Source organism: Oreochromis niloticus, linkage group LG20 (assembly GCF_001858045.2).
Source record: "Oreochromis niloticus isolate F11D_XX linkage group LG20, O_niloticus_UMD_NMBU, whole genome shotgun sequence".
NCBI classification, from domain to species: Eukaryota; Metazoa; Chordata; class Actinopteri; order Cichliformes; family Cichlidae; genus Oreochromis; species Oreochromis niloticus.
The window spans coordinates 34491594-34563682 of NC_031984.2; the positions used below are offsets into that span (position 1 = coordinate 34491594).

General features: G+C 42.4%; 1 protein-coding gene and 1 long non-coding RNA gene across 11 annotated transcripts; one reads left to right on the forward strand and one right to left on the reverse strand.

Annotated features, from left to right (window-relative positions):
* Positions 1–2043: 2043 nt before the first annotated feature.
* On the reverse strand, positions 2044–54094 carry LOC100709480 (immunoglobulin superfamily member 21). 9 transcript variants are annotated; one of them, XM_025901717.1, is made up of 11 exons: positions 53830–53965; positions 34303–34395; positions 20487–20611; positions 13416–13537; positions 13179–13297; positions 12697–12812; positions 10624–11137; positions 10415–10515; positions 3801–3993; positions 3684–3722; positions 2045–3056 (listed from the first exon to the last, which is right to left on the reverse strand). In XM_025901717.1, exons 4-11 carry the CDS (start codon positions 13487–13489, stop codon positions 2977–2979), a joined length of 1236 nt encoding a protein of 411 aa, XP_025757502.1. In that variant the 5' UTR covers positions 13490–13537; positions 20487–20611; positions 34303–34395; positions 53830–53965; the 3' UTR covers positions 2045–2976. The 9 variants fall into 9 exon arrangements, with proteins under 9 accessions (XP_005465237.1, XP_025757505.1, XP_025757504.1 ...); XM_005465180.4 differs by lacking the exon at positions 34303–34395 and having other exon boundaries at positions 2044–3056; positions 53830–54092; XM_025901720.1 differs by lacking the exon at positions 20487–20611 and having other exon boundaries at positions 2044–3056; positions 34322–34395.
* Positions 20547–24190, forward strand: LOC102075927 (uncharacterized). 2 transcript variants are annotated; one of them, XR_268212.4, is made up of 3 exons: positions 20547–23163; positions 23445–23511; positions 23679–24190. It is a non-coding gene; the product is annotated as an uncharacterized LOC102075927 (long non-coding RNA). The 2 variants fall into 2 exon arrangements; XR_003215534.1 differs by having other exon boundaries at positions 23445–24190.
* Positions 54095–72089: the final 17995 nt, after the last annotated feature.

A 72089-nucleotide genomic window follows, 5' to 3' on the forward strand; every position in this document is an offset into this window, starting at 1 on the left:
TCCTATGGACAGATTCCCCCACCTGAGCTGTAGATCTCTGCAGCTCGTCCAGAGTCACCATGGGCCTCTTGGCTGCATTTCTGATCAGCGCTCTCCTTGTTCGGCCTGTGAGTTTAGGTGGACGGCCTTGTCTTGGTAGGTTTACAGTTGTGCCATACTCCTTCCATTTCTGAATGATGGCTTGAACAGTGCTCCGTGGGATGTTCAAGGCTTGGGAAATCTTTTTGTAGCCTAAGCCTGCTTTAAATTTCTCAATAACTTTATCCCTGACCTGTCTGGTGTGTTCTTTGGACTTCATGGTGTTGTTGCTCCCAATATTCTCTTAGACAACCTCTGAGGCCGTCACAGAGCAGCTGTATTTGTACTGACATTAGATTACACACAGGTGCACTCTATTTAGTCATTAGCACTCATCAGGCAACGTCTATGGGCAACTGACTGCACTCAGACCAAAGGGGGCTGAATAATTACGCACACCCCACTTTGCAGTTATTTATTTGTAAAAAATGTTTGGAATCATGTATGATTTTCGTTCCACTTCTCACGTGTACACCACTTTGTATTGGTCTTTCAGGTGGAATTCCAATAAAATTGATTCATGTTTGTGGCTGTAATGTGACAAAATGTGGGAAACTTCAAGGGGGCCGAATAGTTTTGCAAGCCACTGTATTTGTTTAATATGTGCATTGAAGGACATGTCCTGGTCAAAAATGACTCCAAGGTTCCTCACAGTGTTACTGGAGGCCAAGGTAATGCCATCCAGAGTAAGAATCTGGTTAGATACCATATTTCCAAAATACCAAAGATACCAAAATAAGATTTTTTTAGGCCTTCAGTTAATCCAAAATGCTGCAGCAAGAGTACTGGCAGGGACTAGAAAGAGAGAGCAGATTTCTCCTGTATTGACTTCCCTTCATTGGCTCCCTTTTAAATGCAGAATTGAATTCAAAATCCTGCTCCTCACATACAAGGTGTTGAATAATCAGATCTCATCTTATCATAATGACCTCTACAGTGCACACTCAAAAAATCTACTGGAGTTCTCAATAGAAATAAATGGGAGTATAATCGAAAACGAAGTATAATCTTTCAAATTTAAGATGAAGGAGTTAATGAAGAATTCAGAACTGTTGAAAGGAGTAATTGTTAGGTAAGTAATATGTACAGAAATGGCTGAACTTTTTGAGAGGAATATTTTGCTGCACGTCTGCTCAGTTAAAAAACAATGTAGTAGCAATCCAGAATTCGTCTTCTTCTGTTTCTGAAATAGTTTTACAAACTACCTTTCTGATGAAGATGATGACGAGTTGGGGAGATGATTTGTCATCTTGTGAATTAATAGATTTGTTTGTGATGAGCACAGTATGTTATTTTATCTTTAGGCATTTATTTCAGTTTTTGTTGCACTAACTGAAAGAAATTTATGATGTTTTGAATGTGAATCTTAACCAAGCAAGTATTGAAACATAACAGAACCAGGACAATGGTATAATATATGTACACTGTAGAATTTTACAGTTTCAGCAGCTTACAGTGTAATTAATCAAATGTTATTCAGATATTCAAAAGTACATATTGCCTTTAGGAATTTAGATTTATTTTAATATTAGTTGAATTTTAACAGTGCTTTCCTGGCCTCCGCTAACAACACACTGTTGAACAGAAGAACTATACTTTAGCTGTTAAGCAGCACTCACAGTAACTGAGGCAATCTGTTGCCTTCATTTTTTTACGTTTTGTGTGACATGTTTTTCAGTTTGCAAAGTTGGTTTGACATTTTAATTACAAAAATGAACAATAAATACTGAGTTTTGCTAAACTGCAAAAGTGACTCTGTTGTACCCGTTCCTTTTAAGTCATGTCAACTTATTCCCATGATAGACATAATTCAATCAATCAGTCAATCTTTATTGACAGACTTTACGTCCATAGTTAAAAAAACAAAACAAAAACAAAACACAACATATACACCTTAATAAAAAATACAAAATAACTGAAAACTAAATACTATTTACTAAATATTTTTTGATTTAATAAATATTTCAGTTTTATTTTAGTTTTATTTTAGTGAAAGGGTACATGTCAAATGTAATCAAAATATTGAAGTTCTGATAACTTTAAACTTTTAAGTTCATCAACTCGAAAAACTTAGGAAAATCAATTCAACCAGTTGTCTTAAGTTCTGATAACTTTTCGGGTTTACAGTGAAGGGTCAAGAGTGTTTTCACTGATTAAATATATTTTATTTAAAAATCCACACCTGAGCTAAGAAAAGAATATCTCTACCTGCAATAAACTCACAATACTTATGCTTAGACATACATAAGACTGTAGTGGAGAATTGTTAGTTTTACATTGTTACAAGTTTTTAGTGGGAAGTGGGAAGCAAGTTATCCAACTTCAATTTCTATAGATAATATTTTGAATCCAGATTAAACACAATCAAAAAAAATAAATGAGTAATTTCTGACATAACAGGTTTTGTTATGGCTTTTAGAAACTCAACAGACTGGGAAGGAATGACCAGACCCAAAAACATCAGATATTTTATGCAAGAATATGAAAGCTGTCCAGATTTGCTGATTTCTAAGAACTCGTTCTCCAGATCATTTTTGAATAATAGCCTTAACTATTCAATATTTGATGTGTCTATAAGTTTGCCTGGGTTTTTTTGACATAAATCTGGCAGCAGGAGTGATGTTATAGATCAAAATCCTGGCAGCTGATAATGCTGACTGGCCAACTTACAGTCTATCTACTATCATCCCTATGGTAGTGGTAAATCTCAAGTATTCCCAAGATTACATGTAAATTGCCTCTGAAACTTCATTCTGTGTCTAATGCAGAATCAGAATGAGTCCTTTCTCCTAATTGCTCAAGCAGAAGGACTGGGTGGAGGTTTAACTACTTTCAGGGGTCACTGAAGGTGCCTCAGGAAAGTGGGTAGTGTGTTTAGCAGCAGAGCAGAGCTTCAGGTCACGTCAGCTCACAGGTGAATCTCAGCAGCAGCATGGTGGATAATGCGAGGGAGCGTTGACCGACTGCTGTGTTGATGGCTGCACACAAACAATACAAAATTCAAATGCTGATGTTACAACCTCCTCTCCAAGCATGTTGTATTTGTACTGTCAACCAGCCAGTTTGTCCTGTTATTTATCAATCCAGTACACATCTGTGTGTGTGTGTGTGTGAACTCCAAAGTTTGAAAATGATCACAAATACATCAAAGTGTCACACTGATAAACACAATACACACTGTGCTTTCTTCTAACTACACACCTGGTTCATAAATACTAGAAAATCTTGTTCAACAAACATTTGATAGAAACTACAAACAGTTTCAAAAATAAACTTTGGACTGTAAATACTTTTGACACATTGATTCAGCACTTAATTCAATGCCTTTAACTGCTTTCTATCACGAATTTGCAATTTGGGATTCAGTATCTTCAGTCAGGGCACTGTAGACTGGAAGAGCCAGGGACTGAACCACCCACCTTCTGATTAGCAGATGACCTGCCCTACTTCCTGGAGGTATTCAGATTATGTGTAGTTATTAAAAAGTGCTGGGAACCAAAAAGCCCACACCTCGAGGTCACTCTCTTTTTATACTTCTCATTTTTCTTTTAGACTCGTGCAAAGTTGCCACCGTCACAGTTGTAGTTGTACCGAAACTGACATACCAATGTAATGTTCTTTTCCTTTCTTCAGTCTTGGGTTGTCTGTAAAAACACAAGATTCGCTTTGAGAAGGCCGAAAACATTGACTGATCAGAACGAATCCCTGCACAAACAACTCACCAAACACAATCAGGCGGGTGTGGGTATCTGTGGAGCCCAGAGGATTCTGGGCTGTGCAGCGAAACATGGAGCCATTGAGCTCAGCAGGGACTCTCTCCAGGATGAGTTCCCTTCCGTTATGGACTGCTCTGCCATCGAGCAGATCCCCACCAACCTTGGTCCAAGTGAATATTGGCTCAGGGAAGACTTCACTCTGTGGACACACAAATGTGTGAGCATGAGAAGTATTTAGAATTTTATGCCAGTGAAACTGTCACAGCTATCCAACAAAAAGTACTGCAAGTCCAGCCCCAAAATGCCTTGTGTTGTTTAGAAATATAATCTGTTAGCTTCACCTCCACCTCCAATTTTATTTTCATCCAGCTTAAAAGTGTATTCTCGATTATTTTGTCAAGAACACACATCTTCCTTCAGATTACATTCATGTTCAGATCAATTAAATTTTATTTTATTTACATATTCTTAAATCACAACCATTGCCTCAATTAATAATAACTAATTCACAAGTACACATGCAGGATCTCTTGTGCCCATGCTTTCCTACTGCTGTTCATTTTCAGGAAACCAATCGCATACTGGTATGAAGACAAATTTCTGGTCTTCTTCTAAATGAACAGAACAACTTGTCACCAGCTTCTGGAACTTGTATCACATACTGTACTTCCTCCAATGCCAATTTGATGATTTCTTCATAAGCAATTCAATCACCATTCACCCCTGTGTTACAATGCCCAACTAGGAAATAATAAACTACACATTTATGGGGCTCCATGGTTGCCTCACAGCAACAATGTCCTGGGTTCAAATCCACCATCTGACCTGGTCTTTCTGTGTGGTGTTTGCACGTCTGTCTGTGTGGGCCATCTCTGGGTACTCCAGCTTCCTCCCACAATGCAAAAGTAAGTATTGTCGTAACTGGACTGATTCTTATATAATGCTTTGCTAGTCTCCCAGATAGCTCAGGGCACCCTATACAACAAGCCTCACTCACCCATTCACACCAGCACTTACTCAATGCTTAAGTGCTTTCAAAGTAACATTCAGATTCCGATGGATTGGGGTCGCCCAAGGATATCTTGATGCATGTTCAATTATCCACGTCAGGAAATCCCAAAGAGTTGATTCTGTTCATCTGGATGTTTTCAGTGGGAGAAACGTTTCGTCACTCATCCAGGTGACTTCTTTAGTCTCAGCTGACTGCAGGTTTCCCTGCACTGATCAATGTTCATGAGTCCCATTCACAGAGAGTCGGGGAATGGCTGCAATCACAGCATTGTAAGATGGTGACAAATGGACCCTTAGGCCCCCTCCTCGATTCAGAGATGGTTTTTCCTTTTTCACGTAAATGGCCTCCTTGACTCCCCTGCTCAATCCAGTGTTGCTCCCTTTCCAGGATGTGTACATCCTCATCCTTGAAACCTCATCACTGGCCACTCTAGGTGTAAATAGACTGTGGAGTACTGGCCTAACTAGTTAGCTCTTCTGTGTTGTGCCATCCTCGTAGCCAGAGGTTGTTTGGTTTCCCCAATGTCCAGGAGGATTGTTATGTCAATCCCCCTGGCACTTAACTGGAACTCTTTGTGCTGGGAGACTAGATCCTTGGGGTGGACCAATTTTAGAGTGTTGGATGCTGTGGACTTTACTGAGACAGGCCAAAATGTTTGTCTGCGGTTGCTCATGCTACATGCCTTAGCTCCTGCTAAGAATGTTCAGTAATTTGGAATAAAACAGCACATCTGGATGGCTCAAAGTTTTGAGTACAATACCAAAACCTGGCTGCTTTCCTTTACAGAGCCAAAGTTCATAGAGCATGTTCAGAGTGAAGCCCTACATATTTTCTCTCCTTAACCTCCTAAGACTCGAACTCTTTCATGGCATGCATTTTTAATTTCTCTTTGATATTTGGGCTGATTGGGACCTGATGAATGTAAAAACAAAGAATTACCTGATTTTTGTTTCTGAGAAAAATGAGATCCACATCAGAGGACATTCGTTTTAAATTTCAATGGAACAGTTGCAGTATAATGTCCTTGTAAGTGGATATCAGGCCCTTGTAGAACAAAATTTAGTATTTTGGTCTAGACAACACAAAATGTGATGTCCACATATGTGGACTGCAGGTCCTAGGAGGTTAACAATGGTATTTTGATGAAACAGAACATAAATCAGAGAGAGGGAGTAGAATAACAACATAAGACTCCTGTATGGATATGCACACAATGACACATGCGCGTGCACACACACACACACACACACACACACACACACACACACAGTTTCCAGAGCATTTTTTTGTACTTTTTCTTTACTAGTGTATCTATTACATCTCACAAATAATAAAGCAGATCTGAAGATTTATTATTAAAATCTGAATGTCACAATATTAAAAGTTTTTCACCTGCTAATTTGCACCCACCTGGTAGAATCCTTACTGAAATTAACTGGTTGCATCTTAGTTTATAAATTAGGTCATTTTTTCAAGTGCTTTTTATTGTGATTTCAACCTAATGCCTGGAATACCATCACATGAAATGTACTACAGAGCTGTATGCTGCATCCTGTAGAGCTATTTTAAAGCTGTACATAAAAACACTGTAAACTGTGATGGTGTAGGAAGTCTAGTTTATAAAAACACATGAAAAACGACAAGAAAGACAACTCTGAGCAGCAAAACAAATTCAATTTCGTATTATTTATATGGCACCAAATCACGACAATAGTCACATTACAGAGTAAGGTAGAAGGTAGAGGTAAAGATCCTACAAATTAACACAAGATGAGGAGAATCCCCTCAGGCAGACCCAGACCCTCGGGATGACAGAGGCCACTGTCATTGGCCACCATTCAGAATGGTGAAAGTTATGTTTCAGTCATTACTCTTGTTGGATTAGTTACTGTTTTAAAACAGTTATTGGACAGCATGGTTTTTATTTTGGAGACTAATTGCCTGTAGTCTGTATTCAGCTATGTCTTGTCCTATGACAAAAGCACCTCCTGCAACCCTAAATTGGATAACCAGAATAAGTGGGTGGCTGGATATATTGTGTTTATTTTATTCTATTGGAATTTTTAAGAAGTATAACTTGTTTTTAATTTTCATAATTTTTGTTATAAATATAAAAATGTAATAAAATATAACAAGCCTTTGTAAACTGCCAGATCAAGTCTATTTTAGTCATATAGCAGATTTTAAATCTTTAGAATCCGAAATTTTTCATCTAGTTTTAGTCTTACAATACAGATAAATCACAGTAATGAAAAATCTGATGCTTTATTAACTATAGACCATAGACTGTATGACCCCCACTCTGCCGCCCCAACACACACTTTCCTTCAAAGAACCATTTGATGAGGTTGTTCCTGTTTGCAACAGCTCAACTATATCATGCAACTGAATGAAATAATCTGAGAGTTGAGTTTCAAAGTAAGATAAGATAAGAAACTCTTTATTGTCATTGCACAGTCATACATAGTACAATAGTACAATGAAATTGGAAAACTGTCCTACGTCGGCACTACATATAACACAACACGACACGATACAACACATCACAACGCAACACAAACAACACAACACAGTATAATAACTTAGTAATAAAAAAGAAGAAGAAGTGTATTTGTATTGCACACTGTTATTATTGCACATTAATTATTATTGCACCTTGTTATAAATATAAATATTATTACTGTTTTTACCGTTGTTACCTCCCCTCCCAAAAAGTCCAGGTAGGTAGCCAGTCAGGTCAGCTATTTGCATTGATTAAGGCTGTTGCCCTGTTGTAAAAGCTGTTCTTGAGTTTATTTGTTTGGAACCTCAGCAGCCTGAACCTCCTGCCAGACGGCAGCAGCTTAAACACCCAGTGTCCTGGGTGTGTACAGTCCCGTAGGATGCTGCACGCCCTCTTGAGACAGTGAGTGCTGTACAGGTCCTTCAGGGAGGGAAGAGGATGTCCAGTGATTTTTTGGGCCATATTGATGACCCTCTGGAGTGCCTTTCTGTGTGCTGTGGTGCAGCTGGAGAACCACACACTGATGCAATATGTCAGCACACTTTCAATGGAGCAGCGGTAGAAGACGGTCAGTAGCTCCTTCTTCAGGTCCATTTTTCTGAGGATTCTCAGAAAGTGGAGACGCTGTTGGGCCTTCTTTAAAACCGCAGAGGTGTTAGAGCTCCATTGGAGGTCTGTGTCTATGTGCACACCCAGAAACTTGAAACTGGAGACCCTTTCCACACACTCTCCGTTGATGCTGATAGGCTGGAGCTCAGACTTCCTCCTTCTGAAATCAACTACCAGTTCTTTTGTCTTGGTGGTATTGAGGTCCAGGTTGTTATCTACACACCAATCTGACAGCCTCTGAACTTCAGCTCTGTATACCGTCTCATCTCCCCCAGAGATGAGCCCCACCACGGTGGTATCATCTGCAAACTTGATGACTGCATTGTCTGGGTGGGTACTAACACAGTCTTGTGTGTACAGAGTGTACAGTAGGGGACTCAGTACACAGCCTTGTGGAGAGCCGGTGTTAAGGCTGAGGGCTGAGGAAAGATGAGGCCCCACTCTAACTCTCTGTACACGGTCTGAGAGGAAGTCTCTGATCCAGCGGCAGGTGGTAGAAGGAAGTCCGATTTCCAGCAGTTTAACTATTAGTCTGTCTGGGAATATCGTATTGAAAGCAGAGCTAAAGTCAATAAAGAGCAGCCTGGCGTAACGGCCCTGCACTTCCAGGTGAGAGATGGTGGTGTGGAGCATTGTAGCAATGGCATCTTCAGTTGATCTGTTAGCTCTGTATGCGAACTGGAGCGGGTCGAGTGTGGGTGGCAAGCAGGACATGATGTGACGTCGGACCAGTTTCTCGAAGCACTTCATTATAACAGGTGTTAGAGCAACTGGTCGGTAGTCGTTGAGGCTGCTAATGTTAGTACGCTTTGGCAGTGGGACAATTGTGGCCGACTTTAGGCACGGCGAGATGCAGGACTGGGACAGTGAGGTGTTGAAGATCTTAGTGAAGACCCCAGCCAGCTGGTCTGCACACTCTTTTAGGACCTTTGCGGTTACCCCATCTGGTCCGGCGGCCTTCCTGGGGTTCACTGCCCTCAGTGTGCGCCTCACCTCATATTCCTGCACTATGAGGCTTGGGCTGCTGCTGTCCGATGTTTTTGCTGCTGCTGCCTCTGGTCCCTTCACCTCAAAGCGTGCGAAGAAGTGGTTCAGCTCCTCCGCAAGCGCCGCGTTACCCTCAGTCAACGTGGTATTGCAAGGTTTGTAGTTGGTTAAGTGCTGAACTCCCTGCCATACCTGTCGTGAGTTGTTGTTGCTGAAGTGGTCTTCGATCCTTCTCTTGTACACTGCCTTGGCTTCTCTGATGCCTCTTTTCAACTCAGATCTGGCTGAACTGTAATGCATACCATCACCGGATCTAAAAGCGGCGTCACGTTGCTTCAGCAGGACCTGGACCTCTTTAGTCATCCAGGGTTTCTGGTTGGAATACACCTGGAAACGTTTGACCACAGTGACACTGTTGACACAGAAGTTAATATATGAGAGCACTGATGTTGTGTGCTCTTCAAGGTCCTGATGTTCGAACATGCTCCAGTCTGTGTTTTCAAAACAGTCCTGCAGCTGATGTGATGCACCTTCTGGCCAGGTTTTCACAGTTTTAGTGACTGGGGGGGCTCTTCTCCTAACGGGAGTGTATACAGGGATCAGCAGCATGGACATGTGGTCTGACAAACCTAGATGTGATAGAGGGGTTACTCTGTAGCCTTTTTGGATGTTGCTGTAGGCTTTATCCAATGTGTTTTTCCCCCTCGTTGCACATTTAATATGCTGTTCAAATCTGGGGAATACTGACCTTAAATCAGCATGGTTGAAGTCCCCAGCTATAATGTGCACTGCGTTTGGATGGGAATTCTGCTGATTGCTTATTGTCTTGTGCAGCTCCTCCATGGCCGAGTTAGCATTAGCATCGGGTGGTACATACACGGCCGTTACCATGACAACAGTAAATTCGCGAGGTATGTAGACGGGTCTGCACTTCACAGTCAAATATTCCAAATCCAGGGAACAATGGCTGTCTACAGTCTTTGTGTTTTTGCACCAGCTGTCATTGGTGTAGATGCATAAACCCCCTCCTTTGTTCTTTCCGGAGTGGCCGTTCCTGTCGTGACGGTGGACCGTGCAGCCTGCTAGCTCAATAGCCGAGTCCGGAATTGATGGCTGCAGCCAAGTCTCTGTGAGTAATATTATGCTGCTGTCCCATACACACTTGTTGACTGCAATCTGTAATCTCAGTTCGTCGATTTTGTTAGTTATGGACCTGACGTTGGAGAGGAAAATACTCGGAAGTGGTAGCTTAAATGGCTGTTTCTTTAGCTGTGCTAGTGGGCCCGCCCTGCAGCCACGCTTTTGCCTCCTGATGTGATCAACAAGGAAGCAAAGCAAATTACTGTCTTAGAGAAAACAACTCTAAAACGTATAAACTTGTCTTACTCCTTGAGTTAAAAAAAAACCTCTTTTGGCCCTTTATCTTTTGATAACAGAATCTCCCCTAAACCTTCGTTGAGATTTTTAAACTTCACAGAAATTTTTAGAGTCTCTGTGTTGAATACTCACTGCAGAAGGTCCCAGCTGGAAGCCCTGCACAGTGATCCGCACCGTATCTCCCACTTTGGCTTTACTGGGACTCATGGACAGCTTAGGTCCTCTGGGAGCAGCTAAGAGGAAAAATGTAAAAATAACACAGCGAACACTGAACACATGTGACTGGATTTTAAAAAAAACTCTGTTGGCATGTTAGCTCAGCCAGTTAGTGAATGACTCACCCAATGTGACCTCAGCTTGCATGGGCATGGATAGAGCTGGGTGGTTGACCTCACAGCTGAACAGAGCCTCATTGTCCAGCTGGGGGTTGAGGCTCCAGGTTAGCATGGCTCTAACCTCCATGGTGCCATCGCCTGCTGCCTGCTGCCGGTGATAGAAGTAATAGAGAGGGTCAGTAGTCTGAACCCAGCGGGGAAATTCCCTGCTCACTATTGTCTCAGGGATCATCTCAGTGGTTTCTTCAGGATTCAGTTCAGACTCTTCTTCTTGGCCCTGAGAGCCAACAGGTCCATCATGGCCTAGCCAAGCCTGCTTCTCCTCTTGCTCCAGCAGGGACTTCTGGAGTTTGGTGTCATCGACATCTCGACTGGTCAACATCTGGGAACTCCAAAGCCCTTCCTGGTTCATAGTCCAGCTCTTTTTGTGACCTGGGCTCTTACTTTGGACTCCTACTGAAGAAAAAGACTGGGCTGTTGGCACAACATCAATAAGCTCACCATCTCTCTTGAAGTATACCTAAACAGCAGAGAGAGAAAAACTCACTAGGCATTTTGAAGACATTTAATCATAAGTCAACTTCATCTGGAGAATTCCATTGTGGGTGTTAAAGTTAGTAGGATAGCGGAGAAATGTGAGTCTCATCCACAGCTGTAAAATATTTAAAAATGCTGGCAGCCACCAGTGCTACCCCTCAGCCTCCTCCTCCATAGATCTATGGTTTAAATCTGAAATCTCCCAGGTGATTTTCAGAAAAGTTGACCTCTGACCTTGAACTTGAAGTTGAGGTCACCGAGATTCAAATGCATCCGAGATTTTTAGTATTTGCACCTGCGCTATTAATTAATTTGGTCCATGCAAGTCCATGCCGCCTGTTTTCCCACCTGCCCAGTAGATAATAATAACTCATCAGCCTTTTACGGCTAAGCAACAACCAGGAGAAATCAAATAGTCGTCAGGTTGTAATTTGTTGTAATTCAGGAGTCGGTAGTGCTAAGACAACTTTACATACAGGATTTGTGCCCCGTGTGGCAAAATGTTTAGATTCATCTTTGTTTTTAATCATTTAGGTTTAGGCATCCAAACAGGGCTGTGACACATGGCTTACAGTGCAAAAGGGGGAAAATGAAATAGGAACAGGGTGAATAACAAAATCTAATCATCCTTTCAGTGTACATAGAGCTTTTGTATTTTGCTATAAGATGGGTCTGCATTGTTCTTGCTCTATTGCCTTTTTATTTTGTAGTGGCATTTTCAGCCAGAATTGCATCCGTCTATTTTCTTCTGCTTATCTAGTTCAGGGTCACTGCCTGGGATAGGGCTGAAACTGTCTCTGCTGAGGGCAAGAGGGAGGGAGGGAGGGAGGGTAGCCAGAATTTTGTTTCTAAAATGACATTGCCTCAACAATGAAAAACAATGTAGCTGCAATGTACATGTTGCTGTATTCCCAGACAAGTCAGTGGGAAGCTGCTGTGTTTATCTTTTTCATTGCATAGTCGAGTGCCCATAGTGATTTTTGCATTGTCTTATCATTGTCTCGGTTAAATAAAACGAACTTTTGAGGAGCAGCTGCAGTGAAGAATACTGAGCAGCCGATGAGGAACTGGAAAGCTGGCTGCATAAGTGGAAAACACAAAATTGTACTGTAAATAAAGACGCTGTCACTTTGCTGCTGAGTGTTGGAATTTTCCTGCTTACAGCCACATAATATTCTCTAATATTAATTCCCAATGCAATTAATTCCCAAAGCATGTTCAAAAGAGTGCATCCAGGGTACAGAACACAGTTTTAAATAGCTTTTTTGTTTCCAAATTTCCAACTGCTGTAGGGTGCATCAAGTAGGGGTTATTGCTCTTTTTATGTGAGCACCAACCAAATCCAGCAGTGCACACAACATTAATTCTGCAGTGAAAGTAAGAGCACAGTTTTCAACTCTATCAGGGAAATATTTGAGTTGTTTCCATATTCATAAATAGGCAGATGATCAACAATTACGTTCTCCCTCCTCACATACTTAGCAGTGAAGCAAATACCAAATCTTTCAAGAGAGATAAAGACAAAAAAATTCTCCATCTCACCATGGGAGCTGGTTTTGCTCCTGTAACAATGCAAACCAGAGTGAAGTTTTGAGCCTCGTAACGGCTGAATGGTGCTGGGCTGTTGGCCACCACCACAGAGATAGACTTTGGAGGTACTGGAGAGAAAATACAATGGCCAAGGCAGTCAAAGAGAAAGGTGCTTTCATTTCACTGTGTTTTAATGAAGCTGAGCTGACACTGCAGTGCAAACACCTTGAAGAGCAAAAATTTCAAAACATTACAATAATGTTTTTTTTGTTTTGTTTTTTACTATTTTTACATCTTATTACCCCAATCTAATGAATTCTTCCTGTAAAATATACACCAATGGCAAATGATAACCAAACTATAGCTATAATGAAATACTTGACAATACTTCCATAAATAGCTACAGAATTTAGTAAAAGATATGCATGGTGCCAAGAGAAAACCACTGATACAGCCAGAGATGTTCATGGGACAAAATTAATATGAATACGTACCTATGACAGTGAGGGTGATACTGCTAGAGGCTAGAATAACTTTGTCTCTGGAATTTCTGTCATAAATCCCTACATGGCACTCATACAGGCCATCATCCTCCATGTGAACTTCTGGAAGTCTGTTCATGTACAGAGTTACAAGAATAACAAAGGATGATTTTTCTTAACAACTCTGATTTTCTGTGGAAAATTGTCATAAAGCATAAAAAAAACACTATTTCAGTGTACTAGTCTCACCGCACTGTTGACTGGTATACTAGGACCTCCCGTTTGTGGTTGTCCTCCATGTGGGAGTAGCTAGTGTTGTACATAGCATCATAGCTGAAAATCTTTTGCTTGGCACTGGCTTCTTCAATAATCTGCAAGGGAGAAGTACATTAGAATTAGACTCAATTGAACTAGAGGAGGCGCACAATGTAGACATGAATTTATGGACGCCTCAGCTTCCAAGTTGATACACCTATGGTTTCAGTTTCAAAATCTTATGTGACTTCCTTCTCGAGTTATCGCTTTACAAGATTTCAGAAAGCTTGACCTCTGACCTTCAGGTTGAGGTCACTGAAATTCAAAATCATCTGAGAGTTTTAGTAGACACACCTATGGTATCAATTTGAAAGTCCTATATCAGCCTTGACATGTGCAGTTTGCCAAACCCAACATAAAAAAGTAAAAAATTTATTTCCAGTTTTCGATTAGTTGACTAACACAGAGGTTGAAGAATATCTCCTTTCTTTGCCATGAGAAACTCTTGGGTGTCTTTGGCAAAGTAATGTAGCCATTCTGCTGAGTGTAACTGGTGTTTGCACCTTGCTGTAAACCCTGTATTTCTATTTATGAAGGTGTCTTTTGATTGTAGACTTTGAAAAAAATACACCTGCCTGCTTGCATCCTTGAATTGTCTATGTGATGACAGTGTTTTTCTTTGTTTTCAGTTTTTGAACTTCTTTTTATTCCCCTCAGTCACAATCAGAAAAATTCAGTCACTTATTAGGGCCCGAGCACTGAGAGTGCGAAGGCCCTATTGTATCTGCTCGGTTTATTATTATTATTAGGGCCCGAGCACCGAGAGTGCGAAGGCCCTATTGTATCTGCTCTGTTTCTTCTTATTATTATTATTCAGGCAAGACAAGGGCCTTTTTGAGGGCTTTAACATGCTCAAAAACTCTTGGAATTTTGCACACATGCCAGGTCTGGTGAAAAATTTTGTATTTTAATGGTTTTACATATGAGCACTGGGAAATGGCTCAGTAGCGCCACCTTTGCCTTATTAAATGCAGCCCTACGAACACATCGTTTGAGCTACATGTATGAAATTTGGCACACATGTGTATCATGCCAAGACGAACAAAAAAGTCTGTGGGACCATTGGCGCAAACCAAACAGGAAGTCCGCCATTTGGAAGTGAAGGTGACATTTTGGCTCTAATTTTGCCATTTCCATGCCTCGAACTTTTGCGAACTCCTCATTGGAATTTCATCGTACAAGCTTCATATTTGGTCAGTGTCAACTACACACCTGGGCCATGTTAAATTGCGGAGCTTTTGAGTTTTCGGGATACGGTGAGGCCGTGGCGCCATGGCGAATTTCGATGACTCGCCATGAAAATCTTATTGCCTCTCGTTCTGTCATACATTGTCCGACCTTGACCAAAGTGGACACATATGATAAGGCTCCACCCCTGAACATATTTCAACTGCCATATTTGACATCAGGGACAGCGCCACCTAGTGGGAACAGGAAATGTCATGTTTTACACTTTGGGGTACAGTATTGTAATGGGTGACATCTGCAGCCTCAAATTTCTCCAGGAAAGCCTTAAGGAGTTGGTCTTGGGTTACAGAGAAAACTGTGAGTTTTCGCTGAAGGGTGTGACCCCAGCAGCATGGCGAACATTGAGGTCTCGCCATGAAGAAACAAATTAGTGTAACTCAATGAAATCCAGTCTGATCAGAACCAGATTTTACAGGGATGATGTCACACCCGCCCTGAAGAGATTGATGTGCCCATTGTCAGGAATACGTAGAGCGCCACCTAGTGGCACCAGGAAATGTCATGTCTTTCATTTTGTTGTACTGATTTTCACAGGTTCATCGTGGCCACCTCAAAAGCGGTGAATATCACCATCAGTCCCTCTTGATGCTTCAGTGAGAAAATTGTGACTATAAACTGAACGGCGCACCCTGGTGGCAACGCAGTTCACCATGAAAGATGAAGTGGCTTTTGAGGGGCTTGAAAAGTTTAAAAAGTCTTGAAATTTGGCGCTCACCTCTAATGTGATGAGGGATTTCTTTTTATATGTTCATTTTCCTTGAACAGCGCAAAATGGCTCCACAGCGCCCCCTACAAAATTTCAAAACAACAGCCCCTGCTCTGTGTTTTATGTATGAGTTTGAAACCTGGCAAGCTTATTGGAGATATCAAGATGTACAAAAAAGTCTCTTGGAGCAATATCCCAAATCCAACAGGAAGTCAGCCATTTTGAAATTAATGTGTAAATTTGGCGACATTTTCCCCTCTTTTCAGGCCTCATACTTTGACGAACTCCTCCAAGGGATTTCATTAGATTTACGCGATCTCCTGTGTGTGGAATCTAAAGACCTTTGTGATGTTAAATTGCGAAGCTTTTTACGTTCAGGGAAACGGGGTGGTCATGGCGGCACGTGGAGTTTCAATCACTCGCCAAAAAGCAGTAACCTGCTGTCGCTCAAAAACACAATGTCCAATCTCTCCCAAAGGTCGCAGGCGTGATGAGACTCGACCTCGGAAATGTTTGTTATGCCATTTGTCATTAATGGTTAGAGCGCCACCTAGTGGGACGACTATAATAATGGTTGAATGAGATGAAATTTTAGCTGGTGGTTAAATGCATGAATTCCATCAATGTGACATCAGATCGGAAGCGCTGGTTTTAGGTGTTGGGCTTGGCTCGACGCGCCGGGGGTGCGAGGGCCCTCATATCGCTGCTTGCAGCTTTAATTATTATTATTATTAGGGCCCGAGCACTGAGAGTGCGAAGGCCCTATTGTATCTGCTCCGTTTCTTCTTCTTCTTCTTCTTCTTATTATTATTATTACGGCAAATGAATCGGCCTTTTGAGGGCCTAAACATGCTCAAAAACTCATGAAATTTTGCACACGCGTCAGGTCTGGTGAAAATTTCCGTATTTTAATGTCCGTAGACATGTCCAGGGAAAATTGGCTCAGTAGCGCCACCTAGAAAAATGAAAAACGCGAGCCCCCGAGATGGGTATGACCTACATGTATGAAAGTTGGCAAATATATCTAACGTTAGGAGACGCACAAAAAAGTCTATTATGGCCATGTCCTAAACCCAACAGGAAGTCCGCCATTTGGAAGTGAAGGTGACATTTTGGCTCTAATTTTGCCATTTCCATGCCTCGAACTTTTGCGAACTCCTCCTTGGGATTTGGTCGTATAAGCTTCATCTTTGGTCAGTTTCAACTACACAACTGGGCCATGTTAAATTGCGGAGCTTTTGAGTTTTCGCGATACTGTGAGGCCGTGGCGCGACGGCGAGTTTCGATGACTCGCCATGAAAATATTATTGCCTCTCATTCTGTCATACATGTTCCGACGTGGACCAAAGAGAACACATACGATAAGGCTCCACCCCTGAACATATTTCCACTGCCATATTTGACATCAGGGACAGCGCCACCTAGTGGGAACAGGAAATGTCATGTTTTACACTTTGGGGTCCAGTATTGTGATGGGTGACATCTACAGCCTGAAATTTCTCCAGGAAAGCCTTAAGGAGTTGGTCTTGGGTTACAGTGAAAACTGTGAGTTTTCGTGAGAGGGTGTGACCCCAGCAGCATGGCGAACATTGAGGTCTCGCCATGAAGAAACAAATTAGTGTAACTCAATGAAATCCAGTCTGATCAGAACCAGACTTTACAGGGATGATGTCAGACCCGCCCTGAACAGATTGATGTGCCCATTGTCAGGAATACGCAGAGCGCCACCTACTGGGAACAGGAAATGTCATGTCTTATATTTTCTTGCACTGATTTTCACAGGTTCATTGTGGCCACTTCAAAAGCGGTGAATATCACCATCAGTCCATCATGATGCTTCAGTGAGAAAATTGTGACTTTAAACTGAACGGCGCACCCTGGTGGCAACGCAGTTCACCATGAACAATGAAGTGGCTTTTGAGGGGCTTGGAAAGTTTAAAAAGTCTTGAAATTTGGCGCAGCCCTCCAATGTGATGAGCGCGTTCTTGTTATTTTGCCATTTTCCATGAATAGTGCAAACTGGCTCCACAGCGCCCCCTACAAAATTTCAAAACAACAGCCCCTGCTCTGTGTTTTATCTATGAGTCTGAAACCTGGTAAGCTTATGGGAGATATCAAGATGTACAAAAAAGTCTCTTGGAGCAATATCCCAAATCCAACAGGAAGTCAGCCATATTGAAATTAATGTGTAATTTTGGCGACATTTTCCCCTCTTTTCAGGCACCGTTCTTTGACGAACTCCTCCAAGGGATTTCATTAGATTTACGCGATCTCCAGTGCGTGGAATCCAAAGACCTTTGTGATGTTAAATTGCGAAGCTTTTTACGTTCAGGGAAACGGTTGGTCGTGTCGGCACGTGGAGTTTCAATCACTCGCCAAAAAGCAGTAATCTGCTGTCACTCAAACACACAATGTCCAATCTCTCCCAAAGGTCGCAAGTGTGATGAGACTCGAGCTCGGAAATGTTTGTTATGCCATTTGTCAGTAATGGTTAGAGCGCCACCTAGTGGGATGACTATAATATTGGTTGAATGAGATGAAATTTTAGCTGATGGTTAAATGCATGAATTCCATCAATGTGACATCAGATCGGAAGCGCTGGTTTTAGGTGTTGGGCTTGGCTCGACGTGCTGGGGTGCGAGGGCCCTCATATCGCTGCTTGCAGCTTTAATGTTTTCATTTCCTTTTAAGTTCATTTCATCCAGCTTAGGGGACCCGTTATGATTTGGCACTATGTGAATAAAAGTGAATTGAATTGAATTTCACAGGTATAATATAGGGTTGTCATGGTCCTGGGTCGCTGACCCAGGGTTTGGATTTTGTGTGATTTCAGTCCATGTAGTCTGGCATCCTCATATACCACTACATGAAAAACTACAAGCCCCTATGAGAAAGCACTCAGCGAGAGGGGGAAGGAAAAAGAAAAACTTCCTTTTAACAGGAAACCTCTGCTGGAACCAGGCTCAAGCCACAACTGCTTTGTGGTGAGTGGAGGGAGACAGGATAAAGAAATACACTGTGGAAGAGAGCCAGAGATTTATAATAACTAATGACTGAATGCAGAGTGGCGTACAAACACATAGTGAGTGAAGAAGGTGACTGAAGAAAAAACCCTTCATAGTAAGACGCCTGTAGCCTAAGCCTACTGCAGTGTAACTAAGGGAGGATTCAAGATTACGTAATCCAGCCCCAACTACATACTTTGTCAAAAAGGAAAGTTTGAAGCCTAATCTTCAAAGCAGAGAAGGTGCCTGTCTCCTGAATCCAAACTGGAAGCTGGTTCCATAGAAGAGGGGCCTGAAAACTGAAGGCTCTACCTCCCATTCTACTTTTAAATATTGTAGGAACCAAAAGTAAACCATATAACCTGTTAAGGTAACTCCTCCATCACTAGATCTCTCCACATCTCCTCCATGCCTTTGCCAAGGACGCTGCAGGCTGCAGCGTGTCATACCTCCACTGACGTGCACACCAGGACACTGAGATGGGCAAGCAAGATTGCTGCTGACCCCTCACACCCCGGGCATCATCTATTTGTGACACTCCCCTCTGACAGGAGGCTGCTTTCCATCAGAACCAACTCATCTCACAGCATAAGTATAGTTCTTTCCCGATTATAGTTTATAGCTTCTTTTTGTGGGACTCCTCACGCAGATCACTGCTCAGTGAATATGTTACAGTAACACAGTTATTATACTCTTTGCACATCATGTCCTAGCTATATTTTGCACTCCCCTCACTCATAATCTTACATATTTGTTAATTTATAATTTGTATTCTATATCTGTAGGTACTGGGTATTATATATTTCTTTTATGTGTATTTATTGTTAATATTAGTACAGTAATGTATATATTACATATACTGTAAATACCTTTTATTCTGTGTCTGTATCACTGTTTCTTTGCACCATAACACCACAGCAAGATCCACGCACAAACTTGCAATAAAAGTCATTTTGACTCCAATTCAGTCTGAGAGCCAAGTGCTCAGTTGGGGTGATGCGGTGCTATTAGGTCTTCAAGATAAGATGGGGCCTTATTATTCAAGACTTTGTAATGTAAATGGACTGATTCTTATATAGCGCTTTTCTACTCTCCCGGAGTACTCAAAGCGCTGTATACAACATGCCTCATTCACACCCACTCATACAAGCACTTCTAAACTCAAGTGCAACCTAAACTACATTCATACACATTCATACTCTGATGAACGCATTGGAGAGCAACTCGGGGTTAGTATCTTGCCCAAGGATATTTGGCATGCAGACTGGGGAAGCCAAGGATCGAACCACCAACCTTCCGATCAGTAGCTGATCTGCTCTGCCACCTGAGCCACAGCCACCCCATGTGGCTGTGATGACAAGGATTTCGATTCTGCATTTAACAGGGAGCCAATAAAGAGAAGCCAGTAAGAGAAATTTGCTCTCTCTTTCTAGTCCCTGTCAGTACTCTTGTTGCAGCATTACACACACAAGATATTTACATGGAAAGTTTGTTAGTACTGTCACTGTGAGTGTCAAAGGAAAATCGTGTATATGTGATCAGCTACATGAAATGTATTCTTTTATTGATCACTAAGCAAACCACATGTCTACGTGACTTTTCACCTAATAACTTTTGACATGAACTCTTCTGTGATAACTTACAGCTTCCTCTTTCTGTTCTGGAGCATACAGACTTAGAAAAGGGGAACCTCAGCTCTGAGTTCTGAGAATAACTCTGTTATCTTTGTACACACACACACACACACACGCACACACACACACACACACACACACACACACACACAGAGAGACATACAGACACACACACACACACACACACACACACACAGACATACAGACACACAGAAAAGTATAAATAAAGCACGCAGACAGTGATGAGACGCAGATCCTGTGTTCCATGGCTGCCCTCGCGAGTTAAAGAAAATCTGCAGTGTTTGTGTTTTCTAACTCAGATGTCTCAGCTGAAGAACGCCAGGGTGATTTAAAGAAATCCCCTGTCAGTGAGCAAGCGAGATCATCATTCAGCTCAAAGCACTAACTTTACCTGTTCGCTTTCCCGAAACCACACAATCTCTCGCAGGCTGCCATCTGTTTGGAAGTTGCACTTGAGTGTGACGGTATCTCCAATGACGACAGGAGGAAGAGATTCAGTAGTAACGGTTAAATAACCTGCCAAGGAGAAAACAGTGGAAGATAAGACTCCTGCAGTGAATAGAAAGGTTCTGCACTGAGAAGCTTCTCACAGTCAATAGTCCTGTAGTTTCTTATACTATTCACTGCTGCTCTGTTGTATATACATCAAGGCTGAGGCATGTTGTTGCTGAGGACTTTATTTATTTGAAATCTGTACTTCCCAAATTCCACCAACATTGTTAAGTGCTCTACCACGGGGCAACAGGACACTGGACCATGTGCACAGTAACATCAAGGGCCTACCAAGCCACACCCCTCCCACACCTCAGACAATATGACCAATTCTCTCTGCTCTTCATCCGTTCTTAAACCACCCTGAGGAAACAAACCCCTCCAAGCACCCAGGTCACTAAAACATGGCCAGATGATGCTCTCATCCAGCTACAGGACTGTTTTGATCTGACAGACTGATCCATCTTTGAACAGCAGGACCTGGAGACCTTCACTTAGTCTGTCCTTTTGTACATTAAGTGCTGTGTAGAGAATGTAACAGTTTCTCCTAACTGGAAACCTCGGATCACGAGAGAAGTACAGGCTCTGATCAGAACTCGTAACTCGGCCTTCAGGCTGAGGGACAGTTTTCTGTACCGCACTGCCAGAGCAAACCTGAGGAGGGGTGTCAAACAAGCTAAGGAGGCTCACAGGAGGAGGATGAGGCCTTCAGCTTCACACTTAGCAGAGCAGCTCAACAACTTCTAAGCTCAGCATCACCTGACCTCCCCCTCCTTCTCACCCAGCACACTCCCTGGAGGAGCATGAGGTTAGGAGGCGACTGAGAGTGGTGAACTCCAAGAGAGCTTTCTATGATGGCATCCCAGGGGCTGTGGTCAAGGCCTGTGCAGACCAACTGGAAGAAGATCTTCATCAGGTTGTTTAACCTCTGCCTGATTCATGCCAATATTACCACCTGTCTAAAGGCCTCCATTATGATTCCCATTCCCTAAAAGCCTGTAATAGACAGCTTCAATGACTACAGATCTATACCCCCTACATCAGCAGTCATGAAGTGTTTCAAGCAGATAGTGTCTCAGCATATCAGAGACTGCCTACTTCTCTGGACCCCTACCACTTTGCTTACAGAGCAAATCGGTCCACAGAGGATACCACCTGATCCTGAATCATCACCACCAACCAGCCCAAATCAGTCAGACTCAGCCCCAGCCTCTTCCCCCCACTGTCACTTTCTTACTCCTGACTTCTTCGTGTAGTACCACAGTTTCTAGCACCCTATCATATGCTTTCTTTGGAGCTTCCTTCTGACCTTCTTAATTAACAATCCCAAAACAAACATTGCATCTTTATTGCTCTTTCTTGGCCTGAAGTCATACTGCTGCTTGCTAAATGTTACCTCTCTTCTTAAGCTAGCTTCAATACTCTCTCCCACATCGTCATCCTATGGCTCATCAGCTTTGTCCTTCTGTAGTGATGTCCTTTGGCTCTGCACATCACTCTTGTTCTTGAAATCACTACCAGTGCGCTTGTTCTCCATTCCTCAGACATCCTCTCACCCTCCAAGACTGTGTTAAACTACCTGGTTGGACAGTCCACCACACTCTCTCCTATCTACACAACTCCACAGGTATGTCATGTGGACCAACTGCTTTCCATTCTTCATCCTCTTCATAGCTGCCCCCGCTTTCTCTTTATTAATTCAATTTCAATTCAATTCAATTCAATTTTATTTATATAGCGCCAAATCACAACAAAAGTTGCCTCAAGGCGCTTTATATTGTACAGTAGATCGCACAATAATGCTAATTACTGCACTTCACTGATTCACTGACTTTCCTGTATCCCTTCTCCTCCCTCTCTCATTTTCTGCATTCATCAGCTCCTCAAAACACTCCTTTATCTTCTCAATGGCCTGTTGTCATGTAGCAGTGAAGGCTTGATATAGGACCCAAAATGCAGACTAATTGGGAAAATTAAACTTAAACACAGCTTTATTGCTAAATGACTGAGTACTGCCAAGACTCAAGAAACCTAAACTGAGATACCAGCCGGAACACACAGCCAGAGGATGAGGGAGATCGCCACACTGGACAGAGGGAGACACAGACAGTAAATACATCAGAGGGGGTCAGAGGAGAGATGAAACACCTGGGGAACACGGGTGAAGAAAATCAATTAACAAGACAGGGGAAGAACAACCAAGTATAGAACACACAGGACTCTTCTGTAACCCTGGAGAGTTACTAAGGGTTTTAGTGTGTTATGAATGATGTTAGTATTTGGAGTTCACTGTTAAGTTTTATTAAGTTAAATTATTTTGTTGAGAATTAATAAAATATAAGATGTCTATAATGCCGTGATGGTCCTTGAAGTATACAGGGGGAAGTACCGCCTCCTGCCGTTCACTGCGTAGCAGCTACGAATATCAGGAAAAAGGGAGAGGAAGAAAAAAAGTCCGTCTTTTCCAAGTGGAAAGCGTGGTTGCTTTTATTCAGTCGGATTGTACGGTGGAAATAAACTATCTGGAAAGTGTTGTTAACCAGAAAGGAATTTTGTTACTGCTCGGATTCTTCTGGGTGAGTTAATTTGTTGTGAACAAGAATATTGTGAGTTTAAGCCACTAACGATGACATGCTAGCGGCTATCGCAGCTATTGCTATTAGCCATGTGGCTGTACATGTATGATTGTAAGGATTAAACTGTATGTTAGAGTTTGTTAGCTTCCTATGACGCTGCATGTAAAGATTGTAGGTTATATGTATGCTGTAGATGTTGATATGTTCCTATATCAATCCTTAGTTGTGTTCATTGTGAGGTGAATACAGTTTAAAGAAAATGGGGTTATGTTTCTTTGTAGTTGTGCTGCAACGCTGCACCATCGCCATTTTGAAGCTCCAGGAGAGCCCATTTTGTTGGTTACTTTGGTAAGAAGTTATCATTGTCCATGTTTTGGAATATTCTCTCATTCTTTCTGTATACTGGAAAGGTAAAATGCAAATTTCTTAGTATGTATGAACGAAACATAAGAAAGGATATATGTATAAATGACTAAATATAGAATTTTGAATGTTATTCTGACTGTGTTATACAGGTCAGGTTTTTTTGGGGGGGGGGAGTACAGTTCGGTGATGATCCAGTCCAAAGATGGCGAGCCACCCCTCCAGGATCCTTGAGATGATTGTTTTAAGAAGAGAACTAAATTCTTTGGACGAGCCGTGAACTGTACAACTTCTACTTAAGTGGTAGGACAGATTTGCACCTCATTCCTCCTTTGCACATCCTGCAAGGAGAATCTTCATTGCTGGACTCACACTTAAGGGTGTTGGCTGACACGAGAGAGAGACTGAGTCAAATCCCCTGGGGGTGTGTGTGTTATATTTATTATTTTCCATGACTTGGGCCCAATTTTTCCTTTCATGTACTGTTATTGTTTTCATTGTATGTATGTGAGATTCTTTAATTGTGAATACAAATCGATCAAACCAAGTTCTCTGAGCGTTTCATTAGTCATCCACTTTGCTCCAGTAGTCGAACCTCAGCTATTGGCCCAACACACAGGCAACCATTTAAATCTGTATCCCAAGTGTTGAAAGGGGTGTTACACTTGTCCTGTTTCAAACTAAAACAGGAAGTACGTGAAACATACACACCGAGATGCAGACTGATGAAACCCAGGGAACAGAGGGAGGGGCGAGAGAGTGAGGGACGAGAAAGGGCAAGAGAATGAGGAGAGCAAGGGACAGAAAGGCGAGAGAAACCAGACAGACACACAGAGACACGACTGGGGAAACGGGACAAACAAAGGACCTGCTGTGGAGTACACACAGAGGCAAGACCAAGACAAACGACACGAAAGGGAACCGACTAAATGAACAAGTTGCCATGGTCCCTGTGCCTGCCCGGCCAGCCTAGTGTGGCCACAAATGTTTTTGTTTTTGTTTGCTCTGTCTTTTCTCTCCCCTCTCTTGCTCGCCTTGCTCTGCCTGGGTGGAGCTCAGATTGAGCTCCCGCCCTTGGCACACACACTTGCAGCTGATCACCGGCGATTCTGCATTTGGTTACTGACTCTTCTTAAGCGTTGAGCTACTTGTCGCTGGAATATTGAGTAACTCTAGTTAGTATTGCCCGGCTCTGCAGAATTCTGATGCTTCTCATGCCTGCTCCGAAGCAGGCATGAGTAACCCTCGTTTCTGTAAATAGGTTTCCCAGATCTGCCTGTATTGTGACTCCTGGACCCCGTGAGCGTGAGTGGAGCTGCTAGTGTGGAGTTTGTGTGGACGAGGAGCGGGGCCAGTGCGAAGGCTTGTGTTCCCCGAACCCGTGGACCCTCGAGACCCTGGTGTTTTCCCCCATGTGTATATCATGCACCTGGTGTGGATAATAAAGAAATGTTTAAATCGTATTTCTCAGTCTGCGGCTGAGTCCGTTCCACCGCTGTGACACAAGTACTTTAGAACTAGAGATACAAATAACGAAACTAAAAAGCACAAGAAAACTAAACCATACCCAATAAAGACTAAGAAACATGGAACAACAAAAAACAAGGTCCAAAAGTCCAAAAACCAAAACACTGGGTTAATGACCCAGAAACTCTAACATCTGTTCTCAGTGAACTGAAAACACCTGTATTGAAGGCCATGACATGATGACAGGATGTCTATAGTTATTGCTCACATGTTGACTGTTAAACCTTAAAATAAGTTATGATTTCTTTGATAAGGGTGAAGATATTCTACAAATTTAAATAACACCGTTGACAAATAGTGTACAATATGATCGTTAAAATGTGTTGTTGGTGAGCTCATGCTGACTAGTTGCTTCTCAGTGTTGTGGATCAGTGTCCCCCAAGCCTGCGAGGTCATAAAGGGAGGTGTCCTGGGTACTCTGGGATTTGCCAATGTTGAGAGGAATTTGAAAACTGACCACACTGAAACAAGTATTCAATAGAATAAAATATTTAAAAGCTAAGATTGTCTTTATACACATTTATCCACATTAGCAGAGCATTATAATTTCCAGCGCGCAACATACCGACTATTTGTCACACCCCCAGGCATCTCATAGTAACGCAAAACACTCTGGGTTCTCAACAGAATGCCGCTCTCTGCAGTAGGACACTGTGGCAGGGCGGGGCTTGCAGTACTGTGGCAGGTGCAATGGACACACCTGCGCGGCATCTGCAATCACGCCTCGCCAGCTTAAAAGTCTGGATTTTGAGTGAACGTTGTAGTTGTTGTTATGTTGGGCTGGCAGCAGGAGAGCTGCAGCTGTGTGTCCAGCAACCGTCATTAGTGAAATAAAAATGATCAAAATGCCACTCGGTCCATCGTGCATGTTTACAGACACGCTGTGGGCCCTAACCATAACCAAAGTGATTCAGTATCAGAACGTAAAACACATGTATAGATTCATTCCAACAGGCTCTCATGCCTCCGAATGCGTATCATACCGAAAATTTGTCACATTCATCAGTATGTTGCGTGTTGGAATGAGAATGTGTTGACATCAGATTTAAAACTGATAAAACAGATAGAAAACTAGAAGATGGCCATGTCAGGTATTTCACACTTCCTTCACAGTCCAACAGTAATGCTAGATATATAATGTATAGGCCATCCCTATACACAAACCAATACCATTTCAAAGTCTAAAGCTCATCAAAGATCCATAGGAGGAGGTACATTACTGTTCAAGACAATATCTGAGAACAAAAATACATTTCGTAAATGCATATGGCCCCAACGACTTTATGAACAATTGTGCCATTACCTCGAGACTCAAAAATCCCAGCATGCTTCACCATCAGAGCTTCTGACTGAGGTTCCTCTCATTCCCCTACCAAGGTCTCTCATTGTCCAAAACTTCTTCTGATCTCTTCTCCCACCATTTCTTCCAAACATGCCAGCACATTTGCTCCACTCAGTGGATTTCCTGATCACGCAGTTGAGGTCACGGATCGCTTATCATCGCTAGCCTGCCTGCCACTTATATTTTTGCATTATATTTTAGTATCCCCTCACCCTCATCAGATGCACACCACAAAAGGAAGACAAGACAGGGAAGGAAAAACCCAGGCAGATTACCAGACAAGACAAGTTTTTGTGATAAATATTTCAGGTATGCCTCTTCCAGAATAATGCTTTACATTATTGTGACAAGATTTAGGTTTTTCCTCCAACAAACTAAGCAAAATTTTTCAAAGAAAAGTGATTTTATGTAAATTTTATAGACATTTACATCTTAAAGCACGGTATCACCAAAATTCTCAAAATACCACTTTTAAAAATAGATTGGATCATGACATGTGTCATGTTTCCTGTCCACCCTGTCATATGTTTCAAGTCTGTGTTGTGTCCACGTTGTCAAGCTCGTGTGTCTGTTTTATTTTGAAGACTCTAGTGTTTCCATGTTCACTGTGTTTATTTTTTCCCCTGTGGCATCATGTTCACTTGTGCCAGCTGTCTCTCCAGGTGTTTCCACTTCCCTCATTACCCTTCTGTGTATTTAAGTCCTCTGTCTCCTTCTGTTCTTTCTATTTTTGCCATCACATTCCCTTCACTCAACGGAGTCCCTGTCCACCCAGTCGAGGTTATATGCCACTCATCATTGCAAGAATTCCCACCAGTTATATTTTTGCAACAATCTTCAAACTTTGTAACCCACAGTCATCAGTGCTTCTTGGGGAAGCCTTCTTTGGGGAATGCCCAGCCTGGAAGCGGCCACCCGTCCCCTCTGAAGCCCCCAAACAGCAGCTTGAATTTATGCAATCTGCCATTATCTACTAGAAATTCTGTCAAACCTAAATAAGGATCTCATCCAAACTAGTGAATTTTAAAATGTAATGTGAAATGTGATAAGCACCAATTAGACCCATGGCCTTTCCACTTAAAAAAATCTTATTCTGTAACTTTTACATTCTTCATTTACCAAATCAAACATGAAATTTCACTTCACTACAATGAAGATGGACGAAGGAGAACCAGAGGTTAATAATAACTAGAACTACAGCTAATAATTAAAAATTAAATCTAGAGTGAGAGAGGTTTCTCAGAGATAAAAAAGAGAAAAGAGGTAAAAGAAGGGATGAAGCTATGACTGCTGGAGCCCAGACTGATAAACTCCAGTGCTACACTCTTAGGTGCTACTGGCATTCTACAAAATATGATGGAGGACATCAAACTGGAGTTAAAGCAAAACAAACTGCCAAAACAGTTATTTTTCTTTTCAGCTGAAAAGAAAATTGGAAGAAGTCAAAGTTCATTGAGAAGAGTAAACAGATAGAAAATTAAGTACAAAAAAGAACTTCAGATTAAATGGGCTAAAAGAAGAAGAAAAAGGAAACGCCTGGGTGCCTGCAGTGCCAATCACCATCATGCAGTTCACTGGAAGGAATTTCAGGTATGACATTTAGCACTCCATCTGAAGTTTGCAGAATATTTCACTGAAGAAGCTACAGAGGCACAATTCAATTCAATGCAGTTTAATTTAATTCAGTTTATTTCCATTTTATTTATATAGTGCCAAATCACAACAACTGTTGGCTCAAGGTGAGAAGAAAGAAGAGAAAGAAGAGAAAACCCCAACAATCATATAATAATAATAATGATAAATTGTATTTATAAAATGCCTTTCAAGACACCCAAGGACACTGTACAATAGGATAAACACATAATAGAACAATGACACAATGAAGGACAATAAAACAAAAGCACAACATAAAATTAACGAATACATGACGCCCTATGAGCAAGTGCTTCGGCGACAGTGGGAAGGATAAACTCGCTTTTAACAGGAAGAAATTCCTGAAGAACCAGCCCTAGGGAGGGGTGGTCATCTGCTGCCACCATTTAGGGGCGAGGTGAGGAAGACAGGATGAAGACACACTGTGGAAGAGAGCCAGAGATTAATAACAGCTAAAATTAAATGCAGAGGTGTATAAACACATAGTAAAAGAAAAGGGAGACTGAAGAAGAAAACTAGAGAAGAAAAGCTATTTGTCAGTCTGGTGGTTTGTGACCTGACTGACCTGAGGGGCAGTCTGCTGGGCAGTGGTTCAAACAGGGCAGTATGCAAGGAGTTACCTGTGGTTACCTGTGATGGCCCTGGTTTTCCTGAAACAGGAGGTGCTGGCGATGGCCTCCAGGGATGGTAGAGGGCAGCTAATGATTTTTTGGGCAGTGTTATTTACCCTTTGTGCAGCCTTCCTGTTCTCAGTAGTGGCCTCTGCATTCCAAATACCCAGGCAGTAGGAGAGCTGCTCCACTTCTACCACTCCTCTGCTACCACTCCTCGCATTAGAAGGCCAGCAGCAGCTTCTGGTGGTGTCATTGGCATACTTGACAATGATGTTGGTTGGGTGGATTGCTGCTGTAGGGGGGACCTGAAGGTGGTCCACTTTGGTGGCAAGGATGTCTGGGACTATAGTGTTGAATGCTGAGCTGTAGTCCACAAAGAGCATCCTCACATAGCTCTTCCTGTTCTCCAGATGGCTCAGTGCTCTCTGAAGAGTGATGGTGAAATGTCTCGTTTCCTGTTTTATTTTGATACTCCCAGTCCTACGTGCAGTGAGTCTAGTTTTGCTTCCCCTTGTCTCGTTATGTATAATTAACCCCAGCTGTGTCTCCCTCCTGTTTCTCATTCCCTGATTGCTCCTGTGTGTATATAAGCCCTGGGTTTTCTCCTGCTTGTTACTGGTCTGTCTGTGCTCCTCCGTGCCATTCTCCCTGCTTATCGTTCTTTATGTTACCTACGCTCTCCGTCATCTCTTGTTCAGAATTGTTGTTTAGTTCTTTTCCCCAGTTTAGATTATTTCTTAGTTCTGTTTCTCGCCTCCTTCACTGTTGGTTGTTTGTCACTCTCCTTCAATAAAGCTCACTCATGTCTCAGCCAGTGCCAGAATTTTGTGTCTTTCTCTCTCACTCCAGATGGCTTGCCTCGCTAGCCGTGACAGTACGGACCAGTCACAATATGGACCCAGTGGCATTTGCCCTGTCTGAGGAGCTCCGAGAGGACATTATTTATTCGGTGAAAAAACTAATTGACCTGTGGCTGAATCATTCGGGGAGAGAGTTTCATTGCGCTACAGCGACTGGTTTCCAGTCTCCCCTGGCTACTGAGCTCACTTCACCCACTCAAACAGGATTTCCTCCTCAACACACTCCATCTTCACGCCCCCAGCCGCCACCGCTACCCTACCCAGCTCTGCGGAGGAAGTGCTTCACGGCCCGCTGGACGTGGAATTGCCCAGCCCGTCGGAGCCATCGTCAAGGAGGAAGCAGTGGCTGCGCTGCTGGCACGTCACCCCACAACCGGACTTCGAGACATCAAAGCAGTCGGCTGTGGTGAGTGAGAAGGACATTAGTTCTGTAATTTCGGACATTGGGACTGTTTATTCGTTCGATTTTTGTGTGGCTAGTGAGGACAAGGGTAGTTTCTGTATTTAACCTGTGACTGGAATATTAAAGACTGCCCGTCCTGAGACTAAACAGAGTTTGAAAGACAGTGATCCCACTCAACTTCCACTACAACCACCACCACTATTGTCAGCTGCCCAGCTGTCAGCTCAGTCATCTACTCCACCACCCACTCCACTCCCACGACAACCATCACTTTGGTCACCAGCTCAGTCTACAGTGTTGTCACCAGTTCTATCACCAGCTCAGGCTCCTGTTCGGTCCCCCGTGCAGCCTGCAGCTCAGCCTTTAGCGCAGCCTGCAGTCCGGCCTGTAGCTCTGCCATTAGCGCAGCCTGCTGCTCAGCCATTTGTTTTGTCACCAATCCAGCCTGCAGCTCAGTTACCTGCTCAAATTTTTTGCAGCTCAGGTACCTGCTCGATTTTTTTTGCAGCTCAGTTACCTGCTCCATTGTCTGCAGTTCAGCCACCACCTTCGTTGTCTGCAGTTCAGTTACCTGCTCAGGTTGCAGCTCAATCACTAGGTCAACTGTCAGTTCAGTCATTAGTTCAGCCACCTATTCAGCCACCATCTTCACCCGTTCATTCTAAGCAGGGAGAAAATCCCATTAAAACATGAGCTGTTTCTCAAAAGCTGGCCATTTTAGAGACTTTTACTCTCTCCAGGGCCTGCCCAGATGCTGAGTTTCAGCTCTCAGCTGACTCTGGACCCCTGGAGACAGCGCAACCTGTTTCACCTTGGAGCTCTACTGGGCCATCTCAGCAATCAGTCTCCGCTAAGAGCATGGGTGAGTTAACTCAGCTGCCTCCGTCCTCTGCTGGAAGCTCAAGTGAGCTCATTCGGCCAGCTAAGGACTGCACCCTGCTGTTGCTGCCTGGGCAGAGCCAATGCCCTGCACAGCTCCAGCCAGTTTCGTCGTGGCCAGAGGACTCCGCGCCTGCTGGTTTTGTGTCTGCCTCCGTTGGAGAGTCCGAGGGGCCCGTTCAGCCGTCTGCTGGAGGCTCCAGGGAGTCCATTCAGCCTGCAGCACCACCACCTACGGTTTCCCGCTGTCGCCTGCAACGCCACCACCTGCACAATCGTTTGCGGTTGCCAAGCTGGGCCAGTTCTTTTGCCTGGTTCTGGTCTGTTCCTGCCTCATCTCCTGCGGCTGCCATGCCGCCGTCGGGTCCTGCTCGGTCTGCACGTCCACGTCCTGTGCCAGCACCTTGTCGGCACCGGCCACTTTCCAGGTCATTGGCTGGGTGTCTTCGCCGTCATGGGCGGCCTCCTGAACTGTTTTGCTGCCAAACCTGTGGCAGGCCTCCTGAAGGATATTGCCAGCATCGCCACCTGCCAGGTCGCCCTCAAGAACTGCTCCGTCGCTGCTGCTGGCTTCGCGGTTGGCCTCCTGAACTGTTTCCACGCCGCCACTGCCTTCTGCGTGGTCGGCTTCTGGATTTGCTTCGCCCGCACCTCCGCTGCCTTCCATCTGACCATATTTTATGATCCGGTTGCTTGGAAGGATTTGTTTCCCAAGCGGGTGCACACATAGTCAAGTGTCCTGTCCCCCTTAGTAGCACACTTAACATGTTGGTGAAATTTGAGGAGTACAGATTTCAAACATGCCTTGTTAGAGCCCCTAGCAACAATATGGATGCCCTCTGGGTGAGAGAGCACCCACCCCCGCCCCCCCACCCACACACCCACACACCCCTTCCCTTACCAGAGTCTTTGTTGTGGTCCTGGCAGTGTAGGGTCTAGCCTGGTAACTCCACCTAGGCATCAGGGATTTGCGGACGGAGTCAGAATTTCGTTACAGTCCGTAGACAACACTCCTGAACAAGACGGTTGTAGTAGATTTCTGATTGTTGCTCCTCTGTTTTGTTTGCAATGAATCTGGTGTTGGTAAGGAAGATGGATGGAATATGTCTGTGAAGGTTCTCAGTTCTCCAGATGGATGGAAGTGGGGTTTGTGTTGTTGTTTTCGCAGCTGGATGCAATAGCCACCTCTGCATCCCTGCTTTTCTTTTTTTCCCTGCCTCCCTCTGCCGTTTACGTCGCTTGTTATTCCCGACAACCCACGGAGCGCCCAGCGCTGGATTTGGTGCAGTGGTGCATCGGCATTTCTTGAGCTTTTACATAAATTTTTTCAGAATTATTTCAGACCCAACATAGACCACAGATTTATAGAAAACAGGAGACCTATCACTCTAAGAAACTGACTATGAATAGACTACTACTACTAACCTAAATTTTATTGTTTCTCTTCAAAAAGGTATTTCAAATCTTTTTATACAGCAATAATGTAATACCAGAAACTCGACAGAAACCTTATAGGACACGATGGATTCATTCTCTTTCTGGACTTTTACAAAGTCTTTGACAAATTGGAGCATCAATTTATCTTTTTGGTACTTGAACACTGTGATTTTTAAGTTGGATTCAGAAGCTTAATTTGTTGTTTGTATCAGAATATCAGCAGTTCTGTCATTTTACCCACTGGTACCATACCCAACTTTTAGCACTCCCTCAAGGGTGTCCTATTTCAACATATTTATTCATACTGATCAGTGAAATGTTATTTATGTTAAAAATGTAATGACATTAAGGAACTAAATGTGTGGGGTACAGATCGGGTCAGAATTTGGGTCAACCAGGCTGTATTTATCCAATGCACTAATGCAATTACATACATTTATAAAGTTAATAAATGCAACAATTTGGAGAAATTAACCTCACTACATGAAAAAAAATGATCGAAAATACAAAAGATGGAAACCTGAAAGCTGTTGATTTTGACTGCTTTAAAAATAAACTGGTTAAAATCCTGGGTCAAATGATGACGTGACTCACTTTGGCTTTGTAATTCAAATCACCTAGTCAGTAAAGCTGGTGATTTAAATTTTCTTATCACAGACTTTGTGGTTAACAAGAGTTCCACAGACAGATATTATTACACACAGATACTTGTAGTTCTTGTACATCCATAACCTTTCACCTCCCAGCACTTAATATTGAATAATAGGTATCTTCTGTATCATAACATGTACTTGAACTTAGTTACAGTCTATCAAAGTGCTGTAACTAAGTTTAAAGACATAATTCCTGCACTGTCAGTCTCTTCAGTACCATGTGCCAACACAATGCAGGGCAGTTACCTAAACTCTACTCCCATCCAAGTTGTTTTGTTAATAGTGTAACATCTTCCCTTATGCTGGAATAAGCTTAGGCTGCTGGGGGCTTCCCATGATGCTCTGACTATTTCTTCTTCACTCACCTTTTTCATTCACTGTGTGTTCATACACCGCTCTGCATTATTCATCATTAGTTATGCTGATAATAAGTGATGCTGAAAAGCTAAAACTAGTTCATGCATTTATTACTTCCAGACTGGACTAGTGTAATTCATTATTATCAGGATGTCCTAAAAACTCCCTGAAAAGCCTTCAGTTAATCCAAAATGCTGCAGCAAGGGTACTGACAGGGACTAGAAAGAGAGAGCAGATTTCTCCTGTATTGGCTTCCCTTCATTGGCTCCCTGTTAAATCCAGAATTCAAAATTCTGCTCCTCATATACAAGGTCTTAAATAATCAGGCCCCATCTTATCTTAATGACCTTGTAGTACCATATCACCCTATTAGAGCACTTTGCTCTCACACTGCAGGCCTACTTGTCGTTCCTAGAGTATTTAAAAGTAGAAGAGCCTTTTTTGTGGAACCAGCTTCAAGTTTGGTTTGGGGAGACAGACACTTTGAAGACTAAAAGGCTAAAATTTTCCTTTTTGCTAAAGCATGTAGTTAGGGTTGGATCAGGTGACCCTGAATCCTCCCTTAGTTACACTGTAATAGGCCTAGGCTCCTGGGTGATTCTCATGACGTTTCTTCTTCTTTTCCCCTTTAAAAGGAAGAAACCTCTGCTGGACGTTTCTTCCTGTTAAAAGGGTTTTTTTCCTTCCCACTGTCACCAAAGCTCTTGCTCATAAGGGATCATGTGATTATTGGGGTTTTCTCTATTTTCTTTCTATTATTGTAGGGTCTTTACCTTAAAATATAAAGCACCTTGAGGCAAAAGCAGAGCCTCTGAGCACTACTTCTAACATTACACAAAGCAAGGTTGCTGTCATACTGTTCATAAAGTGCTGGGCTTTGGGTCAGCCTACAGGGGAAGTCTGAAGATGACTTCTCTTTGAGAGAGCTGCTGGTGAAGATCGTGAGTACTGCTTTTTCCCTGCGATGAAATTGACATCTCCCTCAGTTTGTCAACATAACATCTGGTACAGGACAGCTGTGATAAAAGACAGAGAGGAAGTTTCTACAAACCGCTGGGCCCAATACAGACCAAGCTTAGTCTTGATGGTCTCCCTCACTCATTTTTCCTCAGGGTGAATGTAGCTGTTGATAATGACGTGGACTCTGAAAAGAACAAATTACACTTCTGTAAAACCATCTGCTGGTGTATTTTTTTTAAATCTAACATTTTATGTACAGTTTTCTCTCACCATGTTACCAGGCTGCTGATTTCTCTGTAGATATGATGGATGTAAAACAGTTTAAATCAGTTTGTTTATATCATGCTCAGGTTTATGCTAAAATCTCAAAGGTAACATTTAATTTCTAGATAATTCTGATATTTACAATAAATCTGGACCGCTCCAGATTGTGTGGTTGATCACGCTTTGTCTAAAATGAGGAGAACAAAAACCGAGTAGTGAATTATTCGAACTTATGGACTATGAGAGGAACACAGCAACACAAATAGGGAAAATTGCAGTAGTTCCATCTAGAGATGATAATGTTATAAATAAGAAAATTCAGTGTTAACCAGTGTTTGACAACATGAGGCTGCAGTGGGACAGAGACATCCAATTTCATAGAGAAGTAAACTGGGATGTCATCAGCACAACAGTGTGAGGAAATATTATATTTCCTGATAATGAATCCCAAAGGTAGCATGCATAATGAGAACAGAGCAGAACCCAAAACGGACCCCTGTGGTATACCACACAGGGCAGAAGAAGAGGCATATTTACTACTGGCAAGAGAAAAAGACCTCTTTCACAAGAAAGAACTCCTTTCATCAGTTTCTGTTTGCCCAACTTTCTGCCAAGTTGGGCCAACATATGCTTTCATAAATCGCATATGAGGATGCCACCCCATTTGACTCATCTTTTTGAGTGTTTCCAAGGAGGAAAAGTCAATGGTAGCACATTAATAGAGAACTGGTTAAAAATATTATATAATTCTGCAACAGCCTGTGTCAGGACAAATGACCAAACATCCTCCAGCTTCTGTCTCCAGAGGGGCACCAGGCAGGGATGCCCACTCTCCCGTTCACTTACTGAACCACTAGCAGCAGCAATTAGACAGGCTAATGTCATTAACGGCATTAAAATGCAAGAATGTAGAACGAAAAATCAGTCTTTATGCAGATGATGTGTTACTTTTTCTCGAACACTCACAAACCACTCTCTCTGAGGTAATTACATTAATAAATTCTATCAGATTATTCAATAAACTGGTTAAAATCTACTGTTCTTCCGATTAATTGCTCCTTCCATAATTCTTCTTCTACCCCACTGCAATCTGGAAATATTAAATATTTAGGTATTAATGTCTGCTAAGCTTGCAGACTTTAATAAATTAAAGAAAGTAGAAGACTAGATGGAAATCTCTCCACATATCACTCATAGGAAGGGTCGCTTCAATAAAAACGAAGAATCAATTGTTTATTCTCAATGATACTAAGTAAACCATCACCAGACTGGTTTAGATCTCTGGATTTGTCTATTTCTATATTCCTTTGAGGAGATAAATCACTGCGTATTAGGTTAAAAAAACGCTACAAAGGACCAAGGACAAGGGAGGACTAGATCTGCCTAACTTTCAAAACTACTTCTTGGCTAAGAAGTAGTTTTGAAAGTTAGGCAGAAGTTAGGCAGGATGGTTAAAACATAGTCTCTTAGATGAGCCTTGGCAAGACACAGAACAGGCGATAATATAGAGATAATATAATAATATAGAGATTTGGGACCTACCATTCATTAGCTCAAACATCAAATGACATGTATGCTTTAAAAGCATCAGTATTAGCTCCTCTTTTACAGCATGGTGAGAGATTCTAAAAAGGACTGAGTCTTCATTAATCCCATGCATACATGCTACAATAATATGATTAACTTCCCAGATTGGAGTTCGAAAGAACAGACATTATGCCACTTGACAGATTATAGTTATATAAAATGGGATTAACAAGAGTAGATTTTTAGAATATCAACGAATTAAATCTCTAGTAAAAAAAGAAATGTAAACCTAATCAAGTCAAATTACAAACACCACCAAGTGTGGTACAATTCCTTCATCTCAAAACCCTCAAATTATTGTCTAAAATATACAGGACACTCTCCAAAATAGATCATCAATATTCCTATTATTATATATTCTTAAAAATTGGGAGATAGATCTGTCAGTAAGCTTAGACCAAAACATCTGGTTTCAAGTATGCTTAAAGACCTTTAAATTGATTACAAATCTCAGTCTACAATTAATACAATGCAAAATACTACACAGAGTACACTATACAGGTCAAAGGATGGGTTTCATGTCTTCTTCTAAGAACTGCTCACACTATCAAGGGAATACACCTTGCAGTTTCATCCAAGCTCTTGGATTCTGTCCACCTGTTCAGAGGCTTTGGTGCTGGATATGTGAAGACTTATCAAAGTGTCTGAAATGTAACATTCCAGTCTCGACTTCAGTTTGCTTGTTAGTCGACTTAGATGATGTCACTACAGAAATAAAAATTGACTGGAAAATTCCCTCCTGACTCTTGGTGGCGCTGTCACTTGGTGTTCGCTCGCTTTGTGGTAGAGTATCACTTCCTGTTCCTGCTCAAACACAGTGGTGTTTCTGAGTAGCTTTTCTGCTTAGCAATTTAATTTAAATCTTTTGATACATCCCTTTTTCATAGTATAATCTTAACGTGCTTTATCTGAATCACCCTTTCTGTGTACTCACTACCTAATTTATAGCCAAAGTATTCACTCACTGTCTCTTTACTGTTTCGCTAGCTTAGCTTAGCTCGTAGCCGACTCGTTAGCACCATGGCTACTTCACCTGTCCCTCCTGCACTTTCCTGCTCATTGTGTCAGATGTTTAGTTACTCCTCGGCCTCCTTTAGCAGTAATGATACCTGTAATAAATGTAGCATATTTGCAGCTCTGGAGGCCAGGATTACTGAATTGGAGACTCTGCTTCGCACCCTTCATTCACCCGTAGCTAGCCAGGCCCCTGTAGCTGGTGCAGCCGAAGATAGCGTAGGCCCCGCTAGCTGTTCCCCGGCAGACCCCAAGCAGCTGGGGAAAGAGGGCGGCTGGGTGACGGTGAGGAGGAAGCATAGTCTTAAACTGAAGCCCCAGGTACACCACCAACCTGTTCATGTGTCTAACCGTTTTTCCCCACTCGGCGACACACCCGCCGGGGGTCAAACTCTGGTAATTGGTGATTCTGTTCTCAGACGTGTGAAGCTAGAGACACCGGCAACCATAGTCAATTGTCTTCCAGGGGCCAGAGCAGGCGACATTGAAGGAAATTTAAAACTGCTGGCTAAGGGTAAACGTAAATACAGTAAGATCATAATTCACGTCGGCAGTAATGACACCCGGTTACGCCAATCGGAGGTCACTAAAATCAATATTGAATTGGTGTGTAACTTTGCCAAAACAATGTCGGACTCTGTAGTTTTCTCTGGTCCCCTCCCCAATCAGACCAGGAGTGACATGTTTAGCCGCATGTTCTCCTTAAATTGCTGGCTGTCTGAGTGGTGTCCCAGAAACGATGTGGGCTTCATAGATAATTGGCAAACCTTCTGGAGGAAACCTGGTCTTGTTAGGAGAGACGGCATCCATCCCACTTTGGATGGAGCAGCTCTCATTTCTAGAAATATGGACAAATTTATTAAACCCCCCAAAATATGACTATCCAGAGTTGGGACCAGGAAGCAGAGTTGCAGTCTTACACGCCTCTCTGCAACTTCTCTCCTCCTGCTACCCCCCCAAAAACCCATCTCCATTGAGACTGTGTCAGCTCCCAAAAAGACAAAAAACAAACCAAAAACCAGCAATAAACAACTTAAACATAAAAAATCACAAAGAAAGAACAATACAGTATCCACATCTGAACCAAAGAGTAAAACAGTGAAATGTGGATTATTAAATATTAGGTCTCTCTCCTCCAAGTCTCTGTTAGTACATGACTTAATAATTGATCAACAAATCGATTTACTCTGCCTTACAGAAACCTGGTTGCAGCAGGATGATTATGTTAGTTTAAATGAATCAACACCCCCGAGTCATTCTAACTACCAGAAATCTCGAAGCACAGGCCGAGGGGGCGGTGTGGCAGCAATTTTTCGCACAGGCCGAGGGGGCGGTGTGGCAGCAATTTTTCACACCAGCCTATTAATTAACGAAAGACCAAGACAGACTTTTAATTCATTTGAAAGCCTGATGCTTAGCCTCATCCACCCCAGCTGTAAAACTCAGAAACCAGTCTTACTTGTTATCATCTATCGTCCACCTGGGCCTTACACAGAGTTTCTCTCTGATTTCTCAGACTTTTTATCTGATTTAGTGCTCAGCTCAGATAAAATAATTATTGTGGGTGATTTTAACATCCATGTAGATGCTAAAAATGACAGCCTCAACATGGCATTTATAATCTGTTATTAGACTCAATTGGCTTCTCTCAAAATGTAAAAGAACCCACCCACCACTTTAATCACACTCTAGATCTTGTTTTAACATATGGCATAGAAACTGAACATTTAACAGTGTTTCCTGAAAACCCTCTGCTGTCTGATCATTTCCTGATAACATTTACATTTACAATAATTGATTACACAGCAGTGGAGAGTAGACTTTATCAAAGTAGATGTCTTTCTGAAAGTGCTGTAACTAAGTTTAAGAATATAATCCACCCACTGTTATCATCTTCAATGCCCTGTACCAACATAGAGCAGAGCAGCTATCTGAACGCTACTCCAACAGAGGTCGATTATCTTGTTAATAATTTCACCTCCTCACTACGTATGACTCTGGATACTGTAGCTCCTGTGAAAACTAAGGTCTCAAATCCGAAGTACCTGACTTCGTGGTATAATTCTCAAACACGTAGCCTAAAGCAGATAACTCGTAAGCTGGAGAGGAAATGGCGTGTCACAAATTTAGAGGATCATCATTTAGCCTGGAGAAATAGTTTGCTGCTTTATAAGAAAGCCCTCCGCAAAGCCAGAACATCTTACTATTCGTCACTGAGTGAAGAAAATAAGAACAACCCCAGGTTTCTCTTCAGCACTGTAGCCAGGCTGACAAAAAGTCAGAGCTCTACTGAGCCAACCATCCCTTTAACGTTAACTAGTAATGACTTCATGAACTTCTTCACAAATAAAATTTTTATCATTAGAGAAAAAATTACCAATAATCATCCCACAGATGTAATATTATCTACAGCTACTCTTAGTACCATCAATGTTAAGTTAGACTCTTTTTCTCCAATTGATCTTTCTGAGTTAACTTCAATAATTAATTCCTCCAAACCATCAACGTGTCTTTTAGACCCCATTCCTACAAAACTGCTCAAAGAAGTCCTGCCATTAATTAATTCTTCGATCTTAAATATGATCAACCTATCTCTAATAATCGGCTATGTACCACAGGCCTTCAAGGTGGCTGTAGTTAAACCTTTACTTAAAAAGCCATCTCTAGACCCAGCTGTCTTAGCTAATTATAGGCCAATCTCCAACCTTCCTTTCATATCAAAAATCCTTGAAAGAGTAGTTGTCAAACAGCTAACTGATCATCTGCAGAGGAATGGCTTATTTGAAGAGTTTCAGTCAGGTTTCAGAGCTCATCACAGCACAGAAACAGCTTTAGTGAAGGTTACAAATGATCTTCTTATGGCCTCTGACAGTGGACTCATCTCTGTGCTTGTCCTGCTAGACCTCAGTGCAGCGTTCGATACTGTTGATCATAATAATCTATTAGAGCGATTAGAACATGCTGTAGGTATTACAGGTACTGCACTGCAGTGGTTTGTATCATATCTATCTAATAGACTCCAGTTTGTACATGTAAATGGAGAGTCCTCTTCAGACACTAAGGTCAATTATGGTGTTCCACAGGGTTCAGTGCTAGGACCAATTCTATTTACATTATACATGCTTCCCCTAGGCAACATCATTAGAAGACATAGCATAAATTTTCACTGCTATGCAGATGACACGCAGCTCTATCTACCCATGAAGCCAGGTAACACACACCAATTAGTTAAACTGCAGGAATGTCTTAAAGACATAAAGACCTGGATGGCCGCTAACTTTCTGCTTCTTAATTCAGATAAAACTGAGGTTATTGTACTCGGCCCTGAAAATCTTAGAAATATGGTATCTAAGCAGATTCTTACTCTGGATGGCATTACCTTGGCCTCCAGTAACACTGTGAGAAACCTTGGAGTCATTTTTGACCAGGACATGTCCTTCAACGCACATATTAAACAAATATGTAAGACTGCTTTCTTCCATTTGCGCAACATCTCTAAAATTAGAAATATCCTGTCTCAGAGTGATGCTGAAAAACTAGTTCATGCATTTATTACTTCCAGGCTGGACTACTGTAATTCACTATTATCAGGAAGTCCTAAAAACTCGCTGAAAAGCCTTCAGCTGATCCAAAATGCTGCAGCAAGAGTACTGACAGGGACTAGAAAGAGAGAGCATATTTCTCCTGTTTTGGCTTCCCTTCATTGGCTTCCTGTTAAATCCAGAATTGAATTCAAAATCCTGCTCCTCACATACAAGGTCTTAAATAATCAGGCCCCATCTTATCTTAATGACCTTGTAGTACCATATCACCCTATTAGAGCACTTCGCTCTTGCACTGCAGGCCTACTTGTTGTTCCTAGAGTATTTAAAAGTAGAATGGGAGGCAGAGCCTTCAGTTTTCAGGCCCCTCTTCTGTGGAACCAACTTCCAGTTTGGATTCGGGAGACAGACACTATCTCTACTTTCAAGATTAGGCTTAAAACTTTCCTTTTTGCTAAAGCATATAGTTAGGGCTGGACCAGGTGACCCTGAATCCTCCCTTAGTTATGCTGCAATAGACGTAGGCTGCCGGGGATTCCCATGATGCATTGAGTTTTTCCCTTCCAGTCACCTTTCTCACTCAGTATGTGTTAATAGACCTCTCTGCATCGAATCATATCTGTTATTAATCTCTGTCTCTCTTCCACAGCATGTCTTTCATCCTGTTTTCCTTCTTTCACCCCAACTGGTCGCAGCAGATGGCTGCCCCTCCCTGAGCCTGGTTCTGCCGGAGGTTTCTTCCTGTTAAAAGGGAGTTTTTCCTTCCCACTGTCGCCAAAGTGCTTGCTCATAGGGGGTCATATGATTGTTGGGTTTTTCTCTGTATTTATTATTGTGCTATCTACTGTACAATATAAAGCGCCTTGAGGCGACTTTTGTTGTGATTTGGCGCTATATAAATAAAATTGAATTGAAATTGAATTGAATTAAATATAGTCCACAAGGTTCTCACCGCCGTATGCTTGCCAAGAAGCCCATCCTCATGAACTGGAAAAATAAAAATAATGATAATTCTAACCAATATAGAGACCGTCTGATAGATCATATTAGTCTACCGGTAGCTGCGCTGCTCCTAGGTGGGTCCGGGGCAGGCTTGTGGACTTGAGGTTCTGGGGGTGCGCTGCCTCTAGGCTGGGGTTCTGGTTGGGCCTGGGCGGCCCGAGTCCTAGTTAGTGTGTCAACAGGATTGTGGGTGGGTGCATGCACTGGGGCCCTGCCTGGGGGCAGGAGGCCTCTAGTGCATCAGTGGAACTGGGGGGGCCTCTTTAGCTGGCAAGAGGTTGTTACCATCCTTTGCAGGTGGTCTCTGCTCTTGAAGATTCCACGTTGCAGGTGGAGGGCGGGGGATCTGACAGACGTGGAGGATAAACTCAACCTGGGTGTCTATTGTGTTATGTAGTCTGGGAGTTGACTAATTGTTGGGGTGGCTGTTTTTCCTCTGCAGTGGGCTTAGGTCGAGTGCCAGCAGAGCCTGTGGGCTCATCGCAGCCGCCCCCTGTGGCTTCTGCACTGTGGCTGCTGGGTAATCCCCAGCTTTTTTCCAGGTGGGTGGTGCGATTGCCCCTGTTGTGGTCCTCCTTGTGCTTTCATGTTCTGAGGGTCCTCTAGATATATGGGTCCGGATCTCCTCCATGCCTGTTTCATGTCCTGGGGGGCAGGGCTATGGCCCCCCACACCCACTGTTAAACACTTACATGGAGACACCTAATGAATAAAAGCACGCTCACAACACAGATGTGCGCAAAGGTGTGCAAACAGGTACTCACAGACAGACACTGTTTTGGTTGGCTGCTACCTCTAAGCATATCATGCACTATTAATACTGTATGCTGCTCAGTAACACTGAATATTTATTATTTACAGTTGCTTATGCTTATGGTTGTTGCTGTGGTTTCCCTACTGTGTTGTTTTCGTTTTGCTTGTTTTCTTTTCAGCAGGTGATCAAGCAGATTTTCTCTCTATTGTTTTTCACCTCTATTTTTTTCCTCTCTTTCTCTTAACTCTCTTCCCAGCTTCTCTTTCCGCCTTCTTCGTCTTTCCCTGTTGCTGTGCCCACAGGCTGGTTCTGCTGAAGGTTTGTTCCCTGAGTTTTTACACTGTCACAAAGTGCTTGCTCATAGGGGCTCGACTGATTGTTTTGTTCTGGTTTTCTTTGTTTTGTCTTTTTTATTGTAGGGTTTTTACTTTGGAACATAAAGCACATTGAGGAAATCGCTGTAGTGATTTAGCACTGCATAATATAATAAATAATAATAGTGTTTACTTGAATTTAACATTTAGTTCAGTTCGAGGGCAGCTCGAATTGAATTGAAGACCACTCTCACGTCCTCTGCCAATATAGTGAGGCTCACCTTCATGAGGCTGATCTGCGCTGCATGATGTCATCCTGCCTCAGATTATTTTTCCCCATGTTTTTTCTTTTAATCCTCCCTGCAGCTTTTTATCCACAGAGCCAGCCATTTGCCAAACTCTGTCTCCCCCAACACACAAACACACCCGCGTGCGCGCACACACACGCAATGTGGCAAAGAGATTAACGCATGTAAGAATAATAATACGTCAAAAAAAAAAAAAAACCCCAAACAAAACAGACAACAAAAAAAGCCAGAGAGAGAACATATTTTGTAATGAGATTAATGTTAGTCAAATGAGATATAGAGAAGTGATATGATTCTTCCCTGTCAGCTTAGTTTGGCAATGAACAGTTATTATGTTTGCCTACACTGATGTGATATAGACACACAGGACAGTGTGTGAATTGTAAAAAGTTCATGACATAGACATAGACCATGTCTTGTCTTTGCTGGGGGATAAAGTTGGGACAAGCCACTCTACTCTCCCATTATAGAATGCAGACAGTCTGCCCTCCTGTCAGAAAACAGACTCCAACATCCAAACACATGAACACCAAACTGAAAAACCACAGAAATCTGCAATTTAAGTTGCTTCTCTACACATTAGGAATGGTGGACTTTAATGCGATAAAACAAAAGCTGCTTTAAAATGGAAAATAATGAGAGACTCACCTCACATTAATGCCCTTCTTTGCTCACAGATCTTTATGTAAAACCACCACGTCTGTTATCTAGCTAACAAGCTGCTTAACCTGAGCCCAAAATCCTCACAAAAAGAGAACTGGTGTATGAAATATCTTTCATCTTCTCAAATAGCTGTTCAGTTCCTTTCACACACATTTCTGATGAGACTCTGAAGTGATGGCGCCGGTGTGTTTGGCAGGCCGTCTCCACTGCTCTCTGCTGCTTCTTACCTTTCTGCTAATATGCTATTCAGGTGGCTCTGCATTGCTAACCTATGACCGGCTTACTCTTCTAAGTCTCCGGCCACCCTATACCTACGGGTCATACTTTCATGGATCGGACCCGTGGTGGAATTTAGGAGATACCAGTCTGCCGCGGACGGATCACCTCTCAGGAACGTACCGCCGATCTCCGCTTCCTCCGCTTCCTTCACGCAGGAGACGCTACAGGAAAAGGGGTAAACGGAGTGGTGTCCGTGTCCGCATTAAGGCTTACCTAAAGGCACGGTATGTGGCTGGCTTCGACGTCGATGTGGATGCTCTCCGCCTTCCCCCGACTTTCTGGGAGCACTTTACCTTTAGATTGTCTAGGCATCGATGGATTCGCCATGCTGAATTCCAGGCCCGCCCTGCCGCCCCAGTGGTTTATTCGTCGGCTCGATGTTGGATTAAGCCTCCTAAAGGCGGTGTGTGCTATGGCAACCTATGCCGCCCGAGACGTGCTTCCAACTGCGACTCGGCGTCTTCGACTCGGATGGCGCTATTTAATGTTAGGTCGTTGACGAATAAGACTTTTATTGTGAGCGATTTTTTTACTGTTACGGGACTGGATTTGCTATTCATGACGGAAACTTGGATTCGTCCCGGTGAGTCTTTCCCTTTCTCAGAGCTCCTTCCTCCGAATTGTGCCTTTTTTAGCTCACCGAGACCTTCGGGCAGGGGTGGAGGACTGGCAGTGGTCTTTAGGAATAAATTCCGAGTACGGCACCTGCCCTCCCCTATGTTCCCTAGCTTTGAAGCCCAGCTGCTGGAACTTGCTGGTACCCCCTTGACTCTCTGTGTTGTGATTTACCGTCCCCCGAAATATAATAAGACTTTCATTAACGACTTTGGTGACTTTTTAGCATCTCTTTACCTAAATTATGATCGTGTTCTTATCACTGGTGATTTTAACATTCACATTTGTTGCAAAGATGATGTGTTTGCCAAGGATTTTCTAGCCTTAGTTGACTCTTTTAATCTTATCCAGTGGGTCAATGCACCTACCCACCTTAAAGGTCATACTCTTGATTTGATTTTTTCTTATGGACTGGACATTTGCATCAGGGACATCAGCAACATTGGAATTTCAGATCATTTCCCAGTCATCTTTGATGCTGATCTGTGCAAATTGGACCAGGGCTCTGAGGGTCCTCGATGTCTTGTGCGCATTATCAATCCTGGGACTGTAGCTGAATTTTCAGCTGCTTTCTCTAAATCTGTTCTCCCTGACATTGATTGTTCTACACCCTCTTCAGTTGATGATTTTGCTAGCTCCTTTCTCTCTACCTGCTCCTCTTTACTGGACGTTGTGGCTCCTGTGAAAGTAAAAAGGCCTAGAAGCTGCTCTCAGCCGTGGCTAAATGAGTCTTTACGCGCTTTACGACGCGTTTGCCGCCAGGCTGAAAGGCGGTGGAAAAAAGATGGGCTCCAGGTGTCTTTTGATATCCTTCGCAGGATATCAAAAGTCTGGAATTTCAGAAATCTGCCAAGTTGGCTAAAGCGGCTTTTCTGTCGGGTGTCATTGCGGATAACAGTCACAACCCACGCTTTTTATTTAAACCTTTTAACTCATTGATCAATCCTTGTCCTGAAACGCCTAGACTGGCTTCCTTAGCCCTTTGTGAGAAATTTTTAACTCATTTTACAGGCAGAATCTTATCTCTTAGAGTCTCACACCCCCCTGTGATGAGTCAGGCCCCAGCATTAAGATGCTCTACTAACCTCAATCAGTTTAATCCAGTTTCGCTTCCTACTCTTAAGGGTATAGTTGATCACCTAAAAAACTCAAACGCTGCTCATGACATCCTTCCATCTCGCATTATTAAAGACGGGTTTAACATTATCGGGCCCTGTATCTTATCATTAATTAACCTGTCATTATTATCGGGTTGTGTTCCGGCTGCCTTTAAACACGCTGTAGTGCAACCTATACTCAAAAAGAGCTCCCTTGATCAGAATGACCTCGCTAACTTTAGACCTATTTCTAAGCTCCCATTTCTGTCTAAAATCCTAGAGAAGATTGTTCATTCCCAACTTCAAGCTTATTTGGATGCAAATAATATCGGGGAAAAATTCCAGTCGGGGTTTAAGCCACGCCATAGCACAGAAACTGCATTACTGAGAGTCTTTAATGATCTTCTCTCAATTGCTGATTCAGGGCGCCCTGTGGTGTTAATTTTGCTTGATTTGTCCTCTGCTTTTGATTTGGTGGACCATAATGTCCTTTTAATGAGGCTTGAGCATCTGGTGGGAATCACAGGCAGTGCCCTTAGCTGGTTTAAATCCTATCTCTCAGAAAGGTCTTTTTCTGTCACCATGGGTACCTATGCCTCCTCCATTGCCCCTGTTACCTCTGGTGTCCCCCAGGGGTCTGTGCTGGGTCCCATGCTGTTCTCTTTATATTTGTTACCCTTGGGCCGAATCTTTGATAAATACAATTTCTCTTTTCACTTTTATGCGGATGACATTCAAATCTATTTTGAACTAGCTGAGGATGTCACGTCGTCATTGCAACACTTCTCTGATTGTATGAATGAAGTTAAAAACTGGTTACTGAGCAATTCTCTTATTCTAAATGATAAGAAGACTGAAATTGTAATCTTTGATAGTCCCTTCTCTCGGGCTGAATCAACTGGTATTTTTGGGCCCTTTGCTGACTCCCTTTCTGACACTGTGAGGGACCTGGGTGTTGTCTTGGACAGTTCCTTCAAGTTGGACAAACATGTGTCCTCCGTAGTTAAATCGAGTTTCAATCAACTACGTCTAATCTCTAAGGCCAAGCCCTACATACCACATAAGGACCTGGAGAAACTTATCCATGCCTTTGTTACATCGAGGTTAGATTATTGTAATTCCCTTTATACTGGTCTCCATTCTGCCCTTATCCATAAACTGCAGCTTGTTCAAAATGCGGCTGCGCGTCTCTTAACTGGAACTGGCAGGTTTGAGTCTATTACTCCAGTTCTTTCCGACCTGCACTGGCTCCCTATTAAATTTCGTATTGATTTTAAAATTTTATTGCTCACTTTTAAAATCATAAACAACACCGCGCCCAGCTATCTTACTGATCTCCTCAGTTTTTATATCCCTGGGAGAGCGCTTAGATCAGCAGGCCAAATGCTCCTGGTGCAACCGAGATCTCGGCTCAAGACCAGAGGTGGCCGCGCATTCGCCGCTGTCGCACCCTACCTCTGGAATAACCTCCCCCTAGCTATTCGGGCGTCTGATTCAATTCAATCTTTTAAATCTCGATTAAAAACTTATCTGTTTAGCCTTGCCTTCCCCAGCTCTTAGAGCCCACATCCTTAGTGTATTGGAACTTATTTTTATTACTTGTTAACGATTATAATGTTTTAACCTTCAGCCTTTCGGGTTGTGTCTACTATGCCTGGTGTATTATTGGTTAGTTATGTCACCTGCCTGTTAGTATATTTTATGTGTATTTTGTATTTTATGCTTTATATTTGTATTATTATTGCTCTTAACTCATTCTGTGAAGCACTTTGGCATGCCTGTGGTTTTTAAATGTGCTATATAAATAAAATTGTATTGTATTGTATTGTATACCAAGGTCATACTAAAGGCCATACCACTGTGATCGACATATTTAACTATTTCTCTGTCTTCTTCCTGATGGAATACATGGAAAGGTTCTCAGAGCATGTGCTGACGAACTGACCGGAGTCTTCACTAAAATCTTCAACCTTTCCTTGTCATTAAACACCGTCCCGCCCTGCCTCAAAACCTCCACCATCATCCCCATCGCCAAAAAGACAGCTGTGGTCAGCCCAAATGACTACAGGCCTGTTGCACTTACGCCTGTAGTGATGAAGTGCTTTGAGAGACAGGTCTGTCAGCACATCAGGGCCAGTCTGCCTCCCGCTTTGGACCCCCACCAATTTGCCTACAGGACAAATCGATCCACCGAGGACGCTATCACCATAGCGCTCCACACTGCGCTGAGTCACCTGGAGCACCGAGGAAGCTATGTGAGAATGCTGTTTCTGGACTTCAGCTCAGCATTCAATCATATCATCCCGGAGATCCTGGTCCAGAAACTGTCTCACCTGGGACTCTCCACCCCCATCTGCCTCTGGATCAAGGACTTCCTGACAAATAGACCACAGTCTGTCAGACTCGGCCCCCACCTGCCCAGCACCATCACACTCAGCACCGGGTCTCCACAAGGATGTGATCTGAGTCCCCTCCTGTTTACACTCTACACATCCGACTGCTCCCCTACCCATCTCTCAAACACCATCATAAAGTTTGCGGATGACACCACAGTGGTTGGACTCATCTCAAGGGGGGATGAGTCGGACTACAGAGATGAGGTCAACAGACTGACTGAGTGGTGTTCAGTTAATAACCTCCAACTGAACACCACGAAAACTAAAGAACTTATCTTCGACTTCAGGAAGGGCAGAGCAGACCCGGCCCCACTGTACATTCACGGGAGCTGTGTGGAGAGGGTACACTCCATGAGGTTTCTGGGCGTGCAGATCTCTGATGACCTCTCCTGGACTGCAAATACCACGGCGGTGGTAAAAAAGGCCCAGCAGCGTCTCCACTTTGTGAGAGTGCTCAGGAGGAACAACCTGGAGGAGAGGCTGCTGGTGACATTCTACAGAGCCACCATAGAGAGCATCCTAACGTACGGCATAACAACATGGTATGCAGGGTGCTCAGCTGCAGACAGGAAAGCACTGCAGAGGGTCATCAACACAGCCCAGAAGATCACTGGCTGCTCTCTGCCCAGCCTGGAGGTCATTGCAAACTCTCGGTACCTCAGCAGAGCTGGCAATATCATCAAGGACCATTCTCACCCCAGCAATCAAGTGTTTGAACTATTACCGTCAGGCCGATGATACAGGTCACATAAAACCAGGACAAACAGATTCAGGGATAGCTTCTTTCCCAGAGCTATCACCGTAGTAAATAAGCACAAAAACAATTGAAACTGCTTAGCTACACGATACTGTCACCGTCATTTATTATGCTGCTATCCATACTGTCATTATATTAATGCTGCTATCCTGTATATATCGTACTTACTAGTGCTTGTTTTATTGTACCTTTTATATTTTACATTTATATTTATTATTGTAATTTTGCACCAAGGGAGTGGCACTCCAATTTCGTTGTACCCTGTACAATGACAATAAAGGCTATTCTATTCTATTCTATTCTATTCTATTCTTTTATTTGGAAATGTACCATGTAACCCTGGCACACTTTTAAAAATTTTGAGAAACTGCTGTGATTTTAAAACTAGATGTGGCCTTGGTGTTATTATGTGTCAAGAATTTTCTACCTTAACTGGATTTGGATAAAAACAACTTCTTAAATAGCTGAAAATCTGGATAAAAACTGATATTCTAATTTGGTCTTTTGTTGCAAAAACACTGCAATTACAGGTTAGAGTTTTTATTGTGACCAAACCAGAATTGGTGGCGTTGTAAGTTATTTACAAAAGTTCAGTGATACTGTCTGGTATCACCAGTATCTTTTGGTAAACAATTAATATATATTTTCAATTGAATTTTATTTATGTAGCATCATCAGCAATCACCTCAAGGCACTTTATATTGTAAGGGAAAGAACCTACAATATTACAGAGAAAACCCCAACAATCAGATGATCCCCTTCTGAGCTAGAACTTGGCAACAGTCGGAAGGAAAAACTTCTTTTTAACAGAAGGAAACTTCCGGGAGAGCCAAGCTCTGGAAGGGGCAGCCATCTGCCGTGATGGCAGTAAATTAGAATTTCTCGTCTTGAAATTTCAACTTCTTAAGAGCCATTTGATCTCCATTAATAACCAATGAAAATTTCCTGGTTGAAGATTTTAATTGGGACTGGTTGTCTTCTGTCTTGCAGTTAAAATCTAAGTGTCATTCATTTAATTTCATACAACATTGATTTACAAAGGTCATTATCCAATCTTTTATTTACAATGGAACATAGAAAACCTGTCAAAGGTTTAAAGTGTGATAATGTATCATTTTAAGACAAATAGTTGTTCATTTTGAATTTGATGGCAATAACCCATCAGAAAAAAGCTGGGAGAGGGCAAGAAAAGGCTGGAAATGTAACAGCTGGAGGAACATTTTGCAAGTAATTGGTGTGACTGTCAACAGATCAGTAACATGACTAGGTATAAAAAAGAGTGTATTGGAAAGCTTTTCAAAAGTAAAGATGAGCAGAGGTGCACCAATCTGCAAAGAACTGTGTCTACAAATTGTGGAACAATTTCACAGTAATGTTTCAAAACACCCTGAATTGGATAAGCAAAAGAAAATAGATTGATATTCCTAAATATAAAATTGTGATAACTTTCATCAGAAAGTATCATCAAAAAATTCCAAGAATCTGGAGAAGTCACAAGAGACAAGACTGAAAATCAATATCGGTGAACCCGTGAGGGGTGGCCATCTGGTAAATGGACTGATTCTTATAGAGCACTTTTCTACTCTTCCAGAGTACTCAAAGCACTCTATACAACATGCCACATTCACCCAATCACACCCAATCATAGACAGTACCCGCTGTGATGGCTGTAGCTCTGCTGCATCTGCTGCAACAGGTTGGTGGTATCAATCAGTATCAATCAGTCCTTGATTGATACTTGACTGATTGATACATTGTGACACTGTGGCCGTCTCTCTCACAATTTTGTCCATTCTTGCCCTCATAGTCAGAAATTTTGAAAAGTGCAGCATGACTAAGTGAATATGTGTTGAATATATATTTAATTTCTTTTAACACATCTCCATCTGTTATCAGGGCCTGGCCTCATTGAAGGGCATGGGGTCCACTTATATATTTTTTATTCTTATAAATATAGCATAGAATGCTGTATGCTGTATGCTGGTTCATCCCAAACCTTGGCTGATTGTGACCCACACCCGTTTTCACACCTTGGCTCATGTGATTAGGTAGAGGATCATTAGGGGGTCCTTTTGTCCCTCTCGGGGGGGATACTCCCACAGGGCTTAAATCTGGCACTCTCCAACATTTGACCCTAGAACTGAAGAAGCTTCTCGGATGAGAGGTGAAACATCTTCAAGCAACTTGAAGAAGCTCCTTAGACTACGATGACCTGGATGACTGAGAACCTTCACAGACTCTTGGCATACAGCTTGATATCATTTATGTAGAGGAGGTGAATAAGGTTTTCTCCAGTCCATATTTGTTATCCTTAGCCAGTCTTGTCAATGATCTGGCTGAGGGGGTTCAGGCCTATGCAGAATAGCAGTGAGAACAGAGCATCTCCTTGGTAGATCCCACACTTGATGGTGACTTGTGCTGTGCTGTTGTATGCCACATCCGCACTGAATTTCTGATTAAGGCTCTACCGTTGAGCTTGTATAGGTCTAGGCATTCTTGTATTCATGTGTGAGGCATTGAGTCATAGGCTTTCTTGTAGTCAATCCAGTCAGTGCACAAGTCAGTCTGGTCTTACATTATCAAGTGACTGCTCTGTCTACAAGTAGCTGGTGACTTGCTCCTCTAGTGTTTCTGCCCATTCCTTTCTCGGTCCCGCTCAGATATTGAGCCATGTGCTAGTTCATCTTAGTTGCTATGATGGAGCTTCCATGTGGTGCTGAGGTAGGTTATTGGCTGGTAGTTGGATGGGGCCGGTCCCTGCTGAGGATCCTTGGGGATCAGGACTGTCTGGCCTTTTACTGTACTCTTTCCAAAGTCAGTAATGTTTTGGTGCCTAAGTCTCAAAGTGGTAATGTCAGAGATGAAGTGATTGACTGATTTTGCGTGTTTTGACATATGTAAATGGCCTGCATTTGTATAAATGGCCTGCATTTGTATAGTGCTTTAGTTAGTCCCTAAGGACCCCAAAGTGCTTTACACTACATTCAGTCATTCACCCATTCACACACACATTCACACACTGGTGATGGCAAGCTACATTGTATACATTGTAGCCATAGCTGCCCTGGTGCGCACTGACAGAGGCGAGGCTGCCGGACACTGGCGCCACCGGGCCCTCTGACCACCACATGGGGTTAGTATCTTGCCCAAGGATATTTGGCATGCAGCCTGGAGCAGCCTGGGATCGACCCTGGGATTGAACCACCGATGTCTTTTAGTATCTTAACAACTGTTTAGAACTGCATTAGGAATAATGATCATTTCAATCTGCTGTGAGAATTATGCCAAATTGAAAAACTAATCACAAAAGTATTTTGCAGAAGAACATTTTAAACCCCTCCTGCATCGCACAGTTGCCCTAATAGTCCACTCAAAATCCTGAACTGAAAATTAACTGGAGCAAGTAAAGTGGGTTAATGTAGATTTATGAATTAAACTGCAGTTTAAATGAGATAAAGTGATGAGCAAGGCCCCTCCAAAGCCTATGATGTAATGACAACATCTAAATTGTTTCTTTTAAACTATGAATTAGAAATCAAATATTCCTTTGTATTTTATTTTATGTTATTTATGTTTAGTAATTTCTTTAAATGTAAGTTTCAAATTACAGGATTTAATTCTTTTCTTTTTACCCTCATATGGGAGTGTCATGTGCAATTCCCATTGCACCTCCATGATGTTGTCTTTGGGCTCCACATCACGTTAGTGAAGGAGCTCGTTCTCCACCCACTGAGAGAGAGGACACTCTCTCTCAGTGGGTGGAGAGTGGGTGGTTATGAACCAAAATCTAGATGGACATTTTGAAGATCATAGATAGCAAATCTCTGACTTCTGCTTTGGGATTAGCATTCATGCACTCTGTGGTTTGAACAGCCGCTAACATTTTAATAATTTTAAAGTACAGATTACCTTGAACAATATGGGTCATGGTTAGACAATGGGCTTTTTTATCCCTGAAGGGCAAAAATCTCTGAGCAGGATTAAGTAACTTATTAAAGGACAGCTTTCCTACTCTGAAGCTATAACAAAAAGCTTAATAAACAAACAAATTTCCTTTCATAAGAATGGATTTCGACAAGATACATGAGAAAGATTGCAGCTGCTGAATTTGTAACATTAAGTCTATGTTTACATAATCCTCACATAGCTGCAAATTTTAAAAGCTGATAAAGTTTTTATCAGAACAAAAACAGAGGTTTTTAATCATTTAATAGCTTCAGACAACCTCTGGTTTCCAGCCAATTCACCTCAGCCAAAATACAAAAAAATAGATATAACAATTTTTTTGTATCATATAACTTATGATATGCAAAGTCATCTGTGTAAACAGTCCAAAGTAAAGCTGGGCTGACCACTGGCATGCTGTCCGAAAGTTGAAGATGAAGATGATTTCAAAATACAGAAAACATCATTATTTGCATGGAGATTTTTAGTAATTTGTTCAAGCAACATCTCAAAGAGGACTATGACGCTTGAAGACTAAAACCTGTCTAAGGTTGATGTCAACAGTCTGTTGACATCAACCTTAGACAGCCCTGCCCGTGACTCTAAATAGGATAAGCAGAATAAAATGGATGGATTTCTAAGGATTTGGAAGAAAATATGTACTTTAATTAAGCAAATCATTAATTTCACAGTTAACACGAAACAGATGTCATGTAGTGATGTGTCCTGTCAAATTACTGTTCCAAATGTGTAAAAATACTGGCATGATGGCATGATCCTTTTACTACACACACACACGCACACACACACACACACACACACACACACACACACACACACTTTCTAGCTTACCAGCAAAAAAAGTGCATTGTTCTCTTTCATCACAAGTAAGTTTATGTGAAACCATCCTGTTCCCTATAACAAATGATTTTAAAAACACTTTTGTAACTACTCTTAGAAATCGACTTTTTTATATTGTTTTTTTTTTTTTTACTTTTTGACTACTGAAAAGACCACACAAAGGTAAAATCAATAATTTCAACAAGGAATCATAAAGCACGCTTTACCCCTATGCACTTACCAGCTGTAAGACTGAGAATGTGAAGCAGAAGGAGGAGGTAGAGGACAAGAGAAGCAGTCATCCTGCTGGGTGCTGCTGCTCACAGCGGAGGATGCTCCATCTGTTATCAGAGTGGAGGATGACAGCAGCATTTCATCTCCCATACTTCGCTCTGAGGCAGCTTTGCTCAGCAGCTCGGGTTTAAACTCAGAGGATTACAGCATCTCTCTCTCTCTCTCTCTCTCTCTTGTTTTTGTTTCTACACCTCACTCTCAGTGCATCTCCATCTCTGCTTCCCTGTTTTGTCTGCCAGACAAACATTCTGTCCTATTTTCTGTTTCCTTCTTCAGGTTGAATGACAGAACAAGCTCTCTCTCTCTGCTGTGGCTTAATGTGTGGTGCTTATCACAATCCAGCATTTGTTTATTTTTTCTCTGAATAGGTTTATGTGAAGAAGAATAAAAAAGGGGTTCAAAAAATCCCATGTGATTAAGCTTTCCTGTGTTTCATGTGATGTCAATTAAAACATTTATACGTTTATATATTTTATATTGTTTCTCATGGAGGTTTTTTGGCAGGGCAAAATAATATAGAAGCAGTATATTAATACTACGTGTGATTTATGCAGTATGTGTGGTTGGCTACTAAAAATAGTTTATTGTTGACTGTTCCAACAGCCTAAAGGTTTAGTATCATACAAGGATGTTAGGGGAGAGAGAGCTACTCTGGCTCTGGGATGTATAAAATGTAGAAAGCATTTTCTGTGTTTTAGCATTATATGTTACTGAAATTTCTCTGATTATTATACACTACCGGTCAAACGTTTTAGAACACCCCAGTTTTTCCAGGTATTTATTGAAAATTATGCAGTTTAATGTGTCATTGCACTCGGAAATGAAAGCATACTACAAATAAGCAATTGGAGTTCAGGGTACCTTTCACTCTGTACAAGTCACCCACCATCACACTTCCTCTTCCATGTTTGACAGCTGATGCCACACACTATGGAACCATCCTTTCACCTAGTTAATGGCGTACAAAGATCCTGCATGATGAACACAAAATTTCAAATTTTGATTCATCAGTCAATAATACCTCCTTCGAGTCTTCAGTACCCCAATGGCGGTGTTTCATGGCCCAGGCAAGCCTCTTTGTCTGACATCTTAGCAATGGCTTTCTTGCTGCATCTTGTCCTCTCAAACCTGCAGAAGGGGTTACATGAAAAAGATATGGGACCTATTTAATCTTCGACACCCAGCATCCAGATTGACGGTGAAGCAACTAAGTCCTGATCAAAAGTTAAGGACCACTTGAAAAATTGCAAAAAATCTTATTTTGCATTGTAAGACAGTCATTTGGAATTTCTTAAATGATCCTGAGGGTTATGGAACACAAAAGTCAAGTGGAAGACCCAAATGAATTTCACCAGCAGTGAGCTGGAGGATCAAATTGGCTGTGCTTCAAGACACTGGATGATCCTCGACCCAAATTAAGGCTGTTACTAGTGCTGACTGCAGCCCCATAATTATCAAAGGGCAACTGAGTCTGAAGATCTTAAAAAACAAAAAACATCTTCAAACGCTTCGTCTCCTTGAACGCCTCAGAACTGACTGTTTGGGATTTGCAAGAGAGCACCAAACATGCAACATTAAAAGGTGGAAGAAAGTATTATTCTCTGATGAGAAAAAATTTAACCTTGATGGTCCTGATGGTTTCCAGCATTACTGTCATGACAAGCAGATCCCACCTGAGAAGTTTTCTATGCGGCACAGTGGAGAAGGCTCCATCATGGTCTGGGGTGCTTTTTTCCTGCAGTGGAACAATGGAGCTTCAGGAGGTGCAGGGGCGTCAAACAGCCACTGGCTACATCCGGATATTGCAGAGCATCCTTCATGACTGAGGGCCCTTTTCTGTGTTGTAATGACTGGGTTTTCCAATAGGACAACGCCAGAGTACAAAATGCCCACAGGTTAAGGGACTTCTACCAGGAGAATAACATCACTCTTTTGGACCATCCTGCATGTTCCCTTGATCTAAATCCAATTGAGAACCTTTGGGGATGGATGCAGGGCTCTAGACTAACTTTTTGACATGGGCGCACCGGTACGCCTAACTTTAAAAATTTAGGCGTACCGGCACAAAAGTTAGGCACACTCAAATTTTTCAACCGCATCGCTTAACACCGCAGTTTTACATGTGCACTTTCTTTGGGGGGAAGTCCATACAGACAATATTCATTTCTAAATTATTAACTAACAAACTTGTGCTTAAATTGCTTTGTCAATATTGTAGAAAATGTTAAACTTAATCATCAGCTTGGCTCCTGTGACGACCTGTTTGCTGCTGCCTGCTGCTGAAAGGCAGTGGGGAGAGGGGACACTTGGGCAGTGCATTTATTGCAGCATATAATGTGGCAGCAGTCTGGATACACTGCTGTTTTTTCAGCATTCAAAGATTGATGGCATCGTGTCAGAGCTGGCTATGAATTTCAGACGGATCAGGCCTTAACATAACAAAAAAGTTATCAATAGTTCTTTTCATCTTTTCTTATTACCCACAGCTACATCCACTTCTGTCAGGCCTAGGCTGCTCACTAGGGCTGGGTATCATCACTGATTTCTATAATCCATTCGATTCCAGTTCTCAAAGTCCTGATTCGATTCAATTTAGCCTCAGACAGTCAGAAATATTATAATTCTGATCATTTATCAGTACTGATACCTGTGAGACTTCATCAGAATTGTGAACATCACAGCAGATGCCTTTGTGTCAAAGTAACTGAGAATAAAACACAGAAAAACATGAAGGAGATTTTCCTGGTCTGGCTTTTTATAGCAGATAACCTTAAAAATATTCTGCAATATTCTGCAATTTTGCATAATTTTAAGAAGTTTAAATTTCTTCAGTATTGAACAGCAGAAATTAGGCTTTCTTGTCCGAGGTCATTTAAGTGAAAAAAAGAAAAAGGAAAAAAAGACAGCGGCCGACAGCGCTGCAAACAACGGTAGACTGGTGGGTAATAAGCGAATGAATAATGCCGAAAACAGAGATTTGAGACGGGAAACTGTTCTTGAGAGAGAGAGAGAGAGAGCTGTGCATGAAGTGTGATTTTTATCGTGGTGGAAGCAAAACAGCAAAACTCAGAGGGAATTCATGACGACATTGGTCAAATGTGAAGCGTAGTTTGCTGCTTCTTTTGCTGCTGGCTCGGCGAATTTTGGTTGGAGAGACAAAACCTGCAGCTCAGAATCTAGCGCAAAAAAGAGGAAACACAGCGCGGACCCAACGCATCAGAATCGCTAAGCTCCGACAGCGTGTCCGTGTTCGGGCCGTGGGGTGAGAAAGCCGAGAAAGACAAAGCTGGTTCTGATGCGTCGGGTCCGCTCTGTGTTTACGTCTTTGTGTGGAATCCGTTAATGAATTGATATCGCTTTATTCAAGCTACTCACCTCTCTCTTCCACCTGCACGTTCAACTGGACCACGGCCAATAAGAGAGGTCCCGCCCCTGACTATCTCTGATTGGTTTAGTCCACGATAGGGGCATAATGTGTGTCTGTTGTTGACCACACGGAGAGTTGCAGAGATTTTTTTTTTTTTGTTACCCGAAAATATTTGGTCGCACCGGTGCGACCAAATATTCTTTTTTAGTCGCACCACTGGTCGCACTCTAGAGCCCTGGGATAGCAATGGAAGTTTACAAAAATGGACAACAGTTCCAGACAATAGATGCCCTTCATGCAGCCGTCTTAACCACTTGGAGAAATGTTCCCACTCACTTCATGGAAACACTAGCATCAAACTGAACTAAACTGGTAAATTAAGCTTAGCTTTTAATAAATTGCATGCTCAATTGTGCTCAGAAGAGTAGAAAAGCACTATATAAGAACCAGTCCATTTACCATTTCAACTGTGCAAAATTTGATTTTTTGCCATTTTTCAAGAGGTCTTAAATTTTGATCGGGACTGTAGCTCAGTGTTCTAAAATTCGGAAGAAGAAACTGCTCTCAGGGCTAGAGATTGATGAAGTACTACACAAATGCTATGGCAAAGGGGAGCCAGGACGACAGGTCAGGGGGAAGATATTATCATCACCCCCACCCGAAGTTGGGTATCAAGACTCAAGTATGACGGAAGAAGGAGTGTTCAGTGCGAGAGGAACTGACCAGAAAGATAGGACCATGGCAAAGCTTGAAATCTGGGCCCTCTGTTACGAAGATTATGTGAAGCACCCTCTGAAGGTCTACTAGATGATGTGAATGCAGCACTATGGACAATTCCTACTGTGATCATCACAGAGACTAATCAGCTGATCTACACTACGGTAGCAGTGATCAGTGAGATGTTTGACTACAAGATAAACAGCCACAATACCCTCCATGGAGTGGGAGATTAGAGGCCAAAACCAAGGCAGCAGGGGGGGAAGTTATCGTGGTTGTCTGAAGAGCTATACCAAAGAAATAGAAGGCAGGAGAATAAACCTGCTGCACTCTACTGAACCACCCAAGGTATATGCTCAGTGGCAGGGGAACAATATGAGAACAGCCCCACCAAGACTGGAGATGGAGCAATACTGGAAAAGCATATGGGAGAAGAATGAACCCAAAACCACAATGCTCAGTGGCTAGTGCCACTAAGGGCAGACCGCAGCAACTTCCCTGAACAGGGTCCAGTAACCATCATAGTGGCAGACATCCAAGAACGTGTCTCCAGTATAAAGAGTTGGACAGCACCACCAGAATGGCTAACTGAAAGTTGTTAGTCAGTCCTGATCCCCAAGGACCCCCCGAAGGCTCCAATCCCATCCAACTACTGGCCAACGTGGAAGCTCCTGTCAAGCATCACAATCGCTGAGATGAACAGGTACCAGGGTTAAGAAATAAACGGGGCACAGAAAGGAATTGGCAGGAATACCAGAGGAGCGGAACTCAAGCTAATTGGTAGACGGAGCAGTCACCCGAGACTGCAAGACCAGACTGACCAACCTGTGCACTGCCTGGACTGATTACAAGAAAACTTATCACTCGATGCCCAGAAGTGGATACTGGAATGCCTCGAATTGTACAAGATCAACAGGACGATAACAGCCTTCATCACAATCTCCATGCAGATGTGGCAAACAATAGAGGCCAACTTCAAGCCAATAGCATGAGTCACCATCAAGTGTGGGATCTACCAAGGACATGCTCTGTCCCCACTGCCATTCTGCATAGGCCTGAACCCCCTCAGTGAGATCATTGACAAGACTAGCAATGGATAACAACTATGGAATGGAGCCGTTGCCATCTCCTCTACATGGATAACATCAAGCTGTATGCCAGGAGTGAAAGAGATTCACTGACCCACACCACCAGGATCTACAGCGACAACGTCAGAATGTCAGTACGACTTAAGAAAGTGTAGCTGGATAGTAATAAGAAGGAAGTTAGTCCAAACTGAGGGGATCGCACTACGGATGATGTGGTTTTGTTGGCTTCATCAGGCGGTGGCCTCCAGCTCGCACTGGAGCGGTTTGCTGCCGAGCGTGAAGTGGGACGAGTTACTTCCCCAAGTGGAGGAGATTAAGTATCTTGGGGTCTTGTTCACAAGTGAGAGAAGAGGGGAGTTGCAGTTTGACATACGGACTGGTGCTGCGGTGAAGTGATGCAGGCACTGTACTGGTTCGTCATGCTGAATAGAGAGCTGAGCGTAAAAGCAAAGCTCTCAGTTTACTGGTTAATGTCCTTCCCTCACCTCTCGTCACAAGCTTTGCGTAATGACCAAAAGGACGGGATCGTGGATACAATTGGTATATACAAGGATGGCTGGCATCTCCCTTAGAGATAGGGTTTTTTCTTTTTCTTTTTCTTTGTTTTTGCAATTGCTTCTATCTAACATTTACACACCGATGAATGCATTGGAGAGCAACATGGGGTTGCTGTTGACCACCTCCTCTTTTTTCTCCTTTCAGCACCTCTTGACAGTGCTTCCTACTCCTGGATGAGTGTTTGAGTGTTGAAACAATAACGAAGCCCGGACAGCTTTTATCAGGAAAACTAAAATTAAGTGAATAAAATAATCTTAGACTTCAGAGCTTTTATTGTCATTGTGTGGTTTCTTGCACAGCAAAATTGGGTAGCTGGACCACAAAGGTGCAAAATTAAAGAAAACAATATACAATGAGGAAACAGCAATATACAGTGGTCCCTCGTTTATTGCGCGAGTTACGTTCCAAAAATAACCTGCAAGAGGTGAAATCCGCAAAGTTGCCAACTTTATTTTTTACAATTATTATAGATGTTTTAAGGCTGTAAAACCCCTCAGTATACACTTTATACACTTTCCTCAGACAGGCATGAACATTTTCACACTTTTCTCTCTTGTTTAAACACTCAGAACACACAGAAGCCTTTGATGGTGCAAAACATTTCATCGACATTGTTGTGTTCTTTGGGGAGAAAACTTACAAACATACAGTACAGCACTTCAGAGTCACACTGCTAGCGATCGAAGATTTATGTAAATTTGACAAGCTGAATGCATTCTGTACTGTACAGGAGACACAGCACGAGATTGATTAACGATGGTCTACAGCCAATCAGGACGCAGAACACAATGCGCTGTAAAACTGAAAATTGCACACACAAAAAATCTGCTAAACAGCGAGGCGGCGAAAGGTGAACCACGTTATAATGAGGAACCACTGTATATGCATACATATATATGAGTAAACTATATACATGGTGTATGCATAGAAACACTGAAACAGAAACATTGTGGGGCTGTATACAAGGCCAGTTTTATAATATAATAAATAAACAAATAAGGGTGGAGGCACTATGGTCATTTAGGTTGAGACCAAAAATACTGCACAGAACAAGGAAAGACTGACATATTGCACATGGGATAGCAGCAACATAGTTGATCAATAGCAGCATTAGAGTGGTTGTATGGGAGAAATCTGTTCACGCTCTTAGTTTGCATTAAGAGTTCTGACAGCCCACGGGAAGAAGTCTATTGGTTTTTTAGTCTATTGGTTTACCAGCTTGGCTATAAGAATGTCTGGGATGATGGTATTGAAGGCTGAGCTGAAATCAATGAAGAGCATCCTTCCTGATTTCCCAGGATTCTCCAGGTGATGCAGAGCAGAGTGGAGGGCGGTGGAAATTGCATTCTCGGTGGACCTGTTTGCCTTATAGGCAAAGTGGTGGGGGTCGAAGCTAGGTGGGAGGCAGTCCTTTATGTGCTTTAGGAACAGCTTCTCGAAGCAATTTGATATTGTATATTGTATATATTGTAGGTAAAACAGAAATGTTTCCTGGATACTTGCTTTTTGGTTGTGAGGGGAGGGCTCCTTTATTTAGATCCAGTCAAACCTTTAATTCATAAATCTACCATGTTTGTGAGCTGATAGCTTCCGAATTAGCTTTCAGTGAATATTTCAACAGCTTTAAAGTTAACAATTCAATTCAATTCAATTCAATTTTATTTATATAGCGCCAAATCACAATAAAAGTCGCTTCAAGGCGCTTCATAGGTACAGAGAAAAACCCAACAATCATATGACCCCCTATGAGCAAGCACTTTGGTGACAGTGGGAAGGAAAAACTCCCTTTTAACAGGAAGAAACCTCCGGCAGAACCAGGCTCAGGGAGGGGCGGGGCCATCTGCTGTGACCGGTTGGGGTGAGAGAAGGAAAACAGGATAAAGACATGCTGTGGAAGAGAGACAGAGGTTAATAACAGATATGATTCGATGCAGAGAGGTCTATTAACACATACTGAGTGAGAAAGGTGACTGGAAAGGAAAAACTCAATGCATCATGGGAATCCCCGGCAGCCTACATCTATTGCAGCATAACTAAGGGAGGATTCAGGATCACCTGGTCCAGCCCTAACTATATGCTTTAGCAAAAAGGAAAGTTTGAAGCCTAATCTTAAAAGTAGAAATAGTGCCTGTCTCCTGAATCCAAACTGGAAGCTGGTTCCACAGAAGAGGGGCCTGAAAACTGAAGGCTCTGCCTCCCATTCTACTTTTAAATACTCTAGGAACAACAAGTAGGCCTGCAGTGTGAGAGCGAAGTGCTCTAATAGGGTGATATGGTACTACAAGGTCATTAAGATAAGATGGGGCCTGATTATTTAAGACCTTGTATGTGAGGAGCAGGATTTTGAATTCAATTCTGGATTTAACAGGAAGCCAATGAAGGGAAGCCAAAACAGGAGAAATCTGCTCTCTCTTTCTAGTCCCTGTCAGGACTCTTGCTGCAGCATTTTGGATTAACTGAAGGCTCTTCAGCGAGTTTTTAGGACTTCCTGATAATAATGAATTACAGAAGTCCAGCCTGGAAGTAATAAATGCATGAACTAGTTTTTCAGCGTCACTAAGAGACAGGATATTTCTAACTTTAGAGATGTTGCGCATAACAGCAATGTTTTCTTCCTAGATTGGGTGAACAAAAACAATGGCAACCATGTAAAGTTTTTCTGTCATGCCTGTTTCATTGATTTTGAAAGCTAGATAACTTTGGGAGAGCTGCCGTCCCATCTCCATCATCATCAGCTTTCCTTGGTAATGCATTAAATGAGTTATTAACAATTTTTAAAAACTCTGTTTTTACATCACCTTCAGTTCAATTTAATTAAATTTTATTTATATAGCGCCTAATCACAACAACATTCGCCTCAAGGCACTTTATATTGTAAGGTAGACCCTACAATAATAATGTGGGCTGATGTGGTTAGCAAGATGAAACACATCTGTTACGATGACTAAAACTTGTTTACTTGCTAATGTTAGCTGTGTTGCCACACAAAGCGCAGTTTGTAGCTGAACTAAGACCAGTGATTTATTGCAGCCATTTGCAGCCATTCCCCAACTCTCTGTGAATGGTACTCATGGCCATTGATCAGTGTTCTTTGATCAGTGGGTTTTGGTCAGTGATTGTTGATCAATGGTCATGGGAATTTGCATAATTATGATTAAGGAACTGACCTCACAGCCCATTGTTCCTTCAGTGGGCTGGTTTCAGTCATTATCCAAATGCACTGTTTATAAGGTTTGGGGAAACCTGCAGTCAGCTGAGACTGAAGAAGTCACTTGGATGAGTGACGAAACGTTTCTCCCACAAAATGCTACGTCCAGATGAACAGATTCAACTTTTGGAGATTTACTTTCCTGGATGATTGAGAATGCATCAAGACGTTTTAACCCACTTTGGCAAGGACTGCCTAAAGCTTGTACGTCAGTATGAGCAAACAGCATGTAAGATGGCGGACTACAGGAACCACCTGAGATTCAGCCTCAGATGCCGACAAAACAGGATTACTCCTAAAAGTCTGCAAATGCGCTCTTCAGTTAAAGGCTTCCGGGCAACAAAAATCCTCCAGAAGGCACAGCATCAGTTGCTTAATGAACGGGTGAGGCAGACAAATTTTACCATCGACATGCTAAAATCTCAAGAGGAGCGGATCCGACGGAGAGTGACTATGCTTTTAGATGAGAATACTCTTAAAAAGGTGTTTGACTTCACTGAGAAGGCTCGTCTAGCACAGCACAAGAAGTCTAAGACCAGGCAACAAAGGAAGTTTGACTTACTTTTTGTACGTCGGAAACCACCACAAAATACGGAGAGTGTCCTCAGTGGCCAGAAGAGACAAGGATGCGACATGGAGGATGTGGACAAGTGGGTGAAGAATTTGTCTGACAGACAGCTCACCCAAACAAAGAAAAACATCCTTGCTAAAGGGTTGAATTTTGCCGTCACACCGAGACAAATCCCTCTAGTGGAGCTGATCACAGCCACAGAAACAGCAATTCGTAACAACAATATTGCAGAAGTGGAAGCAGAGCAACTACGGACGAAAGTTTCGGCCTGTCTCAGCAACGCAAAGCCCCCAGCATCCAACATCACCATGGAGGAGAGGAAGGCACTCACATCACTTAGTGATGACAACAACATTATCATCCTTCCGGCAGACAAGGGTAGGTGCACAGTATTGCTTAACCAGAAAGACTATCATGAGAAGATTTTGTCACTACTCAGTGATGAAAATACTTATGAGCCCCTGAAACGAGACCCAGGAAGTGGCTACAGGAAGAGGGTCATAGACTGTCTGAAGCAGTTAGAACAAGACAAGGCTATCGACCGGACCTCATACCACAGGCTGTACCCAGGGGAGTCTACACCAAGTCTGCATGGTTTACCGAAAATACATAAGCAGGGTGCACCTTTAAGACCAATTGTCTGCATGATCAACTCGGTCACCTATAACATCTCCAAGTTTCTGGCTTCGATCCTCAACCCGCTGGTGGGCAGCTCTGAACACCACATCCAGAACACCCTGGATTTTGTTGAGAAGGTGAGAGATGTCATTATGGAGGCAGATGAAACCATGGTCTCGTACGACGTTACATCTCTCTTCACTTGCATCCCAGTTACGGAAGCGTTGGAGGTAGTCCGTAAGAGATTACAGGATGACACCAACGTCAGCAACAGGACCACTCTCAGCATCGACCAAGTGTGTTTGCTTTTGGAACTGTGTCTTCATTCCACCTACTTCACATACAAGGGTCAGTTCTACAGGCAGAAACATGGGTGTGCCATGGGCTCCCCAGTTTCACCCATCGTGGCCAATTTGTACATGGAAGAAGTGGAAAAGAGGGCGTTGCTATCCTACCCTGGAACACCACCAAGCCATTGGTTCAGATATGTGGATGACACCTGGGTGAAAATCAAATCTCAGGACGTACTACATTTCACGGATCACATTAACTCAGTGGACCGACACATCAAATTCACCAGGGAGGATATGAAAAGTGGCAGGTTAGCCTTCTTAGACTGTGAGATTTCCATCAGTAATGGGGGACATCTAAATAATAATAATAATGCATTGGATTTATATAGCGCTTTTCAAGGCACCCAAAGCGCTTTACAATGACATTATTCATTCACGCTCACATTCACACACTGGTGGAGGCAAGCTACGGTTGTAGCCACAGCTGCCCTGGGGCAGACTGACAGAAGCGAGGCTGCCATATCGCGCCATCGGCCCCTCTGGCCAACACCAGTAGGCGGTAGGGTAAAGTGTCTTGCCCAAGGACACAACGACGGGGATCGAACCGGTGACCTTCCAGTTACAGGTGCCCTTCCCAACCCCCTGAGCCACGGCCGCCCCTAAAAGCTGACGTGTACCGTAAACCTACGCATACGGATCAGTATCTAAGGTTTGACTCTCATCATCCACTGGAGCACAAACTGGGTGTCATCAGGACGCTACAACACAGAGCAAACACCATCCCCACTGACACAGCGGCCAGGGAGGCAGAAGAACAGCACATCAAGAAGGCCCTGAGTAAATGTGGTTATCCCAGCTGGACTTTTGTCAAAGCTGGGAAGGCACCTAAAGAAAGCTCCAGCCGATCCAGGAGAGAAGGACAACCGCTGCCCAGGCGAAAACCTGTAGTGATCCCATATGTGTCAGGAGTATCGGAACAGTTGAGACGCATTTTTTCTAAACACCGGGTCTCTGTGGCTTTTAAACCCCAAAATACGCTGCGCCAAAAACTGGTCCACCCCAAGGATCGGGTCCCCCGACACAAACAGAGTAACATAGTGTACGCTGTTAAGTGCCAGGAGGATTGCCAGGATTTATACATCGGGGAAACCAAACAACCTCTAGCGAAGCAGATGGCACAACACAGAAGAGCTTCCTCGTCAGGCCAGGACTCTGCAGTTTATTTACACCTACAGGCCAGTGGACACTCTTTCAATGATGAGGATGTACACATCCTGGACAGGGAAGAACGCTGGTTTGAGCGCGGAGTCAAGGAGGCCATTTACGTGAAAAGGGAAAGACCATCTCTGAATCGAGGAGGGGGCCTAAGGGTACATCTTCGCCATCTTACAATGCTGTGATTGCAGCCATTCCCCAACTCTCTGTGAATGGTACTCATGGCCATTGATCAGTGTTCTTTGATCAGTGGGTTTTGGTCAGTGATTGTTGATCAATGGTCATGGGAATTTGCATAATTATGATTAAGGAACTGACCTCACAGCCCATTGTTCCTTCAGTGGGCTGGTTTCAGTCATTATGCAAATGTACTGTTTATAAGGTTTGGGGAAACCTGCAGTCAGCTGAGACTGAAGAAGTCACTTGGATGAGTGACGAAACGTTTCTCCCACAAAACGCTACGTCCAGATGAACAGATTCAACTTTTGGAGACCAGTGATTTATCCACAATATTTATATGTGGAAATCACCTGAAGAAAAGGTGCTGGTCGCTTAGCTTGCCCAGCTTCAGTCACAGTTAATGGGAGACAGACAGCCGTATGACAGAGAAAGCTACAGTTTCTGTGAGCACAAAACAAGGACAGCTTTCAGAGATAATAGCTGACTGTGGCTATTATCACCACAGTGTTAAACACATTGCGTTTACATGTAATAAAATAAATAAAATAGCCAATTGTCAATTACTTTAGAACTTAGCTGAGGATGAAGATTGTGGCCATAGCTAAGGCATCTGTGAGACAGCTTGGCCAAAGTGGCTGAAGAATGGCAGGAGAGAGATGCAGTCCAGTGTAGCAAGTGATTTATTTACCATCATTATGACCAAAAATATTTACAAAAACCCCCAAAACAAAACAAAAACTCAACTCCAAAGTTAACTTGGTACAAATAACCATAACTGAACTTAAACCACCAAAAACTCAGCTACACTGACCTGGTCCTCTCCTCTTGAACATCTGAGTTCTTCTGCTTAAATGCTCTGCTTCTTCTTCTTTATAGGGTTTATTGGAGGTTAGCAAACAGCAAAATGGTGCATTTTGCACTCCACACCAACTGGTGTGGAGTGTGGACCAAAATAAAAAAAAAAAAAAAAAAATTCAAATCCTCCCAAACAAATGGGTCAGCCTTAAAAACCGAAATACAGCCTGATAACTTTCACTTATAGAGTTCATGCGAAATAAATCAATCAAGTCCAGTTTCACTCTCATATCGTCCAGGTTTTTGATCAGTTGTCTTCTTTCAATATCATACTTCTGACAATGCAGTAAAACATGTTCTATTGTTTCCTGTTCCCTACTGCAGTCACACTCCCCAGTACAGTGTTTTCCTATTAAGAGTAATGTGCTATTCAAACCAGTGTGTCCAAATCTAAGTCGAGATATAACCATCTCCTCTCTCCTGTTTCTTCCTGTACTTCTCATGTCTCATGGGTAAACTCAAGTAAATATTGTACTACAATATACCATCGCCCTTTCCTCTCTTCCTCCCATTGCTTTTGCCACCTTTCCTTCATTTTGTATCGTATTCTACTCTTGATTTCATAATAACTCTGAATAGTGTTTGCTGGATCTCTATCAGAATGTCAGGTCTGCATTCTGAGTGACTGTCTTGCAAACTGGCCAGTGACGAGCTCGAGTCCAAGCGTATCACAGATCTTAGTGGTCTTGTGTCTTCAATCCACTGGATAGCTAACAATATTGAAACCATTTCTCCTGTGTACGCTGATAAATCATCACTGATCCTTTTCCCTACCGTGATATTAAATTCAGGAACTATAAATGCTATCCCGCTTTTGTTGGCTGTATTCTTTGATGCATCTGTATAGATTCTGACATAACTATAATACTGATTAATATATTCCTGCACTGTATGTGAATTTAAGATAAAACCCCTCTCCTTGTTCTTTTTGTTTAACAATGTGAAATCTGCTACTGCATCAGGGAGCATCCATGGTGGTATTGTAGGCAACGGTGCTGTTTGACTTACGTTGATCTTGTCCAGATTAAGGTCAGCTGCTTTCTGTCACACTGTCCACCCAAAGCTCTTCAATTCACTTTTCTCTTTTTCCCAGCATGATTGCGTTACGAAATCAGTTTCACCCCGGTTCTTTTTATTCCTCGAGCATCCAGAGACAGCACCAGACCCAGTAGTCATTTTCACAAAAACCTTTATTCATCTTCATTCATCTTCATTTAAGCATGCATCTTCTAGAAGGGGAGACATGCCAGGCCGGTGTCCCTCTGCAGATCTTCACCTCTTTGTTTGTTACAGCCAGCTTTATAGAAGTGACCCCATCATAAAACCCCCATGGTGTGCTGCAAACTCTGTATCTGTGTGTGTATGCACGAGCACGTGAGTACCTGTGTGTGCGCGTACCTGTATGTCTATGTGAGTGCACATGAGTGACTGTGCATGTGGGTGTGGGTGCGTCGTAACAGTTAAAGCACTGTGTGTCTCTGTGTACGTGACTTCCTGCCAGTCATAAAAGTAATCCCCTCACCCAAGCTACACCAAATTCCTTTAGACCACATACAAAACAGAGCTAACAAACTGCAAACACTGAGACCCCCACCCAGGTATCCCCTGGGGAATTTCCACTCAACAATAACTTCTCTTTGTCTCACTTTCACAGTTCAAACTGGGGGAGGGTCTCCTAGAAATCTACTCTTAAGTTTATGACACACTCAGGCCTTTATTACATCCAGGGCAGTGTCAGTGTCTCTACAATAATTCTACATCCTATCTAACACATTTCTAAACTCTAAAATAAGCTAAACATATCTTCAGTTGGAAAACAGTTTTTGTTGGATGATCTTGACCATGTCCTTGTAAACGTGCCCAGTAATTCAATGTCAGTTGCTCTCTTCTTATTTGTAATGGCATTTCCCCCATTTCTACCTGTCCTGCTGCTGCAGATGTTGTTTTGAATGCACCTGATCAAAGTCTTAGTGCTTGATATTGGATACTATCTAACTTACGAAGACTTGTTCCAGCAGCAGAATTATATACTATACACCCATAGTCCAATGCTGATCTAATCAACCCAGTATATATAGCTTTTAAAGATTTCCTATCAGCCCCCCAATCAATTCCCACTAAGCACCTCATTATATTTAACACTTTCTTGCATTTGTCTATTATTTTCTGAATATGTATAGTCCATGTCACCCTTTCATCAAACCACAACCCCCAAAATTTAAATTGTTTTACCCTTTCCAATTCTTGTCCATATAATCTGACCTCGATGTCAACCCTAACTCTTTTCCTTGTAAAAAACATTATTTTAGTCTTATCAACTGAGAATTTAAACCCCCATTTATATGACCACTGTTCTATTTCTGTGATTGCCCCCTACTTTCTTTACCAAAAAGTCTGACCTTCTTCCTTAGCCCACATTGCCCCATCGTCTGCAAAAAGTGAAAACCCCATCCCACCCTCTATGTTCTTAAACACATCATTTATCAGCAATGAAAACAATAACGGGCTAACTATGCTCCCTTGTGGCGTTCCATTTTCTATTGGCAAACTCTCCGAATAACTCCTCCCAATCTTTATTATTATTCGTCTTCCTTCCCCAAAATCCTTAATCCATCTGAACATTCGACCATTTATACCCATTTCCCTCATTTTAATTAATAGGCCTTTCCTCCACATCATATCATATGCTGTCTCTATATCAAAAAAGCCCACCAGCACACTCTCCCTATTCACTTGTGCCTTCCTTATCTCATGTTCTAAACATAAAGCTGGATCCATTGTACCCCCCCTCTTCACTGTCTCCTTCCAGCTTTGTGGCAACTTCCCTCCCTCCCAAACTCTATTATACAGTTCTAATAAAAAGTCTTTAGCTGAGTCTCCCAAGTGACTTATCATTGTGTAACAAATCTGATCCTTTCCAGGTGCTGAAAGGTTAAATTTCCTAAGTGACCGGTTCAATTCTGTCTTTGTAAATGGCATATTCAATGAAACATTTGTGTCGTCAACCTGCTGCAGTATCTCCCTGTTCGCTGCTAGTGTAAATTCACTTCCCCTTTGACCTTCTTCACTAATATTACTTGAGCTATGGATTTTAACAAAGGTTTCTGCCATCATATCTGCCTTTTCTTCTTCTTTCACCGCTGTGACTTCCCCTTCACTTAATACTGGATACCCATATTTACTTGCAATACAGTTTCATCCTTCTGATCATTGACCACACCTTACCAATGTTTGTCTCTCTCCCCACAGAATTACAAAAGCTCCTCCAACTGTCCCTCTTTGCAGTTTTAATGGTTCTTTGCACAATAGCTTGTGATTTTTTATATTCAACAAAATTCTGATAATTTTGATTCCTTTTTAACATCCTAAAAGCTTTATTTCTGCACCTAATTGCTGCATCACATTCCTTTGTCCACCAGGTTACAATCTTCCTGTTTCTGCCTCCTTTCAGCTTTATAGTTTGGTTTGCTGCTACCAGAATTGCACCACACACAGGTGAATTTAGATCATCAACATTAACATTCTGTATCATACCTCTCTATATCTAGGTCTATCTCAGTCTGTACCGGATAAGGGTCACTCCCCACCGTTGTCTCTTTAATTACCTGCCATGAACAAACACCCACCAAAGAATCTGACACTAATGTGAGATCAATTGATGATTCTGTCCCATCCCTACTATTGATCCTTGTACGGCTTCCATCATTTAGGCATACCAAGTTTTTAACCTCCATTAATTCTTCAATTACTGCTCCATTTTGGTCATTGTAATCTCCCCATAGTGTGCTATGAGCATTGAAATCCCCACACCAAATTACTTTCCCCCCTAAGTGCCCCCCAAGTTCTTCCATTACTTCCATGACAGTCTTCAACATGGGTTATAAAAATGTACTACGCTTATGCTTCCATTTTTTGTCCAGATTTCAACTACAATATACTCCAGCTGTGTTCCTTCTCCCAACACTCTATACCAAACTCCTTGTTTGATAAATATAACACACCCTCCCCCTCTACCCTCCCTTCTATTCTTCCGAATACTCTCATACCCTTTAAAACAAATTCCAAACTTGGTCTGAGCCAGGTTTCCTAATTACAGATAATATGTGGCTTCTTTCTAAGATTCTTAATAAATCCCTTAAACTCTTGCCCATTTGTTATTAAACGTCTAGCGTTCCACTGTATAACTATCAGACTGTCCTCTCTCCTGATCCTCCTGCTTTCTCATCTCCCCCCAGTCTCTTATGAACTTGCTCCCAGGATATATCTTTTATACCAAAAAATTTCTCAGCCCCTTTTACAATTATTTTAATCTTCTCTGTTTTGTGTTTAACTTGGTCTGTACAATTTATTGCATATGCAATGAACAAAATCATCTTCTCCACTGTGATTGCTGCATGGGTTTCATCAATCTGTCGTCAGTCAGCTGTTGAAAGTTGTTGAACCGGTCCTTTCCCATCTTTTGCCTTGTTCACTTTCTTGACTGCTTCTGCATAACATATATTTTGTACTGCTTTGACTTGCTGTATTTCCACAGCTGCCCTCCTAACTGCACATCCCCTGTGTGTCACCCTGTGTTGCCCATCACAGTCAAGCTCTTTAAGTTTGTGCAGCTTCCCCGCTTGAAAGGGATTGATGCATCTACCACAGGTGTTTAACTGGATTTCACTCAATGACCAGGCAGATGTTTTGTTTTCCTTTTTTCTTTAATCTTCTTTTCGGCCATAGTCAGCCATAGGTGAAAAACCTTTAAATACAAACCAAAAACCAAAATACAAATTATGTTTGTTATCACACATCTGCAAATATTGTGAACAATCCCAAACATTTTTTAACACATCAATGCAGCGCATAAACTTTGTAGTACAATATTTACTTGAGTATTTTTAAATGCTCAAATTATGTAATTCACTAACAATTGTACATACAACTTGAAAAATACTGCTTTCTATTAAAGTGCTAAGTTAAATGATCAATCTGCATTAGAACTTAAGCAGTAACAATAATATTTAACCAGCTTCTCTTAACCATATGCAAGCATTAACAGTCTTCCATATGCAGACCAACAATAAACAATGGTGCCGCTCGTAAACAGGCAACCAACTCACGGCACAATGCTAATGCTACGTAAGCTAGCGGCGGCCGCGATTCTTTAGCAACTCACTTCAACCAGTCTTTTAACATAGTCAGCAACCATTTCCTTACCGGCTGCCTCCCTGGCTTTATAGATACATCAGTTCCACACAATATCCCTGTTGGTGACAACTTATTGAAAGAAATATGCTGGGTTTTCCCGTAAGTGGCAACTTCCTGTTGTTCCCCAGTTCGCCTTCTTTTTCTTCCCAGACAGAAACCCAGACACAAGATTAGTTCCGCCCTCTAGTCTGTCACTTTTTTGCCTCAGGGCTCTCCACCTCCTACTCGGTTTGACTTGACACCTCCCACTCGATCTTCCCTTGGAACGCGGGAGATCGCCAACTTCACAAGCAAACCGCAGTTTAACTCATCCCATTGAAGCATGATGCTGATGACTTGGTTCC

Bases quoted from the DNA above. Each gene is read 5' to 3' on its own strand.
- LOC100709480 (XM_005465180.4), bottom strand. From the start codon at position 53,890: ATGACTGCTTCTCTTGTCCTCTACCTCCTCCTTCTGCTTCACATTCTC. The intron at 20,612-53,829 runs GTAAGTGCATAG...TCTCCTTGGCAG, and splicing joins CATTCTCAGTCTTACAGCTG to GTTATTTAACCGTTACTACT. The intron at 10,516-10,623 runs GTGAGTCATTCA...TTTTCCTCTTAG, and splicing joins GCAAGCTGAGGTCACATTGG to CTGCTCCCAGAGGACCTAAG.